The sequence below is a fragment of the Lycium barbarum genome, chromosome 10 (assembly GCF_019175385.1).
Source record: "Lycium barbarum isolate Lr01 chromosome 10, ASM1917538v2, whole genome shotgun sequence".
NCBI classification, from domain to species: Eukaryota; Viridiplantae; Streptophyta; class Magnoliopsida; order Solanales; family Solanaceae; genus Lycium; species Lycium barbarum.
This window is the reverse complement of record NC_083346.1, coordinates 64,189,901-64,261,989: the sequence shown is the minus strand read 5'-3', so window position 1 is coordinate 64,261,989 and position 72,089 is coordinate 64,189,901.

Genomic DNA, 72,089 nt, shown 5'->3' with positions numbered 1-72,089 from the left:
AAATTCAAGACAATCGCGGGAAAACAACAAGCAAGGCAATATTTTATTTTGTTTGGCACATGAGTTGCTTATGAAAAGTCTAGAAGTGGAAATATGGAGAACGACGAAGGGCAAATTTGGAAGTTGGAAAAATTGTTTCCAAAAATTACAAGAACTAGCTAAGAATATAATTGGGCTTGAAATTTTTAAAAACAATAGAGGCCCAACCGGCCATGGCATGGGCTAGGCCCATGTGGGAATTTAATTTTCAAGAATAAAAGATGACAAAGTCATCTTTATCACATAATATTCAAGAAGTTTCAAGAAATTGAAAGAACAAGAAAGGGAAGGAGAAAAGTTGAAGGCCATTTCGGCCAAGGGTAAACCAACAAGAAAAGCTGACAAAAATTCCTTCAAAAATCAATTTCTACTAATTAGAGGGTCCTTAACAAGGTGGAGTTGTTGTTGAAGCAAGAAAAATTCATAATCATACAAGTTGCCAAGTTGTAGTCAAGTGAGAGGTTGAAGAAGAAAGGTGAGTTTTAATCTTGTTTTATGTGTTATGAATGGTTTATATGTGTCGTAGTATGCTAAAATGGATGAAATTCATGAAGGAAAGGAATATAGTATGTGGCCGTGCATGTGCATATATGTGTAAGAAACATGTTTCAATTATTTTGTCTAGTGTTTGGTTGTTATTGTTGTGAATGTTATGTGAAAAATGAAAGTTGAATGATTTTGGAGAGATTGTAGTTGTGAAGGCATGATGAAGCCGTGTGTGTGCATGGTGTATGTGACCGTGTATATTGGTGAATTATGAACGGATAGTGAGTAAGTTTTATTTAGCATGTTGGTCGTTGTGTTGTGGAGATTATATTACAAATGGAAGCCTAATGAGCTTAGTGGAATAGTAGTAATTGGAAGCTTGTTTTGGAAGGTTATGTGAATTGAATGCTATGTTCTTGCATGTATGAAATGTAATGATATTAGAATGGTGTTGTTGGAATATGTTATAAGATTGTTATTGTGTTCATTGGAGTCCGAAGGTTTTGAAGAAAGTAGTAAATCGATATCATGTATCTTGAATCAAATATGTGAATCGCTAGTGTGGTTGTTGAATTTATATTGATAGTTTGGCCGGGTTTGAATTCCCGGATTGTGATTGATGAGAATTTGACTAAGTTGAATGTCGAGGATGGTATATTTACAGAGGAAGTGCTGCCGAAATTTCGGTAGCCAAGTATTTCCTTAAGATTTCAACCCTAAGTACCCTAATAAGAGTTTTGGTAAATATGACCAATTTGCAGATTTTGACGAGATTGCAACGTGAATTTGGAGTAGCAAAAGGAGCGGAAAGAGGTATGTAAGGCTTCACCCTTCTTTCTATGGCATGTCTTAGATGTAATAAGTCGGGTACGAGCCTCGGGGACAACCCTAGTCCCCGGAATCCGCACCTAAAGTTTTCCACTTTTTGTTCAATAGAATTGAACTAGAAAGTGTGCAAATGATGGAAATACCTCTTAAACCCTTAGAACTTGCATAAGTGGGACCCGATTACCCTAGAACCCTCACAAGTAATGACATGACACGTAACATATGTAAATCATATACGCCACCCCATCCGGCCCGAGGTGGGCCCGTTACTCTCAGATTTTCCTTACAGTCTTGCTTGACTTACTTGAAGTGAATCCAAAGGGAACCTTTGATCCCGATTTCGTTACCAAATGATAAGTACTATGACTCCTCTAACGAGGGCACTTCCATGACGATAATGATACCAATGATGTTAGATAAGAGGATATGCCTATGATACGTACTACCGGAACGACTCTATGACTAAGATGACTAAGCTAAGTATCTTATGTAAACATGAAAATGATAAACTAATTTTTGAATCCTATTTATATTTCCTAGCTATGACTTTATTTTCTAAAGATTCCAAAGATTCCAAAGTCTATGAACTGTCATCTATGATGCCCACGATTTCATTCTACGTTTACTTTAATATTATTCTTCGTTGATAGTCTCACCTTAAAATACTCGTTCCTTCAAGGTGAGACAAAGCGATCACGAGTATTCTATAATGTAATCGGAGGTTACCGACTTTATGTCACTCCGATAGACGTAACTTCTTTGGACTCCCGTGCATGCTGGTTATATGATACAGGGATATGTGTATGGACATGTATATGTATATAGGACAAGTATTTGTATATAAGACATGTATATGTATAATAGAGAAGTAAATGTACACGTATATGTATATGGGGAAAGGGGAAGGGCCACTGTTATATCACCACCTGATTCAGCTGGATTTCATCCTGGACGCGGGATGCCCGGACGCGGGATATGGGAGAGCCGTACGCGGCGTTTGTATATATATGATGTATGATATATGTGATATGATGTGTTGGGACACCGTTGGGGAGGGGGGTTGGGAGAGCCGATGTATTCGGCGTCTGTAAATGTGAGTAAAAGATACCGTTTACTGAATTGTACTGTTTTCTGTATACGAGAATAAGGGACACCGTGTTCTGAAAAAGGGGCAATGCTATGACATGATACGCTATGCCAAGATATACTATGATATGAGATGCTACGACATGACGTGATACGACACGCTATGATAGAGCAGCATAATATGATAAAATATGACACGATATAAATCCTATTTTCTGTGTCTACGAGAAAGAAATGTCTCAAAGAGAAAAGGACAAGCCTACATGATAGCCGGCCTGAAACAGAGGCCTTCCCACGTACAGGTTACTTTCCTGCCCCGTTATATGTCCTATGACTCCATGATATTGTTAATCGTACTCTATGTTACTGTTTATATTATCTTTTATGCCTTACATACTCGGTACACTATTAGTACTGACGTCCCTTCTTGTGGACGCTGCGTTTCATGCCGCGCAGGTCAGCAGACAGGTGGACGTGATCCTTAGAAGCTCTACCAGCCACACTTGACAGCGCTCCAGTTGTTTCGGAGCCTCACTCCAGCGGTACTATTTTGTGTATGTACATTCGGGCACGACAGTACTCGGCCCTTTCTATGTATAAGTGTACTATGTCTAGAGGCTCGTAGACAGATATGCACAGTCAGCTATGTACAGTTAGATGTGTTGTATTTTGAATTGTTCGCGTCCCGGTATAACGCGATAGCGGAAAGCTTACTACTTATGTTTATGGTGACGCTGATAATGTTAATGTTCAGAAAGGAAAACAAAAATATATGGCTCTGTTTACACGGCTTGCCATGAAGTAAAGGTAATATGATAGATAAGGGGTGCTCGGTACAAGTATCGGGTACTCGTCACGGCCCCTAGTCGGGTCGTGACAGAAGTGGTATCATGACTATTACCCGCATCCAGGCCCACGCCCAAAATCTGGAAGAACAGTACCAGTCACGGAGAGAGGAGCGTTATTCAAATAGGGGTCCCAGAAAAAGGGGCAGATCTTCTGGGGCTAGAAGCGAGTATAGAGGGGGGCAGGCACAAGAGCAGTCTAGGTATTCAGGCCAATCAGTGGCCAGTGCACCACCTCGATTTTCAGATAGAAGATTTGACCGCTCCGCCTATTCGGGACCAGATCAGGGTACTAGAGCTTCAGGATCCCAGTACAGAGCTGATTTTAGCAGGACGGGGCTGCCCCCACCACGATGTGCTCGGTGTGGCAGGCCTTACTCTGGGCAGTGCTACCTAGACACCGGTGGTTGTTTTGCCTGTGGTCGAACTGACCATTTTGTACGTGACTGCCAACTAAAGGATGAAGGAGGCCGAACTCAGCCAGCCGGATCAGCAATCGGTTCATCGTCGACCGTGCGCCCTCGTGGACAGACTTCCCAGGCTCCAGCGGGCCGCGGCCGAGGTAGAGGAGGGGCCCTTAGTTCAGCCGGTCCTCCGCACCGCTTATATGCACTGACAGGACGACAGGACCCTGAACCTTCGGCCGACGCGGCCACAGGTACACTTCCGGCATCTTTTTCAATAATATATGGATGTTAAATTGAACTGGATTTTACTTTATCTTGCACCGTCCCGTGTGTTGCGGAACATATAAGAAATTCGGGAAAACATTAGGATAAGGGTAGCCGTGCACACAAGAAAAAGGGTGAATAGTAGTGACCACGAAGGCTAAAATAGTCATTAAAAGAGAAATATGTGCTATGAGCGCGTTCGAACATTGCCGAGACCCTAACTTGCTCCATATTATGTGATATAGGTAGTACGGGGAAGCGGTGGTAAAAATACTAACACCGAGACACTGAAATGCATTAAAGTTTCAAGGTTAAGCGTGCTCAGGTGGGAGTAATTCCATGATGGGTGACCCCCTGGGAAATATCCTGAAAATTTCGTAAATACGGAAATAAGAGACGAGTGTAAAAGTAGGTAGCCCAGAGTAAATTGGGGTGTGGAAAGTGGTTAGAAACCCCGTACGAGTCATATAGGCCGAGACGGACTAAACCAATAAAAAAAGGGAAGCCATGACAACAGAAAGCTCTTAGGATGACGGAGAAAAGTACAGGTGTCACAGGGTGAGACCGATATTGAGTCCACACTAGCTAAGGCAAGAAATCCCTGATATGACGATATACGGGAACATGTCTAGTGAGGGGAGAGACGTAGCGGACGCCACGAAGAAGGAATTTCAACCGTAAAGATCGTAAAAAGGGCAACCTAAGCTTCTAAGATGAATATGCTAAGCGACATGAGGTATTTACAAAGGAGACCTCCCCGAAATATTATACTACGCTATGAGGCAAGTTTAACATTCGAGGACGAATGTTCTAAAAGGGGGGGAGGATGTTATATCCCGCATTTTATGCAATCGGATAATTCAAGACAATCGCGGGAAAACAACAAGCAAGGCAATATTTTATTTTGTTTGGCACATGAGTTGCTTATGAAAAGTCTAGAAGTGGAAATATGGAGAACGACGAAGGGCAAATTTGGAAGTTGGAAAAATTGTTTCCATAAATTACAAGAACTAGCTAAGAATATAATTGGGCTTGAAATTTTTTAAAACAAATAGAGGCCCAACCGGCCATGGCATGGGCTAGGCCCATGTGGGAATTTAATTTTCAAGAATAAAAGATGACAAAGTCATCATTATCACATAATATTCAAGAAGTTTCAAGAAATTGAAAGAACAAGAAAGAGAAGGAGAAAAGTTGAAGGCCATTTCGGCCAAGGGCAAACCAACAAGAAAGGTTGACAAAATTTCCTTCAAAAATCAATTTCTACTAATTAGAGGGTCCTTAACAAGGTGGAGTTGTTGTTGAATCAAGAAAAATTCATAATCATACAAGTTGCCAAGTTGTAGTCAAGTGAGAGGTTGAAGAAGAAAGGTGAGTTTTAATCTTGTTTTATGTGTTATGAATGGTTTATATGTGTTGTAGTATGCTAAAATGGATGAAATTCATGAAGGAAAGGAATATAGTATGTGGCCGTGCATGTGCATATATGTGTAGGAAACATGTTTCAATTATTTTGTCTAGTGTTTGGTTGTTATTGTTGTGAATGTTATGTGAAAAATGGAAGTTGAATGATTTTGGAGAGATTGTAGTTGTGAAGGCATGATGAAGCTGTGTGTGTGCATGGTGTATGTGACCGTGTATATTGGTGAATTATGAACGGATAGTGAGTAAGTTTTATTTAGCATGTTGGTCGTTGTGTTGTGGAGATTATATTACAAATGGAAGCTTAATGAGCTTAGTGGAATAGTAGTAATTGGAAGCTTGTTTTGGAAGGTTATGTGAATTGAATGCTATGTTCTTGCATGTATGAAATGTAATGATATTAGAATGGTGTTGTTGGAATTTGTTATAAGATTGTTATTGTGTTCATTGGAGTCCGAAGGTTTTGAAGAAAGTAGTAAATCGATATCATGTATCTTGAATCAAATATGTGAATCGCTAGTGTGGTTGTTGAATTTATATTGATAGTTTGGCCGGGTTTGAATTCCCGGATTGTGATTGATGAGAATTTGACTAAGTTGAATGTCGAGGATGGTATATTTACAGAGGAAGTGCTGCCGAAATTTCGGTAGCCAAGTATTACCTTAAGATTTCAACCCTAAGTACCCTAATAAGAGTTTTGGTAAATATGACCAATTTGCAGATTTTGACGAGATTGCAACGTGAATTTGGAGTAGCAAAAGTTGCGGAAAGAGTTATGTAAGGCTTCACCCTTCTTTCTATGGCATGTCTTAGATGTAATAAGTCGGGTACGAGCCTCGGGGACAACCCTAGTCCCCGGAATCCACACCTAAAGTTTTCTACTTTTTGTTCAATAGAATTGAACTAGAAAGTGTGCAAATGATGGAAATACCTCTTAAACCCTTAGAACTTGCATAAGTGGGACCCGATTACCCTAGAACCCTCACAAGTAATGACATGACACGTAACATATGTAAATCATATACGCCACCCCATCCGGCCCGATGTGGGCCCGTTACTCTCAGATTTTCCTTACAGTCTTGCTTGACTTACTTGAAGTGAATCCAAAGGGAACCTTTGATCCCGATTTCGTTACCAAATGATAAGTACTATGACTCCTCTAACGAGGGCACTTCCATGACGATAATGATACCAATGATGTTAGATAAGAGGATATGCCTATGATACGTACTACCGGAACGACTTTATGACTAAGATGACTAAGCTAAGTATCTTATGTAAACATGAAAATGATAAACTAATTTTTGAATCCTATTTATATTTCCTAGCTATGACTTTATTTTCTAAAGATTCCAAAGTCTATGAACTGTCATCTATGATGCCCACGATTTCATTCTACGTTTACTTTAATATTATTCTCCGTTGATAGTCTCACCTTAAAATACTCGTTCCTTCAAGGTGAGCCAAAGCGAACACGAGTATTCTATAATGTAATCGGAGGTTACCGACTTTATGTCACTCCGATAGACGTAACTTCTTTGGACTCCCGTGCATGCTGGTTATATGATACAGGGATATGTGTATGGACATGTATATGTATATAGGACAAGTATTTGTATATAAGACATGTATATGTATAATAGAGAAGTAAATGTACACGTATATGTATATGGGGAAAGGGGAAGGGCCACTGTTATATCACCACCTGATTCAGCTGGATTTCATCCTGGACGCGGGATGCCCGGACGCGGGATATGGGAGAGCCGTACGCGGCGTTTGTATATATATGATGTATGATATATATGATATGATGTGTTGGGACACCGTTGGGGAGGGGGGTTGGGAGAGCCGATGTATTCGGCGTCTGTGAATGTGAGTAAAAGATACCGTTTACTGAATTGTACTGTTTTCTGTATACGAGAATAAGGGACACCGTGTTCTGAAAAAGGGGCAATGCTATGACATGATACGCTATGCCAAGATATACTATGATATGAGATGCTACGACATGACGTGATACGACACGCTATGATAGAGCAGCATAATATGATAAAATATGACACGATATAAATCCTATTTTCTGTGTCTACGAGAAAGAAATGTCTCAAAGAGAAAAGGACAAGCCTACATGATAGCCGGCCTGAAACAGAGGCCTTCCCACGTACAGGTTACTTTCCTGCCCCGTTATATGTCCTATGACTCCATGATATTGTTAATCGTACTCTATGTTACTGTTTATATTATCTTTTATGCCTTACATACTTGGTACACTATTAGTACTGACGTCCCTTCTTGTGGACGCTGCGTTTCATGCCGCGCAGGTCAGCAGACAGGTGGACGTGATCCTTAGAAGCTCTACCAGCCACACTTGACAGCGCTCCAGTTGTTTCGGAGCCTCACTCCAGCGGTACTATTTTGTGTATGTACATTCGGGCATGACAGTACTCGGCCCTTTCTATGTATAAGTGTACTATGTCTAGAGGCTCGTAGATAGATATGCACAGTCAGCTATGTACAGTTAGATGTGTTGTATTTTGAATTGTTCGCGTCCCGGTATAACGCGATAGCGGAAAGCTTACTACTTATGTTTATGGTGACGCTGCTAATGTTAATGTTCAGAAAGGAAAAAAAAATATATGGCTCTGTTTACACGGCTTGCCATGAAGTAAAGGTAATATGATAGATAAGGGGTGCTCGGTACAAGTATCGGGTACTCGTCACGGCCCCTAGTCGGGTCGTGACAGAAGTTGTATCATGACTATTACCCGCATCCAGGCCCACGCCCAAAATCTGGAAGAACAGTACCAGTCACGGAGAGAGGAGCGTTATTCAGATAGGGGTCCCAGAAAAAGGGGCAGATCTTCTGGGGCTAGAAGCGAGTATAGAGGGGGGCAGGCACAAGAGCAGTCTAGGTATTCAGGCCAATCAGTGGCCAGTGCACCACCTCGATTTTCAGATAGAAGATTTGACCGCTCCGCCTATTCGGGACCAGATCAGGGTACTAGAGCTTCAGGATCCCAGTACAGAGCTGATTTTAGCAGGACGGGGCTGCCCCCACCACGATGTGCTCGGTGTGGCAGGCCTTACTCTGGGCAGTGCTACCTAGACACCGGTGGTTGTTTTGCCTGTGGTCGAACTGACCATTTTGTACGTGACTGCCCACTAAAGGATGAAGGAGGCCGAACTCAGCCAGCCGGATCAGCAATCGGTTCATCGTCGACCGTGCGCCCTCGTGGACAGACTTCCCAAGCTCCAGCGGGCCGCGGCCGACGTAGAGAAGGGGCCCTTAGTTCAGCCGGTCCTCCGCACCTCTTATATGCACTGACAGGACGACAGGACCCTGAACCTTCCGCCGACGCGGCCACAGGTACACTTCCGGCATCTTTTCTATAATATATGGATGTTAAATTGAACTGGATTTTACTTTATCTTGCACCGTCCCGTGTGTTGCAGAACATATAAGAAATTCGGGAAAAATTTAGGATAAGGGTAGCCGTGCACACAAGAAAAAGGGTGAATAGTAGTGACCACGAAGGCTAAAATAGTCATTAAAAGAGAAATATGTGCTATGAGCGCGTTCGAACAATGCCGAGACCCTAACTTGCTCCATATTATGTGATATAGGTAGTACGGGGAAGCGGAGGTAAAAATACTAACACCGAGACACTGAAATGCATTAAAGTTTCAAGGTTAAGCGTGCTCAGGTGGGAGTAATTCCATGATGGGTGACCCCCTGGGAAATATCCTGAAAATTTCGTAAATACGAAAATAAGAGACGAGTGTAAAAGTAGGTAGCCCAGAGTAAATTGGGGTGTGGAAAGTGGTTAGAAACCCCGTACGAGTCATATAGGCCGAGACGGACTAAACCAACAAAAAAAGGGAAGCCATGACAACAGAAAGCTCTGAGGATGACGGAGAAAAGTACAGGTGTCACAGGGTGAGACCGATATTGAGTCCACACTAGCTAAGGCAAGAAATCCCTGATATGACGATATACGGGAACATGTCTAGTGAGGGGAGAGACGTAGCGGACGCCACGAAGAAGGAATTTCAACCGTAAAGATCGTAAAAAGGGCAACCTAAGCTTGTAAGATGAATATGCTAAGCGACATGAGGTATTTACAAAGGAGACCTCCCCGAAATATTATACTACGCTATGAGGCAAGTTTAACATTCGAGGACGAATGTTCTAAAAGGGGGGGAGGATGTTATATCCCGCATTTTATTCAATCGGATAATTCAAGACAATCGCGGGAAAACAACAAGCAAGGCAATATTTTATTTTGTTTGGCACATGAGTTGCTTATGAAAAGTCTAGAAGTGGAAATATGGAGAACGACGAAGGGCAAATTTGGAAGTTGGAAAAATTGTTTCCATAAATTACAAGAACTAGCTAAGAATATAATTGGGCTTGAAATTTTTAAAAAACAATAGAGGGCCAACCGGCCATGGCATGGGCTAGGCCCATGTGGGAATTTAATTTTCAAGAATAAAAGATGACAAAGTCATCTTTATCACATAATATTAAAAACGTTTCAAGAAATTGAAAGAACAAGAAAGAGAAGGAGAAAAGTTGAAGGCCATTTCGGCCAAGGGTAAACCAACAAGAAAAGTTGACAAAAATTCCTTCAAAAATCAATTTCTACTAATTAGAGGGTCCTTAACAAGGTGGAGTTGTTGTTGAATCAAGAAACATTCATAATCATACAAGTTGCCAAGTTGTAGTCAAGTGAGAGGTTGAAGAAGAAAGGTGAGTTTTAATCTTGTTTTATGTGTTATGAATGGTTTATATGTGTTGTAGTATGCTAAAATGGATGAAATTCATGAAGGAAAGGAATATAGTATGTGGCCGTGCATGTGCATATATGTGTAGGAAACATGTTTCAATTATTTTGTCTAGTGTTTGGTTGTTATTGTTGTGAATGTTATGTGAAAAATGGAAGTTGAATGATTTTGGAAGCTTGTTTTGGAAGGTTATGTGAATTGAATGCTATGTTCTTGCATGTATGAAATGTAATGATATTAGAATGGTGTTGTTGGAATATGTTATAAGATTGTTATTGTGTTCATTGGAGTCCGAAGGTTTTGAAGAAAGTAGTAAATCGATATCATGTATCTTGAATCAAATATGTGAATCGCTAGTGTGGTTGTTGAATTTATATTGATAGTTTGGCCGGGTTTGAATTCCCGGATTGTGATTGATGAGAATTTGAATAAGTTGAATGTCGAGGATGGTATATTTACAGAGGAAGTGCTGCCGAAATTTCGGTAGCCAAGTATTACCTTAAGATTTCAACCCTAAGTACCCTAATAAGAGTTTTGGTAAATATGACCAATTTGCAGATTTTGACGAGATTGCAACGTGAATTTGGAGTAGCAAAAGGAGCGGAAAGAGTTATGTAAGGCTTCACCCTTCTTTCTATGGCATGTCTTAGATGTAATAAGTCGGGTACGAGCCTCGGGGACAACCCTAGTCCCCGGAATCCGCACCTAAAGTTTTCCACTTTTTGTTCAATAGAATTGAACTAGAAAGTGTGCAAATGATGGAAATACCTCTTAAACCCTTAGAACTTGCATAAGTGGGACCCGATTACCCTAGAACCCTCACAAGTAATGACATGACACGTAACATATGTAAATCATATACGCCACCCCATCCGGCCCGAGGTGGGCCCGTTACTCTCAGATTTTCCTTACAGTCTTGCTTGACTTACTTGAAGTGAATCCAAAGGGAACCTTTGATCCCGATTTCGTTACCAAATGATAAGTACTATGACTCCTCTAACGAGGGCACTTCCATGACGATAATGATACCAATGATGTTAGATAAGAGGATATGCCTATGATACGTACTACCGGAACGACTCTATGACTAAGATGACTAAGCTAAGTATCTTATGTAAACATGAAAATGATAAACTAATTTTGGAATCCTATTTATATTTCCTAGCTATGACTTTATTTTCTAAAGATTCCAAAGTCTATGAACTGTCATCTATGATGCCCACGATTTCATTCTACGTTTACTTTAATATTATTCTCCGTTGATAGTCTCACCTTAAAATACTTGTTCCTTCAAGGTGAGACAAAGCGATCACGAGTATTCTATAATGTAATCGGAGGTTACCGACTTTATGTCACTCCGATAGACGTAACTTCTTTGGACTCCCGTGCATGTTGGTTATATGATACAGGGATATGTGTATGGACATGTATATGTATATAGGACAAGTATTTGTATATAAGACATGTATATGTATAATAGAGAAGTAAATGTACACGTATATGTATATGGGGAAAGGGGAAGGGCCACTGTTATATCACCACCTGATTCAGCTGGATTTCATCCTGGACGCGGGATGCCCGGACGCGGGATATGGGAGAGCCGTACGCGGCGTTTGTATATATATGATGTATGATATATATGATATTCTATGTTGGGACACCGTTGGGGAGGGGGGTTGGGAGAGACGATGTATTCGGCGTCTGTAAATGTGAGTAAAAGATACCGTTTACTGAATTGTACTGATTTCTGTATACGAGAATAAGGGACACCGTGTTCTGAAAAAGGGGCAATGCTATGACATGATACGCTATGCCAAGATATACTATGATATGAGATGCTACGACATGACGTGATACGACACGCTATGATAGAGCAGCATAATATGATAAAATATGACACGATATAAATCCTATTTTCTGTGTCTACGAGAAAGGAATGTCTCAAAGAGAAAAGGACAAGCCTACATGATAGCCGGCCTGAAACAGAGGCCTTCCCACGTACAGGTTACTTTCCTGCCCCGTTATATGTCCTATGACTCCATGATATTGTTAATCGTACTCTATGTTACTGTTTATATTATCTTTTATGCCTTACATACTCGGTACACTATTAGTACTGACGTCCCTTCTTGTGGACGCTGCGTTTCATGCCGCGCAGGTCAGCAGACAGGTGGACGTGATCCTTAGAAGCTCTACCAGCCACACTTGACAGCACTCCAGTTGTTTCGGAGCCTCACTCCAGCGGTACTATTTTGTTTATGTACATTCGGGCACGACAGTACTCGGCCCTTTCTATGTATAAGTGTACTATATCTAGAGGCTCGTAGACAGATATTCACAGTCAGCTATGTACAGTTAGATGTGTTGTATTTTGAATTGTTCGCGTCCCGGTATAACGCGATAGCGGAAAGCTTACTTCTTATGTTTATGGTGACGCTGCTAATGTTAATGTTCAGAAAGGAAAAAAAAATATATGGCTCTGTTTACACGGCTTGCCATGAAGTAAAGGTAATATGATAGATAAGGGGTGCTCGGTACAAGTATCGGGTACTCGTCACGGCCCCTAGTCGGGTCGTGACAGTTACGTTCAAAAAAAGGATTCGTACGATCGTTAGTTAACCAACTATAAGAACACACTATTATTTCTAGAGAAAATTGGGCAGCACTACCTTTGTTTATTCTACCTTTCCCGTATTCCATATCAACTCCCAATCACCCACAATAACGATCACAATATAGAAAATAACAATCATCATTCATATACAATGGCCATGATCCACCATTCCTCTTCATGTTTCCCCACACTTATGGTTTTGGGTTCGCTATCGGATTTTCCCATGTATCACACTTATCTCATGGTCTTCATGTCATTTGTAACATATTCGTACTCACAACACACTAACATTCATGATTCAATTCAACTACCACTCACTCATGACACTATTCACTCTTGAATGACCCATTTGCTATGTTCTTCTACAATTCGGGTATCTTAACCTTTCAATACCTTAAACAACATAAACTGGTCACGAAACTTACCTTGGATGATGGTTGAACAAGTCTTGAGTGGAGTTTCTCCTCTAGCAACAAAACCCTATCTCACCTCTTTTGGTTTTTTTTTAGGAGGATGAATTTCACTTGGGTTTCACACTCTTGTTTTCATGAACTTGGTGTGGTTGATCTTAATTTTCACTTGGATTCTTGTATTGGAAGAGTTTTGGAAGGTTCTAGAGAGATGTTGGGTCGTGGAGAGAGAAGATGAAATAAAATAAAATGAACTTGGGTCCTTATTTAAAAATTGAAATTTGTCCCGACATCCTTATACGGTCCATTATACGGTCCGTATAAATTTATGCGGTCCATATAATAGACCGTAAAACTGCTCCAATGACTACCCTTTTCTTGTGTCAACTTGACGGTACATTATACGGGCCGTAAAAATTTATACGGTCCGTATAATTGATCGTAAAATCATCCCTTCAGCAACCTTATTCTACCTCATTCTGTGACTCTTTTACGGTCCATTATACAGCCGTATAATGTTATACGGTCCGTATAATTGACCGTATAACGCATCAGTTCACTGAGTCTTATTCTCGTCATTTCGTTTGATCTCCGATCCTTATGGAACCTTCTTAACAATTATTTAGCACCTCAATACCAGTTTAAAGGACGTTGTCCCTCGTCAAAACACCATATACGTCATACCCTTCATTGGCCTAATCACAGTACGCTAGCGGGGGAAATTTCCAAGGTGTAACAGTTGGATGAGTTGACGCTTCGTCGATTGTGCCGTAGAATTGAGTTAGAGCGAAGACCATTCGACGAACAAGTCGACGCTCCGTCGATAAGTTCGACGGACCGTCCTTCTCATCGTCAGATGGAAAGAAACGACAGATTGCTCACTGGAAATTTAACGACTTCGACGACCAGATCGACGCTCCGTCGATCGTACTGTATATCTCGGTCGGGACTGATTTTGAGAATTAATATAAGGACCCCTCCTTCATTTTATTTCATTTTTATCTCACTCTTCCACACACCAAGAACCCTCTAGAACCTTCTCCATCATTCATCCACAAGAAACTAAGGGAAAACCAAGATCAACTACACCAAATCCATGAAATCAAGTGTATGAAACCCATCAAAAGGTCATCTAAGCCAAGAAAATTCAAGAGAAGGGAGTTAGGGTTTTGGTGCAAGAAGAGAAGTTCCACTCAAAGGTTGTTCATCCATCATCCAAGGTGAGTTTTATGGTATTTACATGTTATTTAAGGTGTTGAAAGTTGAAACACTTGGATTGTAAAAAGACATAGGAAGTGGATCATGAATGAGTGAATAGTGTCATTGTTGGACAATTGTTGGGATGAATTATGAATGTTGGTATGTTGTGATTGTAAATATGTTATTAATGACACTTAGACCACGGAATAAGTATTGTATATGAGAAAACGCGATATTGAGCTATAACTATAATTGTCGAGAATTGAAGGGAAGTGGTGAATTGTGATAAATGTAGATGATTGATGATTGTTGTTGCGATATTATGAATGATGTTATGGTTGTTTGGGAGTTGATATAGAATCTGGGAAAAGTTGTATAAACAAGGGAAATGCTGCCCAATTTTCCCTAGAAATAGTAAAATGCTCTTATAGCCGACTAACTAATGTTAACGCGAATATTCTTGAAGGTAGAAACGCGAGCATCGAAGGAGAATGACCAAGCGATAGAGTAGTTAAACGACAAAGGTATGTGAGGCCAGTCTATTCCTTCTATGGCATGAATCCTATAGTATGACTTTCCTCCCTCTTCATGAATCTCTTAAATTCCAAAAAACTATGAGCCTATGTTCTTGAATAGCTACACAAGGTAAGAGTTATGTTATGAGCCCAATAATGATGTCATTTATTGCCTACACTCACCTCATATACTTTTCCCTTCAAGGTGAGGCAGAATGTTAATGACTGCTCCATAATGAAATCGGGGGATCATGACCTTACGTCACCCAGATAAAGCATAGTTGTCCTGGAGTCTTTATGCATGTACTATGATGAGAATATTATGATGATGATATAACACCGCGCCTATTTGACCGGGCAGTCACCGCTAAGGCGGGCAGCGTATACACCATGGCCAGATGACATGGGCAGACACCACTAGTGGGCGGCATGAGACGATACCTCGGACGCGGGAGGCCTGGACGCAAGCTAATGATTATCACACCGATCCGATAAGGACGGGCAGTTTATACATTTATGCATATATGATATGATGATGATTTTGAGTAAGCCAGCATGCATCATTTCCTTTATATTTGATAGTCAGATACAGATGTTCCTCATTGATGCTTCCTTTATTTCATTGACGTAATAATATTGTTTATGCCTCTCATACTCAGTACAATGCTCGTACTGACGTCCGTTTTCTTTGGACGTTGTGTTCATGCCCACAGGTAGACAAGGAGATGATCTTGTTCCAGATTCGTAGGAGCTATTAGCTGATTTGAAGAGCACTCCATTTTCCAGAGGTGCCATTAATTTATTCTTTTGTGTACATACGTATATTTTGGGCATGACGGGGTCTTATCCCGTCCTTATGTCTAGTACTCTAGTAAAGGCTCGTAGTACGCAGTGTGGGTTATATGGTCTCACGAGATTTTCGTTATGTATGTGTATATATATATATGTATATGTTATTTTAATGACCAAAAGGCTTGTGCATATAAAACTATTTATGTTTCCGAGTGAAAGATGATTTTCATACAATTTGAGTACGATTTTGGTAAAAGAACGTTTAATGAGCATGATAAGTAGTTGAACGAGGGGTGCTCGGTGGTTAGCCCCGAGTACTCGTTACGTCCCCTAGTTGGGTCGTGACAAAAGTGGTATCAGAGCAGTTCAGTCCTAGGAAGTGTCTACGAGTCGTGTCTAGTAGAGTCTTGTTTATGGTATGTTGCGCACCGCATCAATAAATAAGAGGCAACAGGGCATGTAGGAAAAATGACCATATTTCTTCTTATGAGATCGTGCGATAGAGCCATGTATAAGATTTTATCCTCCCTAATAGTGTGTTGTGATTTCAGAAATGTCGCCAAAGGGAAAAGCTACAACCGCCCAGAAGGGCAAGACTACGACAAAAAGACGGGTAGGAAGAGAGCCGCCAATGAATGAAAAAGGGGGCGAGTCACATAATGAGGCCTTATCTAACACTTCCTCTACCCCGCCCAATGTAGAAGAACAATGAGAAGCTTCAGTTCCAGTTCCTCCATCGGTCGCTCCGGGTCAACAAGTGACCGAGGCCATTCATCTATTGACACAGTTGGTTGCCGCCCAGGCACAGCGGCAGAATGTGAGCCCAAGTGATCGGTCAGCGAGCACCCGAGCCCGTGATTTTATGAGTTTGAGTCCTCCATAGTTTTTCGGGTCAAAGCCGGATGAAGACCCGCAAGGTTTCATCGACGAGATGTTGAGAACATTGAGAATTATTTATGCCTCTGAGATTGAATCCGTGGAGTTGGCATCTTATAGACTTCGAGATGTGGCGGTATTGTGGTATAATAATTGGATAGCATCAAGGAGAGAAAATACGCCTCCTCCCGTGTGGCAAGAATTCGTAGATGCTTTCATTCGCCATTACTTGCCACCCAAGGTCCGCCGAGCTAGAGCGGATAGATATCTAAATTTGAAGCAAGGAAATATGAGTGCCTGGGAGTATAGCCTGCAATTTAATTCCTTGGCTAGATATGCCCTGACTATGGTAGCCGATATGGGAGATAGAGTGCACAGGTTTGTGAGTGGCTTGGGGCCACATTTGTTCAAGGATTGTTTGACGACTTCGCTATAAGAAGGGACGGATATTTCCCGAATACAAGCCCATACCCTGAACTTAGAGGGACGACAGCCACCACCGAGAGGTGATCGCGATATTGAAAGAAGGCAAAGCAAGAAAGATAGATCTATGGGGGCTGGCAGTGATTATAGAGGGGGATTAATGCAGACATATTCTAGACATTCAGGCTAGTCGGTGACTAGTGCACCTCCTCGATTTACGAGTAGGAGATTTGATCGCTCCTTTCGTTCAGGACAGGGTCAGAGTTCGAGGGCCTCAGATTCTCAGTTCAAGAAAGATTATAGTCAGAGAAGACCCTCAGTACCGCGATGCAGCCAGTGCGGTAGACTACATTCCGGACAATGTCGCCAAGGTTCGGATGCTTGCTATGCCTGTGGCCAGGTGGGGCATATGATGCGAGATTGCCCATCGACGAGCTGTAGAGTTGGGATTCAGCCCACAGGATCAGCAGCGGGTTCATCTTCAGTGCGCCCAGTAGGGCAGACTCTCCAGATCCCAGCAGGTCGAGGTAGGGGTAGAGAGGGAGCATCTACTTCAGGTGCCACTCAGCCCCGTGTGTATGCTTTAGTCGGACGACAGATCTCGTGTCCTCCCCAGATGTGGTTACAGGTACATTATCTATATTTTCCCATGATGTATATGCCTTGATAGATCCGGGTTCTACTTTCTCCTATATTACTCTATATGTTGCTAGTTGTATTGGGGTGAAACCTGAGCCAATCAAACCTTTTGAGGTAACTACTCCGGTTGGTGATCCCGTGATAGCTAGACAAGTGTATAAAAATTGTGTGCTTGTGATATGCAATAGCTAGACCAAAGCTGATTTAATTGAGCTGGAAATGCTAGATTTCGATGTGATTATGGGTATGGATTGGTTGGCATCATGTTATGCTAATGTGGATTGCCGAATGAATATAGTTCGATTCCAATTTCCGGGAGAACCCGTGCTTGAATGGAAAGGTAATACAACATCTCCAAAAGGTAGGTTTATTTCCTACCTCAAGGCAAGAAAGATGATAGCCAAAGGCTACATTTATCATCTAGTCCGAGTTCATGACACCGAAGCAAAGTCACCAACTTTCCAATCCGTTCCAGTAGTGAATGAATTTCCGGATGTATTTCCAGATGAACTTCCAGGTCTACCTCCAGAAAGAGAGATTGACTTCTCCATTGATGTGCTGCCGGATACCAAGCCTATTTCTATTCCTCCTTATAGAATGGCTCCGGCAGAATTGAAAGAGCTAAAGGCGCAGTTGAAAGATTTTCTTGAGAAGGGATTTATTAGACCCAGTTCATCGCCGTGGGGAGCACCAGTCTTATTCGTGAGAAAGAAAGATGGTTCCCTACTAATGTGCATCGATTATAGGCAGTTAAACAAGGTGACGATAAAGAACAAATATCCTCTCCCAAGGATTGACGATTTATTCGATCAGCTGTAGGGTGCCAAGTGGTTTTCTAAAATAGACTTGAGGTCGGGTTATCATCAAGTGAGGGTTAGAAAAGAAGATATTCCTAAAACAGCCTTCAGAACGAGATATGGCCATTATGAGTTTCGGGTGATGTCGTTTGGGCTGACTAATGCCCCGACAGTGTTCATGAATCTGATGAATAATGTATTCAGGCCACTCTTGGATTTATTCGTGATAGTATTCATTGATGATATTCTGGTGTATTCTCGCACAGAATCAGAACATGCAGATCACTTGCGTATCGTACTTGGAATCCTTCAAGCTCGAGAATTATATGCAAAATGTTCAAAGTGCGAGTTTTGGCTGAATTCCGTAACATTTCTGGGCCATGTTATTTCAGATGACGGTATTCGAGTTGATACTCAGAAAATTGAAGCTGTGAAGAATTGGCCAAGGCCTACGACGCCTACCGAAGTTCGTAGTTTTCTAGGATTGACAGATTATTACAGAAGATTCGTAGAGGGATTCTCATCTATTTCAGCTCCATTGACGAAGCTAACCCAGAAGACAGCTAAATTTCAATGGAATGATGCTTGTGAACGCAGCTTCCAAGAGTTGAAGGACAGATTAACCTCAGCTCCAGTCTTAACACTTCCAGAAGGGTCAGATGGGTATGTGGTATACTGTGATGCTTCCGGTGTTGGGTTAGGATGTGTGTTAATGCAGCATGGTAGAGTCATTGCTTATGCTTCGAGACAGTTATGAAAACATGAAAATAACTATCCAACCCATGATCTTGAATTGGCTGCAGTTATTCATGCATTAAAGATATGGAGACATTACGTGTATGGCGTACATGTTGATATCTATACAGAACACAAAAGTCTTCAATACATTTTCAAGCAGAAGGAGTTAAATCTGTGGCAGAGGCGGTGGTTAGAGTTATTGAAAGATTATGATGTGAATATTTTGTACCATCCTGGAAAAGCAAATATAGTAGCTGATGCGCTTAGCCGCCGATCAATGGACAGTTTATGTGAAGTTCCTCCGGAAAGGAAAGAAATGATTCATGAGGTTTACCAGCTAGCTAATCTTGGAGTGCGTGTAATTGATTCAGGTAGTGCAGGGATTGGTATTAATGATCCCAAGGTTTCGTCTCTGAATGTGGAAGTGAAAGAGCATCAGTATGAAGATCCGCAGTTGAGCCACTATAGAGACACATTTCATGAAAAAGAGAGATCTCCATTTAAAACTTCGATGGACGAGATTCTTAGATACCAAGGCAGGCTATGTGTTCCGAATGTTGCAGAATTGCGCCGACGAATTCTGGAAGAAGCCCATTATTCTCGGTATTCTATTCACCCCAGGTGCAACAAAAATGTACCACGATCTCAAATTGATATATTGGTGGGATGTCATGAAGAGAGACATAGCAGAATTTGTAGCCCAATGTTCAAATTGCCAACAAGTAAAGATCGAATATCAGAAGCCAGGAGGCTTATTGCAGGCAATGGAAATCCCTACTTGCAAGTGGGAAGTGATCAATATGGATTTTATTGTGGGCTTACCTCGTTCCCGAGGCAAGCATGATTCTATATGGGTGATCATGGACAGACTCACGAAAGCAGCCTATTTTCTTCCAGTCAGAACCACATACTCCGCAGAAGATTATACGAGGTTGTACCTCAAGGAAATTATGCGACTTCATGGTGTTCCATTATCCATTATCACAGATAAAGGAGCACAATTTACAGCCATGTTCTGGAAATCTTTCCAGGAAGGTTTGGGTACTCAAGTAAGGCTCAGCACAGCATTTTATTCGCAAACTGATGGACAAGCCGAACGTACTATTCAGACTTTGGAAGATATGCTCCGAGCATGTGTGCTAGATTTCGGTGATAGTTGGGATGATCACCTACCCTTATTGAGTTTGCATATAACAATAGCTACCATTCCAATATTCAAATGGCCCCGTATGAGGCTTTATATGGAAGAAAGTGTAGGTCCCCAATTGGATGGTTCGAAATAGGGGAAGTACAGTTAATAGGCCCTGAATTGGTTCAACAAGCGGTAGAAAAAGTCAAAGTGATTCGAGATCGATTGCTGACAGCCCAAAGTCCCCAAAAGTCTTACGCGGACAACCGCCGACGAGACTTGGAATTTCAGGTTGATGATTGGGTATTTTTGAAGGTATCGCCAATGAAAAGAGTGATGAGATTTGGCAAGAAAAGGAAATTGAGTTCCCACTACATTGGACCCTATAAAATTATCTGTAAGGTGAGCCAAGTCCTATGAATTAGACTTGCCTTCGGAGCTTGAATCAGTTCACCCAGTTTTTCATGTCTCAATGCTCCGCAAGTGTGTTGGAGATCCCAAGAGAATTGTTCCAATAGATGATGTGCAAGTGACAGAAAAGTTAGCATATGAAGAAGTACCCATTGCTATCTTAGACAGGCAAGTACGAAGACTTCGAAACAAGGAAGTGGCTTCAGTTAAGGTCTTATGGAGGAATAACAATCGAGAAGAGATGACTTGGGAAGCGGAAGAGAAAATGAAATGCAAGTATCCACACTTATTCCAACCCCCAGGAGAGGTTCAAGATGAAACGCCAACAATATAAGGTATGTATGCAGTAAATGAAGTGTAATAATTAGAGTATCTGAACACCCCTATTTCCATCATTACTCAGATATTATATCCCCCATCTTCGGGAGCTTTAGTAAGTCCTTCTTAGAGTTTTATTGTGTTGTAGCCTTGTGAGGTAGAATTATTATAGGTTGTTGTGACAGGACGGTAGCGCCATATTACAGGGAAAACTCTGGTGAATTTTTTGTAGAATTCCCGAGTACTTAACATTCGAGGACGAATGTTCCAAAAAGGGGGGAGAATGTTACACCTCGGAACTTTGGGTTGCTGAGCGGTGAGGGGATTAACGTAAGTTAAGGTGTACATGATGTCCCTACAAGTAATAAGGGATACTTAATAATTCTAATTAAGATTCTAAAGAAGTTAGAGGCAAGATATAAAAGTTTGTCAAATGAAACTCCACCGCAGTTCTGCGAAAAGGGGGTTCGACGGCCGTTCTTTGTACCGTCGGACAAGTCGACGCTTCGTCGATTGTGCCGTAGAATTGAGTTAAAGCGAAGACCATTCGATGAACAAGTCGACGCTCCGTCGATAAGTTCGACGGACCGTCCTTCTCACCATCAGATGGAAAGAAATAATAGATTGCTCACTGGAAATTTAACGACTTCGACGACCAGATCGACGCTCCGTCGATCGTACCGTATATCTCGGTCGGGACTGATTTTGAGAATTAATATAAGGACCCCTCCTTCATTTTATTTCATTTTCATCTCACTCCTCCACACACCAAGAAACCTCTAGAACCTTCTCCATCATTCATCGACAAGAAACTAAGGGAAAACCAAGATCAACTATACTAAATCCATGAAATCAAGTGTATGAAACCCATTAAAAGGTCATCTAAGCCAAGAAAATTCAAGAGAAGGGAGTTAGGGTTTTGGTGCAAGAAGAGAAGTTCCACTCAAAGGTTGTTCATCCATCATCCAAGGTGAGTTTTATGGTATTTACATGTTATTTAAGGTGTTGAAAGTTGAAACACTTGGATTGTAGAAAGACATAGGAAGTGGGTCATGAATGAGTGAATAGTGTCATTGTTGAACAATTGTTGGGATGAATTATGAATGTTGGTATGTTGTAATTGTAAATATGTTATTAATGACACTTAGACCACGGAATAAGTATTGTATATGAGAAAACGCGATATTGAGCTATAACTATAATTGTGGAGAATTGAAGGGAAGTGCTGAATTGTGATAAATGTAGATGATTGATGATTGTTGTTGCAATATTATGAATGATGTTATGGTTGTTTGGGTCAGCTCTTCTTTCGAAATTCTCGAAGAGCTGTCGTACGGGACCTAGGCACTTGCTAACGAGCAGGCGGGGAGGTTGACAATGCAATTCGTTGCGCGGGGATGCGATTCGCCAAGCTGGGATATAGAATGTGGGAAAAGTTGTATAAACAACGGAAATGCTGCCCAATTTTCCCTAGAAATAGTAAAATGCTCTTATAGCCGACTAACTAATGTTAACGCGAATCTTCTTGAAGGTAGAAACGCGAGCATCGAAGGAGAACGACCAAGCGATAGAGTAGTTAAACGACAAAGGTATGTGAGGCCAGTCCTTTCCTTCTATGGCATGAATCCTATAGTATGACTTTCCTCCCTCTTCATGAATCTCTTAAATTCCAAAAAACTATGAGCCTATGTTCTTGAATAGCTACACAAGGTAAGAGTTATGTTATGAGCCCAATAATGATGTCATTTATTGCCTACACTCACCTCATATACTTTTCCCTTCAAGGTGAGGCAGAATGTTAATGAGTGCTCCATAATGAAATCGGGGGATCACGACCTTACGTCACCCTGATAAAGCATAGTTGTCCTGGAGTCTTTATGCATGTACTATGATGAGCATATTATGATGATGATATAACACCGCGCCTATTTGACCGGGCAGTCACCGCTAAGGCGGGCACCGTATACACCATGGCCAAATGACATAGGGAGACACCACTAGTGGGCGGCATGAGATGATATCCCGGACGCGGGAGGCCTGGACGCAGGCTAATGATTATCACACCGATCTGATAAGGACGGGCAGTTTATACATTTATGCATATATGAAATGATGATGATTTTGAGTAAGCCAGCATGCATCATTTCCTTTATATTTGACAGTCAGATACAGATGTTTGTTACACCTCGGAAAAATTTTCCGTTGGTACGTAAGTGAACGAACTAGTGATAAGTATGAGTGCATGATGTCCATGAGCAAGAAACGACGTTTGATGAACTTAGGCGAGATTTCGAAGGTATCCGATGTGAGATGAGAAAGTTGGCTAAATTAAGATGAGATATAAGGTGAGCAATGCATGTGCATGGACGTGGGTGATTAAAATGAGAAATCTACGAAATATGGGAAGTTGCAGAATTTCAACTGCCCAGTGGTCGTAAAGTGCTAGGATGGACCGTAAACTGGTATACGGTCCGTAAACTAGCAGGTCGTAAACTGCCATGCAAGGCTTCAACTTTCTGCCAGTCGAGAAATGGTAAAATACGACCTAGAGGACAGACCGTAAAGTGATTTACGACCCGTAAACCATGGTCATAAATCACCATGCAAGCAGCCAAAGCTTCTAGTTCTGGAAATGGTTAAAGACTATCGCGAGGGACGGTCCGTAAACTGCAATACGGGCCGTAAACCATGATAGACGACCAATGTTCACCTCAGCACAGATTTTGCAAGTCATTAAATAAAGGGACCAACACTTGTTTTATTTCATTACAACATTACACCACTTCTCTCTAAAACCTCTCTCTATATTTATTATACAAGTTTTCAAGGATATTTGAGGATCAACAACATAAAACAAGGTGAATCAAGAGTAAGAACATCATCAAAGATCATCTAGGTCAAGAAATCCAAATGGAGAAAAACTAGGGTTTTGCTCAAAGTGGAGTATTATTAACCAAAGCTTGTTCCTACAACTTCTAAGATAAGATTCATGATTTTTACATGATGTTTAAGGTATTGAAGAGTTGAAATACATGGATTGTAGAAAATATGGTCAAGTAGGTCATGAATGATGAATAGTGACATTTTGAGGAATAGTTTGAATTGAATCATGAATGTTGTTGTGTTGTGATATGAATGTATTATAAATGGTACTAAGATCATGGACTAGACACTTTAGACGAATGGACGAAGTTGTATGTTATGGCCATGAATATGGGTGAATTAGAGGCAAATTAAGGAATCTAGATAATGTGGATAATGTGAATGACTAATGGCCATTGTTATGATATTAATGAAGGTATAGACGCTAGCATTGGAAGGAAGCGTGCAAGTGTAGAATAGTCCGACGAAAAGGTATGTAAGGCTAACCCTTCTTTCATAAGGCATGGTTCCTTGGCCAAACTCTTAAATCCTCTATATGAGTATGTTGTATTCAAATAATTGACACTCCGAGCTCATAAGCTCACGATCCTCGATATGTGCTACGATTGTACTACACACCCCATATGACGAGTAAGCATAAGATATAGATGTAGCGAAAATGAAGATGATAGTGATGACGATGATAATAATAATGATGCTAAAGGTGCCTACGGGCTATTATACTTACATGTGCCTATGAAGGGCTATAATGACACCCCGAGCTTATAACGCCGGGTAGGATATATGTATATGAATATGTATAAAGTATGTATACGATTACGAAACGCGCGCACACCTCTGCAGATGGTACGGATAACCCTGAAGCCTTGGTAGGGCCAAGTATGAGTAACCTTGAGCCTTGGTTGGCCAAGTATGTATGAAACACCGATCCTATGAGGTCGGGTATGCTATGTATATGAAATGACTATGTATATAATATGAATATGAATGTGATAAGACTGTGTATAAGAATACGAATAAGGACATGTATACGAATATGAGCACAAGTATGGTACGAGTACTATTATGGAATACGGATGATGACCTAGGTGCACAAATACGTATGATAAATGGAAAGTCCTACGAAAGGCAGGTAAGTGCTATGACGATGATATTATTGTCTCCCCCTCCTATGCTATTTCATATGTTGTTCATTATGCTTATATATCGATGTTGATCATGCTTTACATACTCAGTACATTCTTCGTACTGACGTCTTTTTGTTTGTAGACGTTGCGTCATGCCCGCAGGTGCGCAGGGAGACAGACTTGATCCATAGCTGCTTATTCAGAGATTGCATAGCAGAGCTCCATTTCTTTCGGAGTCGTAGCCTTTGGGTACTTATTCTTTTGTGTATATAATTATGGGCATAGCGGGGTCCTGTCCCGCTCATGTGATATGTTATACTCTTAGAGGCTCGTAGTCACATGTATATGGTTAGATATGTCCGGCCTTGTCGGCCTATATTTTGTATGTCATTTTGTTGGCCTCGTCGGCCCATGTACATTGTTGTGGCACAGATGCCTATGATGATTAAAGATGTTGTCGTCCAAGGGGACTAGTATGATTTATGCTTAGAGATGTATGATTAATGATGTGGCTCACCTAGATGCAAGCATAAGTGTAAGCTAAGGGGTGCCCGGGTGGGCTAGCACCGGGTGCTCGTCGCGGCCCCCTTGTCGGGTCGTGACAATGTTCCTCATTGATGCTTCCTTTATTTCATTGACGTAATATTATTGTTTATGCCTCTTATACTCAGTACAATGTTCGTACTGACGTCCGTTTTATTTGGACGCTGTGTTCATGCCCATAGGTAGACAGGGAGGTGATCTTGTTCCAGATTCGTAGGAGCTATTAGCTGATTTGAAGAGCACTCCATTTTCCGGAGGTGCCATTGATTATTCTTTTGTGTACATACGTATATTGTGGGCATGACGGGGTCTTGTCCCGTCCTTATATCTAGTACTCTAGTAGAGACTCGTAGATATGCAGTGTGGGTTATATGGTCTCACGAGATTGCCATTATGTATGTATATATATATATATATATATATATATATGTTATTTTAATGACCAAAAGGCTTGTGCATATAAAACTATTTATGTTTCCGAATGAAAGATGATTTTCGCATAATTTGAGTACGATTTTGGTAAAAGAACGTTTAATGAGCATGATAAGTAGTAGAACGAGGGGTGCTCGGTGGTTAGCCCCGGGTACCCGTTACGGCCCCTAGTTGGGTCGTGACAGACACCAACACAGAGAAAGAACACAATCAAAGTCGAAGCAGTGCTCATATGCAGAAGAGGGATGATCGCAAGTCATCAGGTGCGATAGATGGATGACCTAGCAGTGATCATCAGTGAAGGAGTGGAGAAGACCAGTTACAGATACAGAGCCTACAGTTATATGAAACAGGTCTGTCAACATGTTCCAGCCAAGATCTCAGAAGCAGTTCAAAGGCAGATGACAAATGAAAGAGATTGGTGGAACAAGTACATGAACATGCTCCAGCTCAACAGTGCAGATATTCAGAGATAGACGAACAAGGTAGATGAAATAGGTTCGTGAACATGTTCCAAACAAATCCTGCAGCAACAAGGATTTGTAGAAGAAATATGGTAAAGACTTGGCGGTCAAGTATGAAAGATTCCTTGTCATATTTGTCGAGATTATTAAGCCTTCTACAAGGAAAAGAAGCCGAATCAACAAGGAAGGAATCCAAGTACAACATAAAACCTTATACGTGTTATTGTCCAACAAGGCAAAGGTTTTGTCAACCGACCTGTGGAGCTACAAAGTTATAAATACCCAAGTCTTACCAAGAAGAAGTTTGCGCACCCAAAAAAAGAGAGAATTCAGAATATCGTGCTATCAAAATATTTGTCTAGCATATTCAAGAATTTGGGGTTGCGTCCCTAGTACAAGAAGACGGATTGAAGGAGTTGTTCTACTGAATAATGTTTTCCAGTTCCTAAGTCTAGAATCTTGTATTAGGTTTGTGCTATCAAGTTTTATCTTTGTCCGCTTAGTTAGAAGCATAAAAAGTAGATACAAGTGTTATAACTTCAAGTTAGAGTCTACCTTGAAGATAGCTTGCTAGTAAGAGTTTGGGTAGTAAGGCTGTTGTAGTTGAGATTAGTTGTAGTTGGGATTAGGTTGCAAAGTTTGTAACTTAATTTGCAGTTGGCTCAGTTGTAGTGAAGTTTGAGGTAAATCCTACAGGTCTGTAGGTATCACCTTTTGAGCCGAGTGGTTTCCACGTAAATACCGTGTGTCCTTTACTTACCTTCAGTTTATTATTCCGCAAAGACGCTAGCATAGAACAGGTACAGTAACGTGTTCCATCCTTAGGCGAAAATTGGTTACGCATAGAATAGGAAGTAGGTCGTGCAACCTAAAACCATGAGATTTACACAAGTCTTTTAAAGTTTGGTAAATATTGTTCCAGTTTTTATTTAATGAAGGTCAACCATATTCCATTTTTAACCTTTTCCTCTAACTCGTCATAGTTTAGCCACATTTTCTAACCATCAACAGTCTTAAAGGCATGTTCTCAATGAACTACTCAATAACATAAGAACAAAAACTAGCAAATACATTGAACACCTACTAACAGTGTAACCATACTTTTCCCATGTTGAAATTGATCCCAGGAGCCAAAGCTATTTAGTACATGCAATTTACATGAAACAGACTAAATTTAGTTATTTCGTTTAACATATGATTGACTTGCACATGCCATAGTGACTGACTTGCTAGTAGGCACTTAAACTCATTTGCACACACAGTATGAAGATACATGGATTAAACATGCTTGAACCAAATGGAAATTGTGTTATAACATATGCTAATATCTAGGCTAAATTGTATAATCAAGTGATCATCATGCTAAGCTAAACTCTACATAACCTATACTGATCAGGGATGAAGCACAAACAAACATATAAGACCTACAAGATGCTAGCCTAACTTAACAAGCATATAAGTGACCAGCATTGAAACTGAGCAAGAACTAAACATACTAATGACTAGACTAATTATATAGTCGGATAATGATTAAGCTAAGGTGCAGGCATGCCAATGACTAGATTAATCTAGCACATAGTTAGTTAAATAGAAACATAAAATAATATAAGCAAAGCATAAGACATATTAAGTAAGCTAACCTAACAAATCTAAGACAGTATTTACACCAAACTAAACATGTTAATGGATAACCTACTACCTACTTAACTAATCAGCAACTAAACCAAACTAAACAAATAAATATACTAAACTAATCTTAACAAATAATAAATAAACCAAATAGACATACATAGCTAATTAAACACAGATAAATAAATAAAAATAACTAAAAGTAACTAAAGGAACAAAAATTATCTTTCTTGTGTGCAGCCCTTGTCGAGACTTGGAATTCAAGCCCTTGCTTCTCCACCCGAGACTCAGCTACAAACAAGGAAATACAAAAAAACTTTAGACTAGGAAAAACTCGATTAATTAAAGGTTTTAGCCAGTTATGCTAAATCTCTAGGCAAACCGAGTATTTTGCTCTATGTTTTAAGACGTGTGTGTGTTAAGAAGTAGGAGGTCCTTTATATAGGCTCCAAAAATCCCAAACTTCAGTGTATCAACCGATGTGGGTTGTAGGTTTTTGAGGGATTCATCTTGAATCCTTGTGAAAATATGAAACCAATAGAAATTGAGGACAAACGGACAAAACCCATTAAGGATTCGTCCTTGATTGACCGAAATTTGCAAAAAAAGTAGAAGAGGAAGGGAGTTCTACCTTGTTTGGTTGCATCGTGGTGGAGAGAGGAGGCAAACATTTACCATGCCAGTGTACGCTAGACTCGTTGCCAAAAATGGCAAAGATGACCGAAGAGAGAGAAAGGAAATTGGTGTGGCGCTAGGGTTTCGACTGAAGTGAAGAATGGGGTGTGTTTGGTATACCTTAGGTGTAGAAATAAGGGGTGTGGGCCAGCTCAGCCCATTTTGGACTGGAATCGGCTGAAAGAGAGGGCTTTTGGCCCAAATGTTCACAGTTCATACAAATAAAGGGTAGAAATGGCTGTTTGTGCAAAAGTGGTTACAGTTACAAAATTTCAATTTTAACTCACCACTTTCAATTATTGCCGCATTTAATGAATTAGAAATCAATTGGTTCTTTCAATTGTGACCATATTTCAATACCAGAAATTAATTTTGACAATTCAATTTAGTCATTTTGAAAGAAATTGCAATTATAGCTAAGCAAATTGTAAAATTGACATACAATTGGTTATTTATTCAATTAATCGAACTTCTTGACTTAACGGAGTAAAATATTTATCAATTGACCATTAAATAGTTTTAAACAATTAATCAAGTAATTGTTTTGGCTATTTTGAATAAAAATTATGATAAATGTTTCAGAAATCCTTAGAAATCTACTAAATATACAAGATGATATACAGTATTATATTTGATGATATTTTGCCAAATGAAATGGCAAGATGTCACCAAAATAATTTTGTAAAATCATTTTTGACTTGTAGAATGTATATTTTACTCCGTTTGTGACTCAAGAACTCCGAATAATTAATAAAATTATTGAAGGGAAAAAATTAGGTGTCAACAATAATGACACATAGTTAAGGAGTACCATATCATTTATATGAGAATAAAAAGATTACATATAGTTTCAAAATCATAAACGTTTTTACTTTAACCTTCTTACCTATAATTTAAGGAAAATTTACTTGTCATAGCTACCTGTAAGACTTATTTATGAATAATAACTATTTCATTTTTTATTTAATTTTCGTAGCTTTATTTTTTCAAAATTACATTTCATAACTAGTCCAGTAACTTTTGAAATACATGTACCTCTCTATTCTCTCTCACTATACATTTAAGATTTATCATCTTCTCTAAACCTTAAAAAAAAAATCCCTCTCTTCTCTCTCCTTCCACTCACTTACCCCTCCCTCCCTTCTCTATCTCCACCACCCACACCGCCGTCAACACCACTATTACTACCATCTCCATCTTCAAATCTGAACTCCATATGCTTCTGTTCTATCACCTACATCAGAAGAATCCTACAGTAGTAGCAGCAGCCATGGTCGACGACGGAGTGAATGTCGATGACGGAGTGAAGCCATGGTCGACGACGGAGTGAAAAAAAGGGCTCTAACAACGGTGAAGGACGACGGAGTGCAGCTTTATTAACTAGTCCAATTGAAAGTCTTTATCTCCGGATAACGTTCTTTTTGTAGCAATCTGAGACGACACGCTTCTTTCCCATGAGAACACTATTGATGAGAGTTCTGGTGTTTCATGCCCACCAAGTGTTTGATAAAATGTTTCAGAATATTTCAGTGTATTTCTGTGTATTAACAAACAATATATTTAATTTTCAGTATATTTCAGTGTATTTGAGTACATTATTTCGCTGTATTTCAATGTATTTATCTTTTTTTGGTGTAAATATAGTGAATGTTCCAAATATAGAGCCTATTTTTACAACATTTTATTTTCACGACTTTTGTATTTCGCTGTATTTCTGCATTTTGTATTTCTAATTTATGAAACAGTTTCTGATATATTTCATTGTATTCCATTGTATATACGCATACTACAATTTGATATTTCTTAAACAATTAACCATATTTCATTATATTTCAGTGTGTTATTTTTCTGTATTTGGAAGTTTTTAGATCTTTAGTGGTTTTTGAATTCAAAAAGTTTTGATTGTGATAAAAGTTGAGAGAGATTCGTAAGCTTTTATGGAAGAACAACCGTTATGCGTGATTTATGGGAAGTTTTAAATTGAATCCCATAATTTTTTTTTAAAAAAAAACTGTTCCATAATTAGGGCCTGATTTTACTCTTCAATGATTTGTGTGAAATATGGTTGATTTAATTTGACTTACTATTTAAAAAGGAAAAGAATATTATGTTCCAAAAATATAGCCTATTTTTTCTCTTAGAATTTTTTTTTAAAAATATGTTCCAAAAATAGAGCCTAAATTTACTCTAACGTGTTTTGTATTTCTCTGTATTTCACTATATTTCACTGTATTTCAAAAACGCGAGATACAACTGAAATACAGCCAAAAGCAGCTACGAATTGTAAATTTTTAACTTATAGCTATAACTAGTTAGAAGTTATTAAAAGGTAGCTATTTGTGTAAGTTTTACATAATTTAATTTTAAATTTTTTTTACTGAAGTTTTCTGAGTTTACGACATATAGTCCAATTGGTAAAAGATCAAGTAATTTCTTGGCCCATGATAGTAAAAAGGAAAAAAAAAAAGTTTAGAGTTTTTCATTTATTCCATTTTTCCAATCAATGTGAATTGGTTAATGTAATTTCTCAAATTGAAGTTATCCATTATAGTCAAATTTTTCTTTTTATTCCAAATTTGATTATGGACAACAGAGAGTCCAAGTGTTGCATGAGTCTGATCTCCCTAGACAGAAATAAGTGATAAAAATAAGATCAGTTAGTCAGGCGTCATGGTTATAATACAACTAACCTTTTTCAGAAAATACAACACATTGTGCCAGATTAATTTGTTAAAAGCAGTTTCGAGACGAAAACAATAGAACTATCAAGTAATACAATTAGCACAAGAATATCAAGATACAATAAATTATATTTTAATCAATTTTAAGGATGACTTTAAAATTCACAAATGGGCTATCTCAAGACTATGATTTTACAAATAATATTAGACTATGATTTTACAAATAATATTTCTCTTCTAGGATACTTCTTTAATTAGTAAAGACTGGCCGTTTATAATAAAAATTCTAATAATTATTATTTGCTCTTACTTTGATTTTCGACGACCAGGCAAAGTGCTGTAAATATACTAGTTAGTAATTACTAATATACTAGTGAATTTATCCGCGCTTCGCGCGGTAGATTAGTGAATTTTAGAAATATTCCTTTTTGTAAATTTGGTAGACGCAATAGAAATAATAAAATTATCATGTATATGCATACAAAATCTGACTTAATTATATAAATCGATGAAATCACAAGATTATATAAAAAAAAAAATCTCAGATTTTGAGCTAAGATGAATTGTATTCTTTTATATCATATATATTCTTTTAAATAAAAAAAGGAAACGATTTTTGAGGAAAAGTTTAAGAAAAAGATCTCGAGGGACATTCACTTCTCACTATATGTGCGTGGGGTTTTAAAATATAGTACTATGTAATATAGGTACCTTGATTTCGAACACTATGGCCACTCAACGATAAGACTTCCTTCTAACCATACTACTTCCTCTGTCCCAATTTATGTGGCACAGTTTAGATTTCGATAGTCAAACAATTAAATTTTAACCATAAATTCGGGCATGAAATCTATAAGTTTTGTACAATAAAATTTACATATTTAGAAACTACGAAAAAAGTATTATAAGTTACAATAATTGAGAATTCAAAATATTTAAAAGATATATGAAAACTTTACAGTCAAAGAAAGACTTATTTGAATCTCAAAATCCGAAAGATGCCACATAAAAGCAACGAAGAGAGTAATTAAATTGAAAGATGAACCTGAATACCTTTACAAAAAATGACGAAGAAAGCCAAAGATTTGTGCGGGTGGACTGGACCCTAACCTCGCTGGTCAATAATTTCCAATACCTCACAGGCCATGCATATTTGAGTTTGACCACTCTATGATATGCTTCCATAAGGTACAAATCATATGAATCAAAAGAAATGAAACAACTAACAATATGTGAGGGCAATCAATCATTAGAACTCAGTCTTGGATATGAAAAAATACAATTTAATATAGCATAAAGATTGATGCAAAAGAGAGGTAGATAGTTTTATTGAAATAGATAGTCACAAATAAGGCAAACATAATCAACTAAATACTCATGTGTAATAATAACAAAAACCATACTCCGATATGTATTTGAGATACATCATATTCATGATACATTCAGAAAGAAAGAGTTGCCCAAAATATCCAGCTATTAAATTTATCAATAAAAGGCACCTTAAACCACAATACAAAATAAAATTGTCTTAAAGCGTGTGACAAACTCAAATATATGTAAGATTTAGTTGTAGCTATATGATCAATAGTATACTCTTTAGCAATTGTTTAAAACTCTTTAGTGCCCATCCCCCGTTAAAAGAGAAAGATCACATGCAAAAAAGAAATACAAATAGTATCAAGTGCCAGAAATATAAAAACAAAGGTTGCTACCTGCAAACAAACTATAAAGGTACTCATAATCCCATTCCCAGCGAACGAAAATTTCTCTGCAATCTTTGAGTCAAATAGATGGGCCTTTCATCTCTAGGCTTATACAACTTCTCAAATTTTATAAGGGCAAACAATCCATATATACTGCTTGGTCATCTACTTTTCATCCGCCGTAGCCAATTTATTTTTACAAAAAAAAAAAAAAAGGCATCTGTTGTATAATGAATGTTAAACCTACTGTATATATACTGCAACCTGCATAGCTACAATTGTATATCTACTGTATACTGTATGTGCATCTACTGTAATACATGGTGTAACCTGCATATGTTACGGTCTGTATAATGAGTGTATAAATAGTGTATAAATGCCTGACTGCGTTTGATGAAGAAAATGGGTATAGAGATTGATGAAAAAAATCGATGATTGGAACTGTGCGAAGGAAGGAGGAGCAGAGGAACTCGCCATTCCTCAATTACATGGATGTAAACATTACTTGTGCTCAAATTGATTCGAACCAATTCCAATAGCCCAATATATTTTCAAGGTAGATTTCTAGATATAGAATAACTCAAAGCTTAGAGACCTGAACAATGGTGGCCTTCAAATTTCTGAGTTTTCAACCTCAATAATGATCAAACCCATTTCAATCGAACCAAAACTTCAGATCTCGAAAAAACAATTGTCAATATATGAAGGACTGACAGTGCAAATTTCCTAAAGAAAAAACAAAGACAAAAAGAAATGGAGTGTGAAGGGAAAATGGGTGACACTTTTTGTATTTCTCTGAATGAAATCTTTTTGAAGAGATGAGAGGAAGGGTATTTGGTGATGGAGATGATGGGAGAAAAGAAATTCCAGAAAAGAGTGTAAAATCTGGATGAAGAAAATGAGAGAGAAAAAAAGGGAATGGGGATTGGGAAGATTCACGTATTGGAATATTAGTTCTTAATGTTACACCCCGTTTCTTAGAACTAAGGTTAGACTCGTATCGTTAGAGTTTTAGCGAAAAATTTGAAAGTTTTAACGTATTGCGAAAATGGTTGATAGGCCTACTTCGGGCAATCGTAACTCCTTGATTAGTTGGAAATTTGGAAAAGGCTCCTTAATAAAAGTTGTAGTACGTAGAAATGCCTTCCCAGGTATATAAGGATTGGGCCAATCAGAGTTCGGAGAAAGGAGATATGATCGTTGCAAAATGGCTAATAGAGAGGCGCTTAAGATTCAATAGAATCAGCTAAGTTTTTGATACGTCTTCCTTCCATCCCAATTTCGTGAAAATCTGTTGAGAATTTGAGAAAACTTAAAACATGAAAGTTGTAGACCTTTTAAATTGATTTCCAACGGTATATTGTGGAGCCCGAACGGAGCTCTGTGCTAAGAGTTATGCCCATTTTACTGGACGTTGTTGACGAGCAGAAAAATGTGAAATTTTTACCAAGTGTAAAATGGATTGGGGACCTCGCTGAGCTCATCCCAAACCGAGGCAGGGGAAATCCATAGACCGCACTCAGCGAGGTAGGGGTCCAAAAAGTGGAAAAAAAAACAGATTTAGCGTTTTAAGTTATATTTAAAGTTGGGGTTCATCCCCTAACACCCTCTTTTCATGAAAAATCATCCTAAGGCAAGAGAGAACAAGTCCCAAGCCGAAAGAACCCTAAAACGTGAGTTCTTCTATGATTCTAGCATGAATTCAAGTCCTTAACACTTTTCTAACATGAGAAAGTTCTTCTAATCCCTAGAACCTTGATTGAGACTTTATTGTGAGACGTGGAAACCCTAGCATTCGACTTCAAGAAGACAGAACTTTAAAAGGTAATCCTTCCCTCTTCTAGTCATTGGTAGTTGTGAATTAATGAGTTTATAGATGATAAGTTAATAGGTTCGTTAAGAAAAACTTATGAAATATGGTAGGGTGTTGGATTGTTCAAATAGGATTGTTATAACCTTATGGGTAATGAAGTATGGTGTTAATTACATCTAAATGAGATTGTAGAATCACCTAGAAGTTACAGAATGGGAATTGGGTGAAGAAAACACCATTAATGAAGGTTGTAGAACTTTATGTCCGCCAAGTGTTTGATAAAATGCTTAGAAGACCAAAGCATGAATATTATTGCTAATATGGAATTCCTTTAACTTGTATTGCTATAGATTACGTTTAAGAGGGTTGACGAACATTGTACTACACTCAAAAGCAGGAAGTTAAGGTATGTGAGGCTAACTCTCTACGTTTGGGAATGTTAATTACTCTCCCTACGCTACCTTTCTTTTACAACATTACGAATTGCCTTGGAAATATAGTTCAGCTTAGTCTCCTTGAATAGTTGCAGAACTTCTATTCCCTAGTTTTGTAGTTCGTTCATGACTTTCATTCCGAACAGAACATAATCTAATTAGGCTCTTGTTTTATACCCATAAGTCTCAGTCTAGAAACTCAGCATGTTTATAAATTTATTAAAGTTTCAGTTCTCATAATCAGTTCATAAATTCATGTCTTAGCTAGATAGTAATAGTCAGTACTGCATATCTGCCACGACCCAACCGGAAGGCCTTGACGGCCACCCAGTACTAGCCCCCTCGGACACCTCTAACATACCTTTACATTTATATCTAGGTGAGCCACATATTAAATCATACATTCTATCCATCAATCATACTAATCCCATTGGACAATCAATGCATTTATATCATCAATCGCAACTATGCCCATATCAATGTACATAAGCCGACGAGGCTAACAAAATGATATCCAAAATATAGGCCGACAAGGCCAAACACACCTAATCATATACACATATCTACAAGCCTCTATGGAGAGTATGTCATATCATATAGGCGGGACAGGACCCCGCTATGCCCATAAATATATACATAAAATAATAAGTACCAAAAGCTTTAGCTCCGAAAGAAATGGAGCTCCGCTATGCAGTCCCTAAGTAATGTAGCTATGAATCAAGTCTGTCTCCCTGGCCACCTGCGGGCATGACGTAGCGTCCACAAACAAAAGGACGTTAGTATGAAGAATGTACTGAGTATGTAAAGCATGATCAATATCAATATAGAAGCATAATAAGCAACATAAGAAATAGCATATGATGGGAGATAGTAGTGTTATCGTCATAAGCACTTACTTACCTTTCATAGGGACTTTCCATTTCTAATGCGAGATTGTGTACATACCTCCGTATTCGTATCCGTACTCATATCCGTACTCACTTACATTTCGTATCCATAGTCGTATTCATATACGTATTCTTATTCGTATTCGTATTCATACTCATATCTATATCATATACATATCCATAGCATATACATAACATTTACATAGCATGCCCGACCACGAAAGTTCGGTGTTTCACGTACCCGACCATGGCTAGGGTCGGTTATCATACATACCTGGTCAACCAAGGCTCAAGGTTACACATACCTGGCCCTACCAAGGCTTCAGGGTTATCCGTACCCAACTGCAGAGGTGCGCGCGCGTTACATAAATATATACATATTCTACCCGGCCTTATAAGCTCGGGGTTCCATAATAGTAGTATACATAGACACATATACATAATAGCTCATAAGCATCTTTAGCATCGTTACTATTATCATCGTCGTCATTACCGTTATCACCATTATCATCTATCCTTATAGGATTATTCGTCATATGAGGAATTTAGTACAATCGTAATACATATCAAGAATTATAAGCTTTGTAGCTTTTTGAAGATAGAATCATTTGGAGAGCATCATAAGCTCATAGAAGAGTAGATATTTGGCCAAAGAACCATGCCTTATGAAAGAAGGGTTAGCCTTACATACCTTCCCATTCATCTATTATACACTTGCACGTTCTCCTTCCATGCTCACGTTTCTACCTCATTAGAGTCATACTATCATTAGAAAACGATGGCTAGCATACACAACTAAAACTAGAGAAAATTGGACAGCATCTCCTTTATTTATACGACTTCCTCCATATCATATATCAACTCCCAAACGCCAATAATACATTCACAATATCATAACAATAGTCTTTATTTAACTACATTATCCATATTCCTCAATTCACTTCAAGTCATCCATATCCATGGTCATAGCACACTATTACCTTCGCTCATATACAATGTCTATCCCATATTCTCAATATCATTTAGAGCATGATTATATTCATAGTATATCAAGAATCATTACTCAACCCAAGCTATTACTCAAAAATGACACTATTCCCATATTCAAGACCCATTTTCTATATCCTTTTACAATCCAAGTGTTTCAACTTTCAAATACATTAAACAACATGGGAATACCATAAATCTTACCTTAGATGGTGTAGGAATAATCTTTGGGTGGAAATACGTCTCTTGAGCAAAACCCTAGTTTCACCCCCAATGAGATTTCTTGACTTGGATGATCTTTAATGAGTTTCTTACACTTAGTTTGCTTAGTTTGATGAAGTAGATCATAGATTTCTCTTGTGTTATTGTAGATGAAGAGTGGAGAGGGTTTCTAGAGAGTTCTTGAAGTCTGGATGTAAAATGAAATGAAAATAATGACTTGGTCCCTTTTTAATATCGTGAAAAATCTTATCTGTCGGGTAATTATACGGACACTTATACGGTCCGTATAAGTGACCGTGAAATCGCCTCTCTTTCCACTCGATTCTGTGACCATTTGACTGCACTTTATACGGGCCGTATAATTTTATACGGTCCGTATAAGTGACCGTATAATCTCACCCATGAGGGACTTCACTGTGACAATCCTACGGTCTATTATACGGACCATATAACATTATACGGACTGTATAATTGACCGTATAACTTATATTTTCACTAATCTTTTTCTTGTCACTTTGTTTGATCTTCAATCCTTAGGGAACCTTCTTAGCACTTGTTTATCACCTCATTAACAATCTAAGGGATGTTATAATTCTTCTCCAAAGCACCATTTAGTTATCATTAAATCGTTACTCGTAATTTCTTTCCGATACACATCGTATGCCGTGCCTTCTCTCGGCAAACTTTCTTCTCTTATCTCGAATGCCTTTGAAATCTTAATTAGGGTCATCAAACGTCATTCCTTTCTTATTGAAATATCGTATACTCGTACTCTTCGTTATTCTATTCACTGTGCATCAACGGAAAATTTTCCGAGGTGTAACAATATCAACACTTCGGTATGCTTTCATGTCTCAGTATGAATTCATGTTCAGTATCTCATATCATTATTTCAGTATAACTCTCAAAGCCATGTTAGTATGATTTCATGTCTCAAGAGAGTAATGCTCAGATTGCTTACGAACATCTAATGCTTTAAACCCCATAACCAGTTCATGAATATATGTCTCAGTCTAGTTCTATTCAGTATCCCAGTATTATGTAGTCTAGCATGATTCAGTATTTCCGTATTATGCATTATAGTATGACTTGCAGCTCCTGAATATTCCATGAGTCTCATCCATGAAAACTCAGTATGTTTACACTCCACAATCAGTTCAGAAATACATGTCGCAGTTCAGTTCAGTGCTCACCAGTAGTTCAGCATCATGTATTACAATATGATTCTCACTTCTTGATTTTAAATTCCTGAATATTGAACACCTGTATTTGGGCCTGAGGCTGTAGTTTATGTTTTATGCATCTTTGGGCCTGAGGTTGTAGTTATGTATACGTATACTTGGGCCAGAGGCCGCAGCTTGTGCACATATATATTGGGCTTGAGGCCGCAGATTACTTACTCAGATAAATCGGTGGTGATAGCAACCATGGAGGCTCAAATGCATTAAGGAGCAAAAAAGGTCACCACCAAGATTCGAGACGAAAATCTTCTATAAGAGGGGGAGAATGATAGCAACCAAGGAAGCTTAATTTTCGTTGAAGACAAAACAAAAATCAAGATACTTTAATGGGCTTCATTTGGTAATGCTTGGATATTTAAAAGGGGTGTTTGTGCATAAAAGAACTAAGTGGGTTAAGTGGTTGCATAGTCACTACCTTGTGTTGTTTTTACCAAATGCTTGTTTTGTTTCCTTTGTTTACTCCCTACTTATTGTGATTATCATGTTGGTTGCCGGTCAATGTCAAGATTCGAGGACGAATCTTCTTTAAGAGGGGGAGAATGATAGCAACCATGGAGGCTCAAATGCATTAAGGAGAAAAAAAGGTCACCACCAAGATTCGGGACGAATCTTCTATAAGAGGGGGAGAATGATAGCAACCAAGGAAGCTTAATTTTCGTTGAAGACTAAAAAAAATATCAAGATGCTTTAATGGGCTTCATTTGGTAATGAAAACATGTCTTGTAATGGAGGAATAGCTCCAGCCCAAAGTAGATCTTTTGGGAAAGTCTTAATACTAATTGGAGGCCCAAATTGAAGACCAAGATGAGTTGGATTATGGCCCAAAACATGCCCAAAGAAGGAACAAGTTCAGCAGCCTATACTTGTGTTTCTAGAAGATCATTTAATGCTATGTTGACTACATTTAATGTTTTTATTGAACAAAGTGTTGGTGGTATTCTATGCACATTGGAACAAATGTTTGGTGGTTTTCTATGCACATTAGAACAAATATTGGTGGTCTTCTATGCACTTTGGAACAAAGAATTGGTGGTCTTCTATGCAGCTTGGAAATTGCACCTTAATTAATTTAGTTTGACCAACTTTGAAGTCTAGAATGTTCTTTATTTTCTTTAGGGTGGCAGCCACCATTTCTCCTATATAAAGGGGTGTTTTCTTTTTCATTGTAACTAAGTTTGAATATTAATAATATTAGCCTTGTGCTTGTGGAGACCTTTGAGGTTCTCTTTTGGGTTATGCCCTTTTTGTTCTACTTTGAACCGCAACTCGGATTCTTCGATGCTAAGATTTCTTATTTGAGTTCCCTCCCTCCTTTTCTTCTTCATCGTCTTCTTCTTCTTCTTCTTCTTCTTCTTAATTGATTCAACTCTTTCTTTCACTATTAAACAACGTTTTAAGTATCAAATACTTGAACTTGTGTTCTTGTTTCTCAAGAATCAAACCTTCCCCATTTCTAATTTTCAATTCGAAAGTCTTTCGCTAACCGTGTGGTTATCAAGTGGTATCAAAGCGGTTCTATCAAGATTCCGTTCTTGATAATCTTGGGGATTTCTTGCAAAAAAAAAGAGCAAAAAAAAAAAATCAAAAAAAAGTTACTGTAGCGTGAACAGTATCAAAATTATTAAAAAATAAAGAAATTTGTTCGAGTGAACTGTGACGTGAACAGTAACTTCTAGTTATGTTCACTTGTACTTGGTTTGTTCAAAGCTTTATCTTGTGATTTGGTGACTTCAAATTATTGGGAAATCCATTGTGGTTATTATCTCTTGAAAATTCCATTAGTTTTAAAGATTCTTTGACTTTTGCTCATCAAGAAACTCAAGAGTCACTTTGAGGAATGCAAAGGTCATTACAACACATTTGTATCCAAACTCATTGATATGTTCTAAATCTTTTCTTGAAAGCGTTTATTTCTTGCATTTAGTTTTCTTTATGTTCTCTTACTAGATACTTGAAGTATTTGTCCATACTTAGAGTTGTCTAGTAATTTTGTGTCTATTTCTTTGTTTCATGCCAATTTGTTCCGTGTTTTTTTCTCTCTCTATTTTCATTGTGTATTTCTTGTTTCCTGTCTGTTTAATTTTTTGTTGTCCTTTATTTGTTTGACATAAACTCCATTCTTGAACCAAGCTTTGGAACTTACTTTGAAGTGTTTGAGTTGTTGGTTTATTGAAGAACTTCGAGGCGCAACCCTTGAGTGGTAAAAGGCAAGAGTGGTGAGATTATTTGAGGGTAAAAGCCTAATAGTGTGAAATACGAGTGTTGAGAGCCACAACTTGAGTGATACATGTAAGGGAGTGTATGTGAGATCATTTTACTACTAACTGTTTTTTTTTTTAAAGCATGTTTTCTACAGATTCTGAAAGCATTTGGAGTGAAGGGATGGATTATTCTAGTGAAGAAGAGTGGGAATCAGATGCAAAAGATGATAGAAGGGCATACAATGATTCTTGTGAAGAGTATGGTGGCTACGATGAGTCAAATAGCCAAACCTATGATGAGTCACATCAGATTTGTGATTTGAGTGAAGGTGTCACGACCCGCCTAGGGGGCCGCGACGAGCACCCGGTGCTAGTCCACCCGGGCACCCTTTAACTTATACTTATGCTTGCATCTAGGTGAGCCACATCATTAATCATACATCTCTAAGCATCAATCATACTAGTCCTATTGGACGACAACATCTTTAATCATCGTAGGCAGCTATGCCACAACAATGTACATGGGCCGACGAGGCCAACAAAATGATATACAAAATATAGGCCGACAAGGCCAGACATAACTAACCACATACACGTGACTACGAGCCTCTAAGAGTATAGCATATCACATGAGCGGGACAGGACCCCGCTATGCCCATAACTGTGTACACAGAAGAATAAGTACCCAAAAGCTATGGCTCCGAATGAGATGGAGCTCTACTATGCAATCTCTGAATAAGCAACTATGAGTCCAGTCTGTCTCCCTGTGCACCTGCGGGCATGACGCAGCGTCCACAAACAAAAGGACGTCAGTACGAAAAATGTACTGAGTATGTAAAGCATGATCAACATCAATATAGAAGCATAATAGACAACTTAGGCAGTAACATAGGAGGGGAGACAACAATATCATCATCATGGCACTTATTTACTTTCCATAGGGGCATTCCGTTTCTACTGCGTATCCGTATACATACATCCACATCCGTACTTAATTACTCTCATAATCATTTACATCTCATATACATAACGTACTCACATATATACATACATATACATAACTTGCCCGACCATGAAGGTTCTATGTTTCATACATACTTGGCCAACCAAGGCTCAAGGTCATACATACCTGGCCCTACCAAGGCATCAGGGTTATCCGTACCATCTGCAGAGGTGTGCGCGCGTTACGTAATCATATACATACTTTATACATATTCATATACATATAATCTACCCGGATTTAAAAGCTTGGGGTCTCATTATAGCCCTTCATAGGCACACATACATATAATAGCCCATAGGCACCTTTAGCATTATTATTACTATCATTATCATTATCGTTACGTCTACATTATAGGCCTACTCGTCATGTGAGGAGCGTAGTACAATCGTATCACATATCAAGGATCGTGAGCTTATGAGCTCGGAATATCAACCATGTGAAGACAACAAACTCATATAGAGAAATTAGGAATTTGGCCAAGAATCATGCCTTATGAAAAAAGGGTTAGCCTTACATACCTTCTCGTCGTACTATTCTACACTTGCATGTTCCCTTCCAATGTTAGCGTTTCTACCTTCATTAATATCATAACAATGGCCATTAGTCATCCACATTATCCACATTGTCTAGGTTTCTCAATTTGCTTCTAATTTACCCATATTCAAGGTCATAACACCCAACTTCGTCCATTCGCCTAAAGTGTCTAGTTCATGATCTTAATACCATTTATAACACATTCATATCACGACACAACAACATTCATGATTCAACTCAAACTATTCCTCAAAATGTCACTATTCATCATTCATGACCCATTTTACCATATTTTCTACAATCCATGTATTTTAACTCTCCAATACCTTAAACAACATATAAATAGCATGAATATTACCTTAGATGTTGTAGGGACGAGCCTTAGTTGATAATATTCCACTTTGAGTAAAACCCTAGCTTTTCTCCATTTGGATTTCTTGACTTTAGATGATCCTTGATGGGTTCTTACTCTTGATTCACTTATTTAATGTTGTTGATGGCTTATAATCCTTGAAATCTTGTATAATAAATGTAGAGAGAGGTTTTAGAGAGAGGAAAGAAATGTGGAAATGATTTCATGAACTTGGTCCTTTATTTAATAACATTCCACTGATCTGTCGGGTTCCATTATACGGTCCGTATAATAGACCGTGAAATGGGTCTGCCTGCACCCCTTCACTGTGACCATTTGACGGTTCGTTATACGGTCCGTATAAATTTATACGGTCCGTATAACTGACCGTAAAATTTCACCAGCAACCAACCTCCACTGTGATGGTTTTACGGTCCATTATACGGTCCGTAAAACATTATACGGTCCGTATAATGAGCTATAAAACTCATCAGTTCACTGAACTTATTCTCATCACTTCGTTTGATCTCCGATCCTTGCGGAACCTTCTTAACACTTGTTCAACACTTCAATACCAATCTAAGGGACGTTATAACTCTTCTCCAAGACATCACTTAGTCCTGGCTAACTCGTTGCTCGTAATCCCTTTCCGATACTTATCGAATACTTTTTCCTTCTCTTGGCAATCCTTTCCCTCATCTCTAACATCTTTAGAATCTCAACTAGGGTCATCAAATGCCATTCCTCACTAGTTCGTTTACTTGCGTGCCAACGGAAAATTTTCTGAGGTGTAACAGAAGGTAATAATATTTGTGAGGATTATAGTAGTGATGAATCTTTTGATTATGATGACATTAGTTATGGTGATGAATGTGCTGATTATGTTGAAGTTGGGAGTTTGAATCCTATTAAACCTACTCCGGTAAGATCTAGTTTGGGAAAGAGTCTTAGAAGAGGCCATGAGCTTACTAGAGTTAACAAGGTTTTTCAAACTAGAATGGAGGTATTTTCTAAGGTGTGTGCTACTAAGATTGACAAGAATGTTTGTCATAACTTAGTTAGTGATTACTTTGTTGAAAAAGTAGGTTTATCTTGTGTTAAGCATGCTTCACCCTACACCTTCAAAGGAGTGAAGGTAGAGAAGAGGGTGTTGGTGTCATTAACTCTTGGGAGATACAAGGATGAGGTTTGGTGTGACGTAATTCCCTTATTCACATGTCATGTCTTATTGGGAAAGCCGTGGTATCTCTATAAGAAAGTTTCATATGATCTAGAAAAGAATAGGTATTCCTTGGTGAAAGATAATGGAAAAAGAACTACCCTTGTATCTTTGTCACCTACAGAGATTCAAGAAGATCAATTAAAGGTAAGGAGATCAATAGAGGTGTTTGAAAAGGAAAAGGTCTGCAAGAGGGGAAACAATAGTGGGATTGGGAAGCCTAAAATTAGAGTTGATGTTAGAAGTCCTCCAAGGGATAAAAGAAGGATTCTAGGCAAGTATATGGGAACTTGTGATACTTATTGCAGCATACCTTGCCCGGGGATAGAAAAGGATGATACCGCATTGACAACCTTCTCTACACCAAACAAAAGTGAGGATGAGAGACAAAAGAAAGAGAGAAGTGAGGGTGAGCAACTTGACAACTCGAGAGAGGAAGTGATGAGTGAAAAGAGTGAGTTGTTAAAAAGCAGAAATAAGTGGAAAGAATTGAGTGAAGTGAGCTCAAGAGGTAAAATAGAGAGTGAACAAGTGCACTTGAGAGATGAGGAAAAAGAAGAGGTTAAAAGAATTGAGTTCATAAGTGTGAAAGATTCTTGTTCAAGTTCTAACCAATTAACTCATTCTTTTTCTAGTGTTTGTGCTCCAAATGTGCAGGTTATTGAAGAAGAACCCATTGAAGTGTTGGAACAATAATTGAAGGAAGAATCTAGCTTCAAATGGGATTTGAAAGGAGCAAAGGCTGATGATTCGTGGAAACAATTCCAAGTAGAAAACAAAGTTGAGCTTGATGATCTCATGTGGTATGACATTATCGATGATCTATTTGTAGATGCAAACAAAACTGAACTTGTAACACAATTTGTTGAATCAAGAGTTTTAAGTAAAGATATAACTCAAATTCAGAGTGAACCTAACTTTTTTTGTTGTTCTTCTCACGTGAGCAGTCTGCCACAATGTGGTGAAAGTGGGGGACGAGATAAGTTGAGTGAACAAATCCAAGAAAATTTGAGAGAGGATGAATCTTGTTCATACGCTAATCAACTAACTCTTTCTTGTTTTAGTCTTTTATCTCCTTTCATGCAGAAAATTGAGGATCAACTTTGTGTAAAGGATGATGACAGCTCACTTGAAGAAGACAATCTCATGGGTCAAGGTTTTAAAGTGTGGGATAACCCATTGTGAGATGATACTAAACATGAGTTTACTGTACATTTTTGTCCACTTTGGGATTCTAATGAAGGAAGTAAAGGTGATGAAGTTTCCAATGAAGACATTGAGACACATGAAGCTTTTGATGCCGTAGATATTGAGAAAGTTGAGCTAGGTGCAGAATGTAGTAGCTCAAGTGTGGAGAAGGATAAGTGCTCACATGTTTCTAACTGCACAATATCTTTATCTTGTTTCGTAGATCTTTTTTTGCAACCTCATTCCAAGTCACTTCACAAGAAAATAACTTTTGATCCATATCATGACCATGGTATATTGAATGGTGAGGTTAAGTTGTTTAGAAAGAGCAAATATGGTATGTTTTCTTGGTATTCATATGCTTTTGGTCTGGCTAATGATCCTCTACTGTCTAAAGAGCTTATGAATTGTGTTTTTAGTTCTTGTGTTGGAAATTACATTGTTCTATTAGATGATGTAATGCTTGGATATTTAAAAGGGGTGTTTGTGCATAAAAGAACTAAGTGGGTTAAGTGGTTGCATAGTCACTACCTTGTGTTGTTTTTACCAAATTCTTGTTTTGTTTCCTTTGTTTACTCCTTACTTATTGTGATTATCATGTTGGTTGCCGGTCAATGTCAAGATTCGAGGACGAATCTTCTTTAAGAGGGGGAGAATGATAGCAACCATGGAGGCTCAAATGCATTAAGGAGAAAAAAAGGTCACCACCAAGATTCGGGACGAATCTTCTATAAGAGGGGGAGAATGATAGCAACCAAGGAAGCTTAATTTTCGTTGAAGACTAAAACAAATATCAAGATGCTTTAATGGGCTTCATTTGGTAATGAAAACATGTCTTGTAATGGAGGAATAGCTCCATCCCAAAGTAGATCTTTTGGGAAAGTCTTAATACTAATTGGAGGCCCAAATTGAAGACCAATGAGTTGGATTATGGCCCAAAACATGCCCAAAGAAGGAACAAGTTCAGCAGCCCATACTTGTGTTTCTAGAAGATCATTTAATGCTATGTTGACTACATTTAATGTTTTTATTGAACAAAGTGTTAGTGGTCTTCTATGCACATTGGAACAAATGTTTGGTGGTCTTCTATGCACATTGGAACAAATATTGGTGGTCTTCTATGCACTTTGGAACAAAGAATTGGTGGTCTTCTATGCAGCTTGGAAATTGCACCTTAATTAATTTAGTTTGAACAACTTTGAAGTCTAGAATGTTCTTTATTTTCTTTAGGGTGGCATCCACCATTTCTCCTATATAAAGAGGTGTTTTATTTTTCATTGTAACTAAGTTTGAATATTAATAATATTAGCCTTATGCTTGTGGAGACCTTTGAGGTTCTCTTTTGGGTTATGTCCTTTTTGTTCTACTTTGAACCGCAACTCGGATTCTTCGATGCTAAGATTCCTTGTTTGAGTTCCCTCCCTCCTTTTCTTCTTCTTCATCTTCTTCTTCTTCATCTTCTTCTTCTTCTTCATCTTCTTCTTCTTCTTCTTCTTCTTAATTGATTCAACTCTTTCTTTCACTATTAAACAACGTTTTAAGTATCAAATACTTGAACTTGTGTTCTTGTTTCTCAAGAATCAAACCTTCCCCCTTTCTAATTTTCAATTCGAAAGTCTTCCGCTAACTGTGTCGTTATCAGGTGGTTTCTCATTCAAAACAGGGAGTATTCATATCTTTACTTCCTTGTTCAGTTCAGTTATCAGTTCCAGAGTATATATATATATATATATATATATATATATATATATATATATATATATATATATATATGTGTGTGTGTGTGTGTGTGTGTGTGTGTGTGTGTGTGTGTGTGTGTGTTTATTAATTTGGGCTGCCCTTTCCCCGAGCACCCCACTTACAGTTCTTTCTTTTAGTTTCTTTGCATACCAATGCAATTCAAATGTACTGACGTCCCCTTTTTATTGCCTGAGGGCCTGCATTTCACGATGCAGGTATTGATTTACAGGACGATGGATCTGCACGCTAGGACTTCCAGTATCAGCTGATTGGTGAGCCCCAGTCTTTCGGGGCGTTATCACATTTTACAGTCTTTTCAGTATTTACAGACAATCAGGTATGCCGGGGGCCTTGTCCCGGCAACAGTCAGTGTTTTCAGTACTTCATTAGAGGCTTCACAGACTAGAGTAACAGTTAGACAGAGTAGCAGGCTTTTCATGTTAAGCCATGTCGGCAACAGCTATGCTTCAGACTTATGTTAGCGTCTCTGCATTTTGATTTATATCATTCAGACTTTCAGTATATCAGTATGTGTTATTTTATTTTCCGTATTCAGTATGTTATGATGTCACACTTTGATTCAGTTAGCCAGTTGGTTCGCTCGGTGACATTTAGTCAGGCACCGAGTGTCGTGTTACGTCCAGGCCTAGGTTCGGGACGTGACACTTAATTACAGATATTATAGCCAAATTGGACCAAAACGGGTAAAGTGGGCTTAATTGGGCCAAAAGTGAAAAAATAGATGGGTCAATGGTCGCCCAACATAATTTTCCCATTTTATAATGTATTATAAAGACATTTCCGTTTCCTCATTATACAATGCAGTTATATTACTATTTATTTATGAAGATGTTTAATTCTCATACGGACGTGATCAGTTAGTTACCAATTTTTGGCATTCTTCAGTTAAGTAAACGGTGGATACTGTTTCTCTTTTAAGTTAATGTAGAGTAATTACTTTGCAGTTTTTTACATAGCACATTTAATATAACTAGTTTTAGCGTACGTACATTGCACGTGCCAATAAATTACAAAATAAACAAATTATTTAATATAGCGATGAACGTTATTATAGTTGCAACATTCATTTACATGACGAAATAATGTTATTATGTTGACTTAGTTGCTGAATTATGTTCGGCAAAAATGATTTCTTGACTTCCTAAAATGATTTTGACTTCCAAAAGGATACTTTGATAACTACTCGTTTAATTTTTACTGTGACACTAACTGTCCCCGTGGTTGAAGTATATTAGTATTACAACTGATTTTAATAGAAATTTTGTGTCATGACTCATGAGTGATGAATCTAAATATCTTAGCTTAACCCTGATTCAGATAAATCCTTTTCAGGAAGTCTTAGCAAAAGTTAGCTTAAATACTGTTCGAAATGAAATACTTAACAATATAATCAACAAATAACCAAATAAAATATTTATTTATGTAATTCGAAATTCAAGAGGATAACATTCATTAAACGTCTTGTATTTACCCTACCCACATCATTCATAAGATTTGAAAAGGCATTGCTGGTCAACAATGAAAGATCTGCAAGATAATTAAAGACTCATTATCCAACAAATCAATCAATCTTCTTAAAATTTGACAAAGCAAAGAAATCGACAAAAATAAAATGAAATTCGAAAAAACCTACAAAAATCGAACTAATAAAAAACGAATTAATTTGTTTGATTAGGTTCTTGTATTCAAATGAAAGATCTACAAGATAATTAAAGACTCATTATCCAACAAATCAATCAATCTTATTAAAAGTTGACAAAGCAAAAAAATCGAAAAAACCTACAAAGATCAAACTAATAAAAACGAATTAATTTGTTTGATTAGGTTCTTGTATATTAAAAAAATAATTGTTTAAGTAATTTAAGTTTCTTTTAAATATAAAATCGATCCAAACCGAATGATGAATACCCCTAACCCTAATGCTTTATGGTTTAACAGGAAGTCCAAGTGCTAACATCTATGCTTTATTTACATGCTTGATTAATAGAGCTAACAATTTTGGCGGAATTTTCTTAAAATAACTGACATTATGCAAAAGTATATCAGTACTAGATTGCAACTGAAAGTTTGAAAATCGAATTCATCTTCGTATTCTGCAAATTTTAGAACGTTAAAAGAAGTGAATACAATTTTTATATCAAAATTCACATGATATGACAAAGAATTCTTTACAAAAGCTGCGGGGAAAATATAATCAGTAACTGCTTACTGATAAGTGAATAGTCAAAAAACACCTCCTTTGCTAAGCTCTTTTTTTCTTTCTAAAAAGCTATTGCATTATTTTCATTAATAACAAAAAATTGTAGATATTAATCATGAACATAGCAGCTTACTAATTCTACATCCTTCTGTAAATAATTGTAATCTAGTTTTTATGAGTCGAAACTTATATTATACACCCAAAATAGAAAACTCTAACCTTTTTTGCCTTCGAGCTAGATAGCAAGATTGAAGAAATTAGTAGAACGGGGCAATAGAAATTGTGGCATGAATCAATCAATCTATGAAAAAATAAAAATAAAAAATTAAATTATTAACCACACGTCAATCAATCACATGCAATTTTAACCTATATAAATTATAAAAGATTGTATAACTTCAAAAGAACACAATCTCAGAAAAAAGGTCGTTGAACATGTACTTAAGGAGGATTTGTTTTTCACCCATAGATAAAATTATTTATAGAGGTATAAATGTACTTTTCTAACCCTAATAGATTTTTATTTGCCATCAAAATCTGTAGAAAAAAATAATAATTTAATAACAACTTTATTCATAAAAATAAATATAAGAAAATAATAATTTTTTTTTGATACTTCACGTTGCAGAAGAGCTCGTGAACTCTCTACCATACAAAGTTGCTAACTAAATTATAGGAATAGGACTACTGGATGAAAAGTAATTGAATGCCATTTTTCCTTTTTCTCTTTTTCTTTTTGTTGATATATGGTACAATCCTAATTGATTTCAAACTCTCAAATATTTAGGATTCTTATATAGTTGATTTTGAACTTTTAAATATTAGAAAAATAAGTAAAATGACTATTTTGTCTATTGTAAAGTCTTTTAATGCAGGGCAAAAAGTTCAATCAACATTTTTAAGTCCCTTCGTGCTTTTAATATAGTATAGATTAAGAGGTTTAAATGAGTGGCTTTTAAAATAGCTCCATACTCAGCACCAGGGGCGGAGCCGCATTGGTTCCAGGGTCTCGGCGAAAAATTACAGTGTATTTTCAAAGTTAAAATTATTTTGTTATGTATATATAGTAGATGTTGAATCCCCTGACTTCTTCATATATTTACCTTTTAGAATTTTTGAACCCCCTGGATGAAAATCCTGGCTCCGCCACTGCTCAGCACGTCAATTATCATCTTTAATTTTACCATTACTCTCATTTCAACCTATTAAATCCAATAATTAAGATATAATTAGATTTTTTTCATTTTAAAATTCGAGAAAAGGCCAAAAAAATGAGAAAAAAAAGATAAATAGGAATGGTGTGTCACGACCCAACCCCATGGGCCATGACTAGTGCCCGAGCTGGACACTCATATACGTACCTGTTAGATATAGTCAAACTGAATCTATGAACAATATGGAAACTTGCAAAAGAACTCCAAAGGTTCGTAACGTCATCATATATATATATATATATATATATATATATATATATATATATATATATATATATATATATATATATATATATTCAGATAACCTGTCTCCTGAGGAGTCACAACTGATTAAAACATAATATGATATGCAAGCCGACAAGGCTGCCACAATATATCAACATGATACGCAAGCAGACAAGGTTGCCACTACATATCAACACCATACGCAAGTCGACAAGGCTGCCACTAAAGACGAACATATCCATAGCACATCGTATAGACACAGCGAAACAAAACTTATACACAACCCACACATATGTCTACAGACCTCTAAGAGTATCGATAGTGAAATATGACGGGACAGGGCCCCGCCGTACCCCTGGATAAACATATATATACATCATAAGATCTGTACCAAAAGTCTAGGCTCCGGAACAGTGGAGCTCTCCAAGACAGCTGAGTAGAAGTCCTAAGCTGGAGGGTCACCAAACCGACTATCTGTACTTGCGGGCATGAAACGTAGCCCCCCGAAGAAAGGGGATCAGTACGAGATATGTACTGAGTATATAAAGCATGAAATACAATAAAGAGGATCATCACTGAGATAGAGATTACAGGAGACAAGTATGTCAATCAAAGATACCATTACAGTTGCCTTATGAAATGTAAATCATGCATGTCACTATCATATATCATACCCGGCCCATTATGGGACTCGGTGAATAAAGTCATCATATGCCATTCTTGGCGTCATAATCGCATCATCATATCATCATATCATCACATCATCATATCATCATATCATCATATATATATACCGTATCCCGGCCCTCTAGTGAGGGACTCGGTGAATAATGCAGTGAAACTGTGCACGAAAACGTATCCTGGCCCGGGACTCAGTGAAAGATATATTGAGGCATGCACGAGCAGAGTAGTGAGCAACCATATGAAAATTAAATCATATCTGAGACTCAACAGAATAATCAAAATGAACTATCATTTGAAAATCAAGACAATAGTCATATCAAGTACCTTTCGAATGTCACTATGGATTATATCAAAATAGAACTTCTGGAATCATATACACGTATCAAGACATAATGAAACAGCTGTTGGAAATCAAGAACATTCGCCATCCTAGTGGCTCTAAGAATAGGAACTTCTTTTGAATCATATACACGTCGTTTGTTTGTTTCGTAGAGATCATGCCAAAAAGAAGAAAGGGTTAGCTTTACATACCTTTAACGCTTATCTGCGATACAATACGTATACGCTGCCCAAAGTGTCTCAACCTATATTAAAACGACAAGACTATGGTTAAGCTATGGAAAGGCATAAAACGTACTTCAACGTTAGTAGCTTATTTCTAGACGATTGGGCGGCATTTCCCTTATATTTTTCACTTCCCTCTCTTTCAAGCCGACTATAAAACGACCAAGTCAACATCAACAACCACACGTTCAATACTATATTAAGACTAGCTAAGACATGATTCACGAATACTCCTAACAGCCCACATAACATTCCAATCAGCCCACACGTTACAACATTCAATAATCGCTAACATAACGACTACGACATATTCAAGTTACTCCATACTTCATCGAAATGACTTTATAATAGTTCAACAATTACCATAACCCAACACATAATCTTAATTACACTTAGTCCTCCAATTCAACACCAACAATCAACACGTCCCAAACAACTCTTAAAACAAATACAACTTCCACTTAAAACATCAAATTCTTCCATTTCCGTTATATAATCAATGACAACAATAACAACAACACTAATTAAAATTAACCCATCATTTTTAAATTAAAACAGTCCCCCCTCCCCCACGGCCCAAACAAATCTTACATCTACCAATTTATACAAAGTTCAAACCACTTCTAAAACATGCAAGAGAGAATTAAATCTTACCTTAACAAGCTTGGTTCCTTAACGTTGCTGAAATTTGTAGCTTCAAATAACAAACGTTCTCACTACCCCCCAATGGATTAATTCATGTTGCTAACCACTTGAATGTCTAGAACCTCTTGGAAATTTAATTTTTCTCCAACAAAACCTTAAGCTCAGTCAAGGAAAGCCATGGCCGTGAGTTGCCATGGCTTGTGGTGAATTTTGCTTGTCAAATTATGAAGATGAAAATGTGTTTTGTGAGTCATTTTGGGCCTTTTATATGCTGCCCCAATGATGGACACGTGTCCCTCACAATGACATGTGTCCCACCATGTTGACAAATGTCCCATTATGGCATAGACCAATCAGATTTGGCCATGTCATAGTGGGGTCCATTTAATACACTTAATTAATCTTAATTAATTACAAATTCCCACTTAATAATCTAATCATGATTAATTATTCCCTAATCTCCACTAATATTTCTACACCATTTGAATTTTACAAGCAATCGTGCACTTATTAAAAATCGGGAATTAAAAACCCTTGTCTCTTATCTAAAGTAATCTTGTCCTTGAATTCATGTCAATGAGCTTACGAATAATCCAACGTACAAAAATACGGGGTATAACATGGTGGCCATAGAGAGGTGCCACATCACCTTATCTATGCCTAGCTTTATATTATAAACTAATAAATTCACCCGCGCTTCGCGCGATCGTGAGACTTCTTTTAATACATGCAAACAAAATTGAAAGTAACAAATAGATGAAAGATTATACATATGAATTTCTTTAGAAAAAATAATCTATAAGAGAAATTCTACGACATGAAATTTACCAAAAAATTGCGCGGATTGCCATTCATATGGACTGGTCTTTAATTTTTGCCCCTCAAATCGGTGGTCTTTACTCTTTAATTTTTTCCCCCCTACTTCTCATTTAATGAAAATTTGTGGGCAAAGTACCCCTATTCGCTGGTCTATGAAACTAGATATTCAGGTTCGAACCTCAGCAGAGGCAAAAAAATAATAGTTTCGCAAGGCAGAATTTCGTAGCAAATTATGCCTATTCGGGCAAAAGTTATGCTTTAAGGCCTAACTTCTATATAGAAACTATATATGCCTTAAGGCATAGTTCTGTAGGATAATTTAATTTCTACATAACTATGCCTTGATTCTGCTAGGGTTCTACAAAAGTTAGGCCTTAATTTGCTACGAAATTCTGCCTAGCGAGTTTTTTTTCATACTCTGCTGAGGTTCGAACTCAAAATCTCAGGGCTCTCTCTTATCGGCCACTTAAAGTGCCGAAAGACAAAAATTAAAGACTAGCAATTTGAGGGGCAAAAATTAAATACCACCCCGAAATAGGGCATTTGTGCGAATGACCCGAATTTTACTAGGAAATGCGCACTAAAAATATTCTCTCAGCGTATCACTTATCATTATATTCCTGCAGAAAAAAGGAAATAAAAGAAAATTAGATCTAAAAGAATTACGATCTCTCGCACCTCTTCATTATGAACTGGACACTACTCCTTGACATTATCCATTATTTAAGTAGATTTTCTAATCCTTGATCTTAAAACTAAAGTAATTAAGTGAAATTCGCAATCACCACAAAAATAGATTATAGTAAGAAAGTTTCTTGACGTCGATCTTTCTCTATTGATGTCGAATCTATATAGAACAGATTTGTTATCAAAAGTTGGATTCAAGTACACTCAGAATTTTCAACTCTACATAAGAGTTCCCAAATATGATCGTTAATTAATTATGTTACATAAGCATTAGGCCAATTGCAAGGACGATAGTCTCCCTAACAAGGACATTCGAATAGATATCAAGAATCTATAGAGCTCCTTTATTTTTCCTTCAAGGGATTTAAGCCCTTCATCCACTTCCTCACAACTTCTCTTTAATTCAGCCACAATCATTGTTACCTCATCTTGCTTCGGGGATTGCAATTTTTGGCTCAAATATTGAGTTAATGTAACTATCTTTCGAAAGTCAGAGAAAAACAAATTGCTTCCCTTGTGATTCTCTTTCTCTTCCTTTATCTTCAGTTTTAGCTCATGCAACTCATGACATAGCCATGTAGAGGATCCATTCTGTGTACTGTACTTCAGTTTGTGTTTTAAGTTAAACGATAGTGCCACACTTGGGTGTCACTTAGCATCGTCGTGACTATTGAAGATCCACTTAAGATCTCATCAAGTACTTCAGTTCTAGAATATTGATGCTTCCTTGTACTAGTATTTTGTGAACTCATGCAATATTGAGTCAGTTTGACACTCAATTTCGTCAACCCCGATTTTGATTTGATCATCATCATTTCCCTACATTGTCTCTCGAAACATTCACACGACTTCAAACCTTGTTTTGCTCGCGCAAACGCTATTGGATTAATAGGCTGATCAAAGTTACAACTTTCAAGAGAATGGATGGCAATTCTCACTAACTCCACATACTTGCCAATGTTGTCCACCTTACCTAACAAACCATTACATGTATCCAACAAGGCAACGTTACCCTGAAGGTACTCTTCCACGGTTTCGCGATTCGAGTCTTGGAAAGTGACATTTGTTAAGGATTCTTGTGATAAAATTTGGGTAGCTATTGAGACGTCAAGTAGACGAAACAACCAAGTTATTGTATTAATGCAAGGAGCTTCTAGTGATTGAAGGGCGTTAAGATTTTTGGTGAGTGTTTGGTTGAATGCGCTTTGAACTAGCACAGGTACCACCACAGAGGAATTCAATAAACTAGTGGAGAGATTTCTGATGATTCTTGATGACCTCATTGCGCTTTGGGTTTCTCTTTGGAGTGCTCTAAGCGGCTCTTCAATTCTTATGCTATATAAATATAGTGGGTGGGTCTATAGTAACAATAATTGGTTGAACAATGTATTGGTGTTCCTTTTTCTTTTTTGTGGGCAAGGGGGGAACAAAAAGGCAAAGGTGGGCCAAAATCTGCATGCTATATACCCTTGATTGGTTTCAAGTGGACCAATCAAGACAAGTGGCTATATATCAAGAATTGGTTTCTATTTTTTTATTTTTATTTTTCATTATCGAGTAGAGTAAAGATTTGAGGTGCACAATGGGGAGGTGGTGAGTCTGTAACGTTCCACGTATGTAAAAGGTGGGACGCACTTTGGATTCATAAGGATGCGAATGATGGGTTCAACTAAGCCTGACAACCGGTCGGATTTGATCAGTTCAAACTGATAACTGGACCGGTTAAAACTGGTTAACCAGTCCGGTTTGCATTTTTTGGGCAATTGTTTTTAAATAGTGTCATTGCTGACTGAGCTGGACCGTTGGCCAACGGTCCATTTTACAAAAATGGTCGTTGCCAACGGCTCCAAACTCCCCTTTTGCCCCCCCCCCCCCCTCCCCCTCTTTAACACTTTAACCCATCTCCCACCCCTATATAAACTCCTCTCCATTTCCAATTTTAATCCACACCAATTCACTCCTCTCTTTCTCTCAATTATAGCTACTTTGCAACAATTAGCCACTTTAAATTTCTCTCAATTAAATATTATAAAGTTTTATTCTAGTTTCAATTATTAATTTTGCAATTATAAAAAAAAATTGTTGGTGGAGTTGGTGATTTTGCAACAATCTGCAAGCAGCTCCAAAGCTTTGGTAGATTTGCAAATCTAGCCGCCTTCACTTTGTTGGAAATTAGTCCGGCAATTTGGTACCTTCGTTCCAACTCTATCTTTATTTTCCGCTATTTAATTTACGCAATTTAATTCTAGCAATCTAATCTATTGCAATTTATTTTCTTGTGATTTATTTGAGTGTGATTTAAATTAATTCTATTTAATAATGGCGAAGAGATTTAGACGTGGTGTCGGCAGTAGTGGTATTGTTAGGGGTGGGTTTAATGAGAAAACATTTGTGAATGAAACACCTAATTTAGGTATTGATATTGGTGGAAATAATCCACTTTTAGATCATGAGGTAATGCAATAACATTATACCGACAGTTTTAATGAAATTGATGATGATGAAACACAAGCCCCCAAAAATCGCATAGGAGATACAGGTCCTGCACAATCACATACACAAGACAAACCACCAAGAAGTCGTAAGCCAACCGCTAAAATTTGGCAATTTATGATTAAGGATAAGGAAAGACAAACAGCTACATGTAATTTATGTAGACAAGAATTTGTTTTTAGGCAACAAACTAATAACGATGGTGGAACAGGTACACTAACGAATCATATGAGAGGTAAACATAAGGATGTTTGGGGAGAGAAAAAGGGTTCAAATGTGGGGGTATTCGAATGACAATAGACCCACGAACGGGTAAAAAAATTAAGTATGACAAGAAAAAAGAGCGTATAGAAATAGCTAAAATGGTAGCTTATGATTGTTCACCATTTTCCTTTCCTTCGGGTTTGGGGTTTGTTACTTATATTCAACGTTGTTATAATCCGTTATTTGAGGGTATTCCTAGAAGTACTTGTAGAGCGGATGTTATAGATTTGTATAAAAAATATAGATTTTATTTACGCCATGTATTTAATTCTTTAAATTATAGTGTGTCTCTTACCGCCGATTTTGGTCTTAGTCTTAACAAGTTAGATTTTTTTGCTATTACATGTCATTGTGTTGATGATAATTGGGTGATGCAAAAAAGAATTATAGCTTTTTTATATGATGAAGGGAAAGGTCGTCATGATGGAAATTTTTAGCGGATTCAATGTCTACTATTATGAAATTTTTTAACATTTATAGAAAAACACTTTGTATTGCTTTAGATAATGCTTCTAATAATACAAAGACGGTTGTCTTTTAAAAAGGGAATTAAACCCTCCGCTAAAAAATATATTTCATATGAGATGTAGTTGTCACATTTTAAACTTGATTGTTAGAGATGGTCTTAACTATTTTAAAGATTCTATTCAAAAAGTTAGAAATGCGGTTGCTTTTCTTTTTTGTAATGCTAATAGGCATAAAATGAGAGATTTTAAGAATTCTTATGTGGAAAATGTCCTTAGACCTAGGAAAATTCAAGTAGAAGTTGGCACTAGGTGGAACTACACTTACATTATGTTACAACAAGCATATGATTATAGGATTCCCATACAACAAGTTCACAACCATTTTAATAAGGATAGTGATGATTGGTTAAATATTACCGATTGGGAATATGTTAAGGAATGTATTGAACTTTTACAAAATTTTTATAATGCAACTCTTGTTTTTCTAGACAATTCTATCCCACGGTAACCGAAATTTTAGCCTACTTGGCGGAAATAGCTAGAGTTTTATATGAGTATAAAGATAAATCCAGTTATCAAGCGGCTATTTTTAATATGACAACAAAATTTAAGAAGTATTTTTTTCTATCCCAACTTTATTTATATTGGGTTCTCTTTTACATCCTTGTTTTAAAATGTCTTGTACTAGAGCATTGGTTGGTCAAATTTATAACTATTTAGAAATTGACGAGGAAGTTGAACCCTCTTTAAATGAAGCCGAGCTCGCGATTGATGCCCAGTTTAGAAAAGTTTTTAGTCATTATTCTAATTTGGAAGAAAGTGCTATACCCATTGCTCCACACCCTACTACTTCTCAAAGTAGCAAAAAGGACTTAAAGAGTTTGTCAAATTTAAAAGTTTTACATTCACAACCAGCTCCTTCTAATAATGCAAAATTTGATGAATATCACCTTTATTTGATGCAGCCAAATGTGGATATCAAGGAACTAGATGATTTGGACGTCTTAGCATGGTGGAAGAGATACAAGGCGAGTCATCCGGTACTTTCAAGAATGGCTTGAGATATCCTTACAGTTCAAATATCAACCGTGGCTTCGGAGAGTGCATTTAGCCAAAGAAGACAACAAATTGGAGACCAAAGACGCTCATTATCCGGATTTAGCTTGCAAGTACTAGTGTGCATTCGCGATTGGATTAGATCGGAGCGACGCAACCAAAACTTAGAAGCCGTGGAAGGCGAAGAGGAAGAGATTGAAGATTTGATAGCAAGTGGAATGGACCAAATGGAAGACTTTGAAGATATCTCCATGATCGAATATGATATGGCGGATATTAGCCAAATGATTGACACTTTTGATTTTATTATTCTACTATTTCTTTGCAACTCATGTATTATTTGCAAGTTAAAAAAAACTATAACTTGCAAATAAATGTTATCCATGAATGAATAAAATATATGGCTCATTGAACTTTCTTCTATTTACTTGTGTTCATATTTTCTTATATTAAGTTAGGAATATACCTAAAATATACTAAGAATATACTTATAATATACATCTACTTAAATTAAAAACCAGAAAGTTATATACTTGAAAAATTAACTAAAATATACTAAGAATATACTTATAATATAAATATACTTAAGTTATAAAATAGGAATTTATAAACTTAGAAAAAACTTAAGTTATAAATAACTTAAGTTATAATACATGTAACTTAAACATATATATATATATATATATATATATATATATATAAGTATATATAGTACACATATAACTTAAACATATATATTTATTTTAAGTTATAATACATATAAGTTAAGTTTTTTCTGTTAGTTAAGTTTTTTTTTTTTAAGTTTGTAAATTTCTATTTTATAACTTAAGTATATTGATATTATAAGTATATTTTAGGTATATGTAGTATAACTTAAGCATATAACTTAATATATATATATACATATATGCTGTTAGTTAGTAAATATATAAACTTTACTTATATACTTATATAACATATATAAATATACCTACAATATACTAATAAATACTATAATATATATATATATATATATATATACTATACAAAAAATAAAAAAAGGTTTTTTTTTATGGTTTGGACCGGCCGGTTCCGGTTTCCCTGTTTGGAACCGGTTAATCGGAAACCGGCCGGTTTACTAACCGGTTACCGGTTCGGTCCGGTTTGAACTTGTTGCCAGGCTTAGGTTCAACCACCTTTATCCTGAACATCCGATCAAAAAAATAAACTGTAAAAAATAATACTCCATCTATCTCAATTTTTTTGCGCAATTTCCTTTCTAAACCGTCCCACAAAGAATATCACATTTCTATAGTTAAGATCAATTTAACTTTAGAATTCTCCTTATTATTAATGAAATAATTTATGACCATACAAATGTTTAAGGCTGTTTTAAACTACAAAACTTAATAATTTTCCTTTTTTCTTGATTTTTCTGTCAAGTCAAATAGTGACATAAATTAAAATGGAGAGAATAATAATGATAAAGATGATACAATAATGAGATTTTATGAAGTAGGAGCCTAGGACTACATAAAACTAAATATTCTTTTTAGTGATCACCTTGTTTTAGTGGATATTAGTATTTGTGTTTTTCTCTCGGAGAGAAAGAAATAGGAAAGTGAAGTGGTGGATGTTATATTTGTTACTGTTATAATTTTTGTAGAATAATTAGTTATTTGATTGTAAAAATAATTTAATAATTGATTTATTAGTTGTCGTGTTTATTAAAAATAACTGGTCTAAAATAGTTGTCATTTTAAAAAATCAAGATATTATTAATAGTTAGTTTCCATCTTTTTCCTTATTCAATAAATATAAAGAGAGATTAATGTGGTGAAAAAAAGAATAGTATTAAATTGAAATAAAAATAATCTAAGTCAAATTACTCTTTAAGTTATTTTTTTAAGCGTGCCAAAGAAAAAGGATTGACAAATAAAATGGACATGACAGAGTAATATTAAGAGAAACAGGAAGTTAATTATTCGTGCACCTGTTCATTTGCCCCCTTTTCTTTTTATTAGCATTTATGAGTTATTGCATGCCAATTTTACTTCTTACAACAGTACTTTAAATTTGTTGTTTAAGTCATTGTTCACCCCTAAATCTATAATATAGGATAATAATTGAATTTGTAATTGAAATTCAAAGACACGCAAATTATAAAGAGCAAATATTAATTTCTTGATGATGAATGACTGGCTAATAAGAATAGCTGAAATAATGAACAAGAACAACAAATTATAAACTATAAATAATGGAGCAAAGCAGATTTTATTGACTTGCCTCTGACGAAACTATCGGGAGCATCATCAGGAAAGTAAGAACCTGAGTGTTTTGTTACAACTATGAGCATATACATTGCGTGTGATGAAAATTAGATGGGTTATAAGTTGGGGGAATGGGTATATTTATAGTCTAACCATAAGGAATGTCTTGTGCATTCAGCCCCTCATAATGATCATGTTCAGCACGATGAAGTTGTTACGTACGTGTAAGTGTCACTATTGAAGTGAATTCCAAAATTTTCAAAATCGGTTATGCGATAAAGCTTATATTGACCGATTGCAGGTGACTTACCGTTCATGTTGTTTTGAGGTGACGCAAGCTTCATTTGTTGCACCGGGTCTAGGGCAAATCAGAATCTTAGCCCAGACTTGATTGTGTATCATGATTGGTGCCATTTCCTGCTGAGTTGAATCTGGCTGAACTTTGACTATCACGTGCCATTTTATGATATGTCCAGCTATCAAATTCGTATTCTGACCAATATAGACATGTTACTATCCAAAACAATGATTAAATAAAATGAATAATGGCAACTAAAATATGTATCAAGAATAATCCAATATATACTTTGATATATCAGTTACATATATATACCATGAATTTAACCAAGAAATTCAAAAAGTTCTAAGCAAGTACGAGATTTGAATAAGATACATCTATATATTCTGTTTGATGATTTTCCTTTAGATTCAAACTGTTGTCACATAATTATAAGTTATACCCCCTATACTCTTTTTTAATTTCTATTTTAAGGTTTTAACACACACATTAAGATTATTATTTGATAACATTAACCATAAGGGATATTTGACTTTTGACTAAATTATTTTAATGTTCCCCTTAATATGTAATTAATTAATGATCGCATGTATTTTCGTGTAATAAAGATGGAATAATTGAGAAAAAAATATGAATTAATTCCTTCTTTATTTTCTTAAGTAACAAACATATGAAAAAATCTTTTTAGCAAGAATGACAATAAAAAGGACGGGAGGGAGTATTACATAAAACGCCCAGTATTTATAACCTAAAACTAAAACGTAAACATTGAAGCCATTCATATTTTACAAGTTGTTTAAGAATCAACAATGATAAATATTAAGTGTGTTGTATGAGGGCAAAGACAACAGAAAATGTGGAAACTCCAATTATATGAAGGAGAGGAAAAGAGAGAGAAAGGTGGAATCAATGATCAATAACTTCATCAAAGAACTAAACAAAAATATGATAAAAATAGAAAGTAAAACGGAACACATCTTAAAAGAACCATATAATAGGCGAGCCTAATTGATTGCACTGATCTGAAAAAGCAGGAATACCTCTTCACGCACCCCCTGCATCTACAATAAAATGGAATCTGGCCAATATAATAACATAAGTTAGAAAGAAGGCATGATTTGAGGATTGATACTTCATGTTCTAAAAGATCAGGATATGCTTGGAAATAAAAGGACATATTGTTTACCCCGAATTTGGATAATCAATTGAATTTATGAGTGAGGTATAGAATATGTGGTTGTGCCTTAATCTATTTGATAGAGGAAAGGAATGTATGAATATGCTATGAAGGAGCAACTGATAATCAGTGGTTTACTATAGATTTTGCATCTAGTATATATGAATATTGTTTGATCAAGCATATTTAAAAGACGAACACAATGATCCGGGCCAAAATCAGATGTTAGAGAGAGAGATTTTATATATCTTGCTATTACAAAATGTTCTTGGTATGAGGAAGCCAACCTTTCAAAAGTGGGGCAATGACCCCTATTTATAGTATTGCCTCATGGGCTTCATACAACAAGTGTTTCTAAAAAATAAAGAAAAACTCTGAAATAGATTAGGTTGGATTAGGTTGATCATATGGTCTGACACCCGTACGATTGACAGTTAACCATGGCAGGACGTTATCGACGCGTGGCAATCGCGTAACGGACCTCCCGGACCAACGGCCACGATCAAACGGACTAACGGCCACGATCAAACGGAAGAACGACCATGATCAACTCGGCTATGGGAAAATCGGACCAAACGATGTTCTTCCCTTTCCTCGGTTCGAGCACTCCCCCGATCCAGAAAGTAAGTCTCCATACCCGTGTTGATTTCTTTCTTCCCTCGGTCACCGGTCTTACCGACCTAACATATATCCGATTTTTACCGTATACACATATCAAATAACGGTCTTACTGGGACTATATTTAAATTATACTATTATCTCCAAACATGGTGGCAAAATTTTACACTTACATATGACGGACATGCTTGTCCTACTTTTGCCACGTTTTAGATGTTTCAATAGGTTTCTTACTTTGATGTGCTATTATTGGTTCTAGATTTGTTTTTTATAGTCTTTAGACCAAAAGCCTAAAAGGTTATAATAGTAGTAGTAAAGTGTTTTTTTATTTTTTTGGTTGTTGTTTTATTACTCGGGGTAGGGGTAGGGGAGGGGAAAATGAGGGAGGGGATTACAACGTGGGGATTTGAACTCTTATCAACAGAAGTTCAGGTAGCTAACCAACTGAGCTATTAGATCCCTACAGTAATAGTAAAGATTGGCTTTTGCTTGAGGAGTGCCCATTAACAAGAGCTGGAAAACTACTTAGTAATTACTTTTGAGTATTATTGGATAGTTACACAATTTTATACAATTTAATTGCCAAGATATCTACTTGGTCAATATAGAATTAGGTGTAATTAAGACCATGATGAAAGATCGAGGGTCGTCTGACATTACTGGAAGCTATCACGATGCCTGGACGCTATCATGTTGTTGTGAAAATTGTTTGGACCGCGATCTCCCTCTTTATCGTGATCACGCTGAATATCTGATTATGTATAAATACATGATTTTTAGGATTTTTGTCATTCTTTCACCATTTTTGGATGAGCTAGCTACGATATTAATGAAATTTTGACTTGGAATCATCGTAAAACTTCAAAAGTAATGATTCTACTTATTCAAAGTTTAGACATTAAAATATGGATTGATGGTGCAATTGGAGATTTTTGGACTAAGACCACGAATTGCTACATTGATAATTTCATGTCATGAGTAGGTCGTGACCGACACCAAACAAGCCTCTACTCTCGCTAGTACGACTTTGTTAAAAGATACTAAATACACAAAAGCACTGCAAAGCATTAAATATAAAGGTATTCTCGTAATAACAAATGAAATTGAATACAAAGTTAAGTAAGAACTCACTAACCCCAAAATGTATTAATTTATGAAGGAACCAAAAATATGAATCTATCTATACGAGACACAAATTGAAAAGGAATAAAATGACTGATAATAAAGATAGAAGCTGAGGGTGCCTCTGTTAGTAAAAATTAGAAACAGTATTGATCTAGAAACAGTAAAACAAGAAAACAACTTATCAAATCACCACTGCGTCGTGGCAAGCCACTGCCTTGAAAGCGATTTTAGACCGACTACGGTGCAAATCGTTTAGCCCGGTCGCTCCCAAAGGTTCCACAACACTTTCAGACACTTGCACTAGTGACTGCAAGTTTGGAGTTTGCACAAACTAGTGCCCAGAAAACAGAAAAAAAGGTTAATTGTAACACCTCGTACCTTCGGGCTAAGCTTTGACTTGTAAGACAAAGATATAATAGAACCACAATGAGAAATGTAGGATGGGTTTTGAAGTACCATCCCATCCATACAAGGACCAGACCAATCAGATCTAAGTACAAGAAGTTATGATCGAGTGACTGAAAGGTCGCAGTCAGCCTGCAAGATCGATATGCATCGCATAAGGAGTTATGCATCGCATATGGTGATATGCGCCGCATATCAGAAAGCAAATCCCCGTTCTGAATTTCTCAGCTCTATGTTTCAAGTATACGTTACCATGTGCGTTCACATAACGTGTTATTCATCACATATCGTGATATGCGTCGCATATCGTGTTATGCGTCGCACTTCGGAACAAAGATGTCCGTTATGAAACTTGCCAGTGCACTGTTTTGGGATGTGTTGACATCTGCGGCCGAATAACGTGTTATACGCTGCAGAATGCGACAAAGAACGACTCCAATTTTTTTCCTTTAAAACATGTTTTTCCGAAATTTTATTCCATTTTTCAGTTCTCCAAGCCCTAGCATGACTTTTCTCTCATCTCCTCATCCCACCACACTGAGGTAAGTCTCTCAAATGTATTCCTAAGTAATTCTAACACTTATACATGGATTCCTAACAAGATTCTACGTTACAATCTTAGGGTTTTCAAGAAAACCCTCCTCAAGGTTTCAAGTTCAAATTGTCGGGTTTCTTCTTCAAAAGTTCAGACCTTTTCTTCAAGTATTGGAGTAATTAAAGGTATCTAGGGCTTCTATCCACGTGTATGAACATCTTTGTTCTTCCCCATGTCACATTTAATCCATGAAAACACGTTTTGCTTTAGAATTAAGGGTTTTACACTAGTTCATGATAACCCAAGATATATGTATAACTATATCTCATGCTTAATTTATGGTTTCGTTGATTGTATTCATGATACATCATTATGATGGCCATGAACCTGTCCATAATCCATGAATACCCATGCTTTGAATTCCATGGGTTTTCAATTACAAGTCATGAACCAATATTACTCTACTCCATTAGTCTTGCATGTTTTCATGTTTCATACAAGTTGTATTATATATCTATATACATGTTAGATTATGTTTACAAGTTATGTTTACAAGCAATGCTCACAAGTTATATTTTACAAACCATGGATACAGATGCCACCTATATTCATGCTCATATTTTTGGGAGTTGCATAGATTACCAAAAAGGTTCAGACAGGCTGAAACTATGTATCCCAGCGTAGGATAAGGGTCGCTCCGCCCAGTTAGGACGATTCCTTCATGATTCCCATTATGGGATATTTTATGGATCTATTCATGTCATGTTAATGTCTCGTACCGGTAAGGTACGAGATGGCTTAGCTGATCGAGCAGAGATCAGATGCCTCGTGCTCACGTGGTTGTTACATGTCGGTTATACTATGTCTCTACCCCCCCCCCCCCCCCCCCCCCCCCGGATATACATACATACATATATATATATATACTTAAAATGTTAGTGAGGACATCACACGTATTAGCTGTTGGTGAGCCCTATACATTCAGGGTATTATCTATATTTTAAGTTCATGTCATGTCATGAAGTAGAGGTTGCTAGGGGCCTTGTCCTGGTAAACAGTTTAGCTTTCAGACACATGTTAAGAGGTTTCATAGACTAGTTTAGCATGTCATGTCAGTTATCCAGTTGTGTTTAGCCTTGTTGGCTATGTATTCATGATTTTTCGCACTTATGTTTTTCAGATAGTATTTTCAGTATTATATTTAAACCCCATGTTTTACTCAGATCTTCATGTTTTAACTTATATTCTGCATCAGTACATGTCTCATATTGATTCAGCAAGCCATGTGGTTCGCTTGGTCACATGCAACCATGGTTCAGGGCGTGTCATTAACTTTGAAGTTGAAGAAAAGATGTATATTCGGTGTATTTTCAAGAGAAGTCTCCACCGGAATATATAGGTAGATTGAATGGTCTCGGTAGTAAAGGCTAAGATCGGAAACGTCCCCTAACGTTCAAAAAATAAATATTGTCATTAACACTGCGTAATTGACGAAATGAAGGTCGTCATTGAATATGAATAATGGACGAATATAAGACACTCTCTTATTTAAGCCCATTTACTAGTCTAATAAAGGAATTCTGAATATAAAGAGGAAGGAAACACTTTCCACTACCAATGAGGGACATTTGCATTTCATAGAGGACAAGAGGGAGTAAGAGAAAATTAACCCACAAGGAAACTTTGACTTTGCATTACCAATCAAGACTTAATATATACATAATTCCCACAACCCCCCACTAATGTAGAGATAAAGAATAAGAATAATTTCTGGCTAAAAGAAGGATTATGTACTTAAGTGTCAACATCTTTCGATTTGAATTAACACGTAGTGAAATTAGGCAACAACAAATATCCAAAAAATGATGTACTCTTGAACTAAATGGACATGAGTTGAGACCGTTACAACACATACGATATCCTTAATTTTATGCAAACTCCGCGATACTCACAAAGTGCTTTATGGTCATGCACACACCTTGCGTCTAATGAGTGCTCTAGAAAGACGACCTAAGTCTTTCATAAAAGGCGACCAAACCTTTACACTCACATAGGTGATTGCATCAATTCTATCTCAACATAGACCACCTTAAGGGTATGGAATCATTAAGAGAAAATAAGCTCAACCTTATAAAACACTAGCACACACCATAGGGATAGGAAATTTAGAGTATATTGACGGCCTATATGGCTTCATTTTACCACAAACGGGTATCCACCATATTACCTCAATCCATAGGCTTTAGCCCCATCCCCCTCGATATTTCAAGGATCATTTTCCTTGCTAAACCCTTGGTTAAAGGATTCGCCAAATTTCTTTCAGACCTTACATATTCCAAGGAAATGACACCATGTATGATGCGAATATGTCTCATTTTTCCATTGTACACTGTTCTTTGCAATTCCAATTGCCGCTTGTGAATCACAATGTAAAGAGACCGGTGAGGCTTGTCTTCCCCATAACAGCACATCTACCAAAAGGTTTCCCAACCACTCAACTTCTTGCGCTGCCAATAACTCAGATTCCATGGTGGAACGTGCTATACAAGTCTGTTTGAAAGACTTCCATGAAATAGCACCTGCACCCAAAGTAAACACATAGCCACTGGCGGAGCTAACTTCATGTTACACCTCGGAAAATTTTCCATTGATGCACAGTGAATGGGCTAACAAAGAGTATGAGGATACGATATTTCAATAAGAAAATAATGATATATGATGACCCTAAGTAAGATTTCAAAGACATCCGATGTCAAGCAAGAAAGTTGCCAAGAGAAGGCAAGGCACACGATAGGTATCGGACGAGAATTATGAGTAGTAAGTTGATGACGGCTTAATGATGTTGTGGGAAAGAGTTATAACGTCCCTTAGATTGCTAATAAAGTTTTGAACAAGTGTTAAGAAGATCCCATAAGGAATGGAGATCAAACGAAGTGGCGAGAACAAGTTCAGTGGACTGATGGGTTACACGGCTCATTATACGGACCGTATAATGGACCGCAGAACCATCACAGTGAGGATCACTCACTGGTGGGATTATACGGTCAGTTATACGGACCGTATAAATTTATACGGCTCGTATAATGGACCGTATAATGGCCACAGAAGCGAGTGGATAAAAGGTCCCTTTCACTGTCCCTTATACGAACCGTATAAATTTATACGGCCCGTATAATGGACCGTATAATGGTCCCGACAGATCAGATTTGGGTTATTAAAAAGGGGACCAAGTTCATTATTTCATTTCCACATTTCACCCCTTCTCTCTAAAACATCTCTCTACATTTATTTCATACAAATTCAAGAGCTATTAGTGATCTTCTACATCAAGCTAAGTGAATCAAGTGTAAAGAACCCATTAAAGTTCATCCAAAGTAACAAATCCAAGTGAAGGTGGAACTAGGGTTTTTCTCAAGTGAAGAGTTTGCACCCAAGGTTCATTCCTACACCATCTAAGGTAAGTTTTACGACATTTCCTTGTTGTTTAAGATATTTGAAAGTTGAAACACTTGGATTATATGAGGAAATAGGAAATGGGTCATGAATGTGGGAATAGTGTCACTTTTGAGTAAATGTTTGGGTTGAGTTATGATTCTTGCTACATTATGATTATAATCATGTTATAAATGACATTGAGAACGTGGAATAAACTTTGTATGTGAATGAACGTAGTCGTGTATTATGACCATGGATATGGGTGATTGGAGGTGAATTGATAAATGTGGATGAATAAGGACTATTGTTATGATATTGTGAATGTATTATTGACGTTTGGGAGTTGATATATGCTATGGAGGAATGTCGTGTAAATAAAGGAGATGTTGTCCGATTTTCTCTAGTTTTAGTCGTGTATGCTAGCTATTGATTCTAATGATAGTATGACTTTAATGAAGGTAGAAACGTGAGCTTCGGGGGAGAACGTGCAAGTGGTAAATAGTTGAACGGAAAGGTATGTAAGGCTAACCCTTCTTTCATAAGGCATGGATCCTTGGCCAAACATCTAAATCTTCCATAAGTCTATGATGTCTTTCAAATGATTCGATCTTCCAAGCTATTGAGCTCACGGTTCTTGATATGCTACGATTGTACGAAGTTTCTCATATGACGAGTAAGCCTATAAAGATAAAAGTAATGAATGACGATAGCGATGACGATGATGATAGTGATGTTAATAGTATAAATGCTTATGAACTATTATGTATATGTAACTATGTATGGCTATTATGAAACCCCGAGCTTATAAGGCTGGGTAGAATATGTATATGATTATGTAACACGCGCACACCTCTGCAGATGGTACGGATAACCCTGATGCCTTGGTAAGGCCAGGTAGATGTAACCCTGAAGCCTTGGTAGTGTCACGACCCAGCTAGGGGCCATGATGGGTACCCGAGGCTAGCCACCGAGCACCACTCGTGCTACTACTTATCTTGCTCATTTAATGGTCTTTTATCAGCTTTATACTCAAATTGTAGGAAAATCATATTTTATAAGTGTCATGACCCAACCCCGTAGGCCGTGACTAGTGCCCGATCTGGGCACCCAAACACATTTATCAAATGCTATCTCTAAAATTTTTTTTTCAAACGCATTCAAGTGTGTAGCAGAAGCCGACAAGGCTATATTCCAAATTTAGGTAGTTTCCAGAAAAATTTCGGCAGAGTTTCCTTTGTTTTACAGACTATCCAAAATAACCCTGCACACAGAAAATACCAACAAAGGTCACACCGGCCAACAAGGCAACATGTAAACATATGCGGACCGGCCGCCGCGGCGAATGGGATCGCCCAAACACAACATATGCACACATCCGTACAGAAAGACCCCAACCCACAAACATGTCTACAGGCCTCTAATACAGACAACAGAATCATATGGCGAGACAGGGCCCCGCCATACCCCAGAATAGTCATAACACAACAATATGTACAACTGAAGGATCTGTACCAAAAAGGTGGGCTCCGGAACAAAGGAGCACTCCCAAAAGCAGACTATGTACCTAGGCTGGCGGACCTTCACAGTAAGCGTCTGTACCTGCGTGGCATAAAGCGCAGCCCCCGAAGAAAGGGGGTCAGTACGGAATATGTACTGAGTATGTAAAGCATGGAATACAGAAAATAGAAACATAACCGGAACAACGGTACCAAAGCAAGTATGCTATCCAAAAATACCAGAGTGCTTACCTTCCACACACAAGTCATCTATATATTTATACGACATTGTCGGAGGCCAGAAGAGATACAATAAATACGTGAATCATCCTGTGTACCAAAAGCTTACCTACCAAACTCAGGGTGTGCATGACAGGGTTCGTATCTCTTATATGTATATATCAAATAACATGCCCCGGCCCTTTGTGAGGGGCGCGGTAAATGAAATCATATATATTAACATCATATATAAAATGTTCATGTATCGTGCCCCGACCCTTGGTAAGGGACGCGGTGAATCATATATCAAATATGCCAATGTCATGTATCATATATGCAAGTAACGTACCCCGGCCCTTAGGGAGGGGCGCGGTGAATCATATTTCATGTATGTCAATGTCATGTATCATGCATGCATATAACGTGCCCCGGCGCTCTTTTGCGGAACGCGGTGAATGGAGTCATCATATGCCATCCTGGCCACCTCCCCGTAATCATATCATGTACATATACGTGCCCCGGTCCGCAAGTGAGAGGGACGCGGTGAATAATGCAGAGAAGTACGCACGAGAACATATCCTGGCCCGGGCTCAGTGAAGTCCAAATCAAAGCTTGCACGAACAGAGTAGTGCGAAACCACATGCACACAATCAAGACCCGAGATACAAACATACTTATATGCAAACACATTATCGGCATCTGGAGGTCCAGAAACAAGCTTCGGGTCGATCGGAACTAGTATACGAAAGTTACGAGCGTTTGAAGTACGGAACGCTCCATAAATGTTTCGTAAATCAATTTTTGCAAAACCAAAGTGCTAGTCATATCAGATATCTTGCGGATGATGTATAGATCAAATTAAGTACAACGTAGATTCATACGCACATACCATTACATGTCAAGGTATTAATTGTATCACTATTATATTTTATTTTCTTCTTTATATTAACAACTAAGGAACATATCAATGGGTCTTTAGATCTCGTGCCAACTTCATATAATTTAAATCAAATAAACTTTCGGAATCATATGTACGTATCATAATATATCAAGTTTGGTGAAACCATCGTTCGTGTTGTCATACTTACCAAAATTTTCTTTAAAACATGCCTCACGAAAATTGGGGACAATATGACTCATAATATTCTTTCCGACACAAATTTTGTATACTTATTTCGTTACTCAATCATATCGTAAGGTGGGTCATGTCAGGCATACTTCTATCAATATAATTCAGAATCATAGGATGACTTGGAACATATTAGCTAGCGCTTTAGAAGAGAAGTACTTCCGGATATCTCACGGATCAGACCAAATATAATTTATAAGATCGCGTGTACACATCAAAATATAGATTAAGGACTCAACGAAATAGTAAAACAACCATCGTTTAGTAATCGGAACGACAGCCAAGAGTTTCCTTTAACTATTGTACGGAATTAAGCCAAGTAGAACAACAGGGGAGGATTCGGGAATAGTGGGTCCACCTCGGATCAAGTCGAGGTGGCGGACATAAATCACGGACATTAGGGTCTATAAAATCATCCAAGGAAATTTCGAATCGATTTGATTACATTTACAAAAGTTGCGGACGTTTGATTACTTTCCAATCGAAACATGAGATTTATAGTTCAATTAGATTGAATGATTAGTGCTCAAATTACATTTCGGGTTTCTATGAACAGGATTGTCCCCGAGGCTCAAGTATCGACTTAGTATACCTAGGACATGCCAAAAGAAGGAATAGGGTAGCCTTACATACCTTTCTCGCGGCTTATGCTCGCGCAAAATCAAATCCCGTTTCGCTCAGAATCTACAAATGGTCAAAGTTACCAATTAGGAATTGCATGACTTTAAGAATTCATTTAACTTTATATTTGTCTACCGAAATTTCGGCAGCACTTCCCCTATATATATGACACCTCCGAGGCTTAGCTCGGCTCATAATATCACCAGCAACAACCCAACAATACCAAACGACATCAAAGTTCACAACGAAATAGGTTCTAACATCAACGCTCTTCCTTTCTACATAAGGCGACAGCTTCCATTCAAACTTTGCAATATCAAACTAATATCAACATTATCATGTTCATCTACTAATTCAAGGTTATTCAAACGTATTTCAGTAACATTCCAAGCAATATACGTGAATTCAATTATTCCCGCAATTTTCCATATTCCATCCGAAACTTCCAACCTTCGACACAA